Here is a 53,795-nt window from a genome sequence, read left to right on the forward strand (position 1 = left end):
ATATATAGATAATTAGTCAAAACGAAAACAGGTTTGGAAGCTTTTACAAGAATATGTCAAAATTTGGTCTGGTAACTATCCGTCAACCGGAGGAGAGAAACGGAGTAATGGTCAATTTCCATATCTTTGATAAGCTGCTCCGTTCTCGGCTCACGAATTCCCAGTAACAATGCGATATTCGGATTTAGAGGCAAGGTTTAATTCATTAATTTACATTAAGTTAATTTATGATAAAAATCTGAAGTTGCTGTCTAGAACGTACGCTTCTCACAAACGACAGTGAAAACATTTTAAATCGACGGAACGACCAGGATTCTTTTCGGGCCAAGTCTTTAATCAAATTATTGATAAATTGAAATTATTATCTTCGGTAAGAAATGTAAGATATCCCACCACTTTAATACCTACACATCTCTGATAATCGAACCAACCGTGCAAGCTTACGTTGATATTTCAATGTGTAGTCGCTAAATTTGCATTAAAAAGACATAAATTTTCTCCTAATCATTGAACTTTTTGTAAAGATCTCAATTACAAGGCATACGCATCGCTAATTTCAAAAATACTTGGTAATTGTGCAGTTTACTGTTATGCTAAATAAGAATATGTATAACTAAATGTAAATACTCACTCCTTTCGCATTGCCTTTACCTACCGTAAACGTAAGACCATAATCAATTAAACAAAAGCCTCAAATCAAGGTCACGTCAAGTAAAGGCAACACTAGCGAAGTGAGTATTTTCGTAGCCGTATTTATTTTTCTTGAAATTCGGTTAGGTTGGGTTTGATTTGAAGCCCCCAACATGGTCTTGTTGAGAATAGTGAACAGCACAACATTAAAAATGTCAACGAAATCGGAAGTGCGTATATTAATCGAGACTTTCACCGAACTTTTTTTGATTTTGACACTTATTTTTGAAAATGTTTGCGCCACCTAATAAAAATATTGATTAATATTAATGAAAAACTGTCCAACAGAAAATTATATCCAACTTATGTCGAATCATCAAATAAAAGAGTCCTAATCAAAAGAAGCTAGATAAACAATCTCCGAATAGATTCTAACCCAGAGTTCGTTAAATGGTAAATTATTTTTTATTAAGAACGTTTAGTTAGGCAAGAATAATAACTATTATTATTATATTACAAAAATATGGCCAGTAGTTCCTCCTGATAAACATCAACATTGTTATTCAACTAAGAAAAAAAAAGACAGCATACACAAAAACCATTTCCAGCATATTAAGAAATCCATTATTGTTTGACGACCACCTTTTTGGCTGTTGCGGAGACGTAGATGGATAAAAAAAAAAACGAGCCGACTTTTTCAGCTTTCCATCCAGAATTCTCATTAATAATAATCTCCATAAACATACACAAGTCCTTCATTACGTATGTATTTTGAACACATTCGACTCAATTTAGACTCCGATTCGTTTTAAGAAAACGCCGAATCACGCCGTTTAATATTAAACAGATTAACTAAATGGACTTAAAGGGAGAAAGAAGCGAGAGGGGGTGGCAGCGGGGCGCTCTTCTTCGGGAAACATTTTCAAAGATACATCGTCGTTCCAGTAGATCTTTTAAAGAACGAAATGTATCCGAGCTTTGGTACAGTATGAAACAAAATTAAAGATACTACTAGCACATAAACCTAACGAAACTATTTCTCTCTAATAAAATAAAAAAACTGCATACTCATAACCTTTTTATATGCCTAAATAAGTTATTTCGTTGTTTTTTTTTTTGACACTATACTATACGTAATGTTTTTCTTTTGGTTTTCAGGTAAAATCCTAGAAAATTTGACGCTGAATCCGCCGCGCAAACTAAACCAAAGTCCGCCTTCGCAGCCGCCGACTCCGCCCAGTACGCCACTGTCACCGAAGGCTCATGATGTCCTAAACACCAAGTATACCTCATCGTCCGTACCTTTTCTACCTAACCTAACGATAACTCAAACGTCTAGTCCTAGTATACCTCACAACTCTAACCAGAGCTGTCAGAGAGGTCCGCTGGACCTCGATACGAAAAAACGCAAGATCTCATCCCACTACACGAACGGCACTGCGCTCAATTTTTCGCACATAGACGTCGAAAGTATGCGGATCAAGGGCGGCTCGGAAAGCAATTCGGGTGACCCAAAATTGATTGGACATTCCAGCCAACACAGTCCTGGGGTATGTTTAAAAACTGCTTCTCATTAAAATTAAGTTGATACTAATGAGGTATGTCAACCACTTAGATAACATAACAACACACAGACCTTACTGTTAGTTATTATTTTAGAAACCTTTAGGGTTCACATAAAAAGCTCTGGTTTGCTGTTTTCTTTAGCTTGATTTTAAAACGTGCGGCATGTCACTTACTAAAAGAAAGATTGATTTCAACAACATACATATCGGTGTCAGTTTTTCAACATAATTTTTACGAACCTAAAAGCCATTTAGCACACATCTAAAGCTCTCTAGTCCAAGTTATCGTGCCGCATTTTGAAAACATGCTGCCTGTTAATTAGTAAAGGAACAGCTAATTCCAATGTCTTACCGATATCTTTTCTGTACAAACCTAAAAGGCCTTTAGCTCTCACGTAGAATTTTCTAGATTACGGAATGTTATAAAAAACGAACAGCCTGTCAATTGCTAAACTAAATGCCATTTAGCATATACGTAAAGCTCTCTAAACAGAAACATTTCGAAAGCATGCTGCCTGTTAATTAGTAAAGGAACAACTGATTTCAATACCTTATCGATATATCAACAAATCTTATGACTTAGCACTCGGTGTACCTCTCCTTGCGATGTTATTTTACGAACTAAGTGTCGTTTAGCACACATCTAGAACTGCCTAGTTAACAACTACTTTGACATGATTTAACAGTAATCTGCCTGTCAATTAGTAAAAGATGAATTGATTTCAGTAAGTTATTGGTATTCTTTCGATAGCAAAATAGCGTTTAGCACTCATATAGAACTATCTAGTTTGCAATTTTCTTGGAATCCTTTGAAAACGGGCTATCTGTCAATTAGTAATAGCTTAATAGAATAATATTTAAAAAGTTTTTATGTAACTTATTGTCAAATCTTCTCATAGTCGCATAGTTAAGATTTTAGCAAGTACATAAGTAATTGTTGATTCCTCTGTAATTAACAGGGTCTATAATTTCTGGCGGTAAAAATAATAAACCTCGACGTTCCTGTAATCGAATAAATTAAAACGCCTCTGACACACATTCGACTTATTTTGCATTTAAATTGAAAATTAAAGATATATTTCGTCGACCATTGTTTTTGCCCGTTTTGTTGAAACTCCTTCGCCTTAATAAGTTCGGAGAGGTGTTGTGGGAAATACCGCGTAACATTATTTGCACATTTTTTTTTTCACTTGTTGATACGACTATTATTATCATTAAACCGTTCTAACAAAGTAATTACAATCACTACCCATATAATATTGTAATAACTTGCATTAATTTGAAAAGAAGGCGTAGGTTAATTCATTCGTAAGCACTTTTCCGTTAAAAAACTAATTATAATCGAATAAAAGAAAACTGAATAATCGACCATTCTAGGCAAAAGAGTAATTATTGTTTTAAAGTTCCGACGACGCGATGCAAGGAGTGCTGTGGAAGGAAACAAAAGTGTGGGAAAATTAAAACGTTCTACACAAACCGGAGTCCAATTATTATGTGTACTTATTAAGTATTATATTTGTTTCACACAAAAACGAATTTCAACTGGAAAATCCATTGTTCAAATCTTCCTACGGCATTTGGGTCGAATTCTACGTTAAGACTTAAAAAAATTACCTTACAAGGCAGCCACTAAGATTGACAGTTAATTAAAAACCACTTTTGGAGCCATGGTCCGCATGAAAAATGTAACTAATTTGCATGTAAGTAGGTATGTATCAGCCTCATACGTACATGCATGTACACGTTCATCTAAAAACGTGTCTCAGACAGAGGTAGTAGACGAACACTACCAGTGTGTATAATGGATAGAAAATTGACGCACCTAACGACATAGAAATGGTCCTAAATTGGGAAAAATCGTTTTAGTGTTGTCATTTAACTTCACCATATCAATTTTATTTAGTAATTAAATCAAAACTACACTCTTTGTTTCAAAACAAAACGACAATTATAATAATATAAAAGATAAATTAAATCCCTAGTGTTTTGTTTTTATCAGATTTACAGTTGGCAATACAGCATTACAGCACTAGCAGCTGTCAAATGTTGCACATAACCTATCACCCAACCACAATTAACAAACGTCAAATGAACTTAACCTAAAAATTAATGACAGATGTCAATCAATTGACTATAATTTTCGTCATGTGACAGAATAAGTTATTTGTTTACAATAATAACGGAGTCTGCCCTGTATTCTGCAAGATATATTCACTATTACTTATGTACAAATTTGTTATTTAAAAAAGCTTGATAACCAAATCGGCTCTTTCTCGTTAAAATTATATTGCAAACGTTTGTTTTTGATAACGTGACCTCAAATCAAAGCAATCGTTAAATAAACATACCTACCAACCGAATAAAGTTTGAATACCAATTACCAACCAACCGTTACTAACTTCAGACCAATTAAACGGCGATAGAGAGAAATAACAATAGAAATGTTCGTTTACGCCTGTGACGCGTATCATGTCCGACAACAAAACTTTCAAATTATTAATACGTTAACAAATATTCTGCAAATAGTGGATTGGTTCATAATAATAATAAATAAACATTGACAAAAAGCATGGCGTTTTCCTACAAATGTTGCCAGTGTGTAAAAATTGAAATCAATTAAGTTGGTTCATTTTCACAAGATGAATTGCAACATCGGGGTCGCCTGTTTCACATACGATACATGCCCGATTATTTATAAAATGAATAATCACATTTAAATTAGAATGAGATTGAAATGGCTGCGCCTTCAACAGGTAGTAAACTAGGTACAAAGTTTTTGTGCCGCGAAAAAACTCATTAACAACAGGGAAAAACGATATGTGCAGGTTGCAGATATGTAATTAAAATTATTTTCTCGAAAACAGAATGCTTTTACTTATTACTGCAAGAAATTGAATTGTTTCTAATACGATTTCTGGTAAAAATCACAAGTTCCTATGCATGTTAAGTAGTTACTTTAAAAGAAATGACGGAAAAATTGAAAACTTCTATTTCCCAATAACCAGATGGCAAAAACTGTTCAGAATTCAATATGAAATTAAAGCGCTTATTGTTACTTCAAGGTAAATAGTATTTGTAAGTTAATTCAACAATTGCTTTATATTTGATTTATTTCTTTATTGTAAGGTTTTAGACCCAAAGATATCTTGAGTTAATATGTCTTAACTACCCTAGATATATCATATCAAACAATCTCGCCTATTTCTTATTGATTTCCACAGAAGTCTCTTTAACCATCGTTAAAAGTATTAAACCGTATCAAAATAAGTAATAAACTAGTATAAATAATGCGACAATAGTACAAATAATAGTGGAGTCCTGCCCTGTCTCTCATCAAATTCTATATAATATTTACTGAATAACTGATACATATGTAAGAAGTTCGATAAACAAATTGACTTTTTCTCATAAAAATCGAGCAGACCAGAATCTCGTTACAAATTTTTCTTTTGGGAAACGTGATCTCAAAAAAATCTCCATTCACATTACCGTGACGGCACGGCCTACGGCCATGGTAACATAATTAAGCATCGACGTTTCGAGAGGCACTAACAAGCGCCCGGCGCAGTTTAAATTAAATTATTATTTTGCCATTACATTACACAAATATAGTGAAAGATTAAACCTACATAAGAGGCCACGGATGGTACCGTTGTCTCTCGAAATGAGAAAAACAGAAAAAAATGAACCAGCGGAAGAGACGGAGATACGTAAAAAGTTTACCAGTTTTAGAACTTTTTTGCGTTAACGCGTATTTTAAAATTTACCTTTTCTCCTGTAATTACCGCTGTCTTTAACACGCGAAATGCACATTAAGAACAAATGCGAAACAGGAGCCCAAACGCGACTGAGATCCAAAAATAGTTTCAACGCATTTAACCATTTCGCTGTTATTGTCGTAGTTGGCTAGGGAGCACCACTGCTAATTATTTTTTATTAGAGGGACATAATTATCGTATGATGTTTGTTGCTCTTTGGAAATATTGGTATGAAAGAGTGATGAAAGAAAAAGATTAGAGATAATATTAAAACTGGAAAGTCTAGAAAAATGCAAAAGCAAAGCTAGATGAGGTTATTGCTCGCAAATTGATGGATATGGATATATCCCAATGTGGGATCCGTCAAATGGGCATACACCATCTGGTGGCAAAATTTATAACTCGAATGAGGGAAAAATTTACATAGAAACTGTGCACGCAAATTGTAAAATTGTTTGTTAAAATAGTAAAATACGTTAAAACAGAACAAACAGAATAGCTCAAAACCCCAACGCCAAAACACGACACTGTAGTTGTCCGAAGCACTTTTCGGTAACAAAGTTACCTTCTACTAGTTTAGTTTACTTCAGTCCCTGAAGAAGGTAACTTTGTTACCGAAAAGTGCACTACAGTGTCGTGTTTTGGCGTTGGGGTTTTGAGCTATTCTGTTTGTTCTACAACAACCGCCAAAGTTTTTCCAATCTTCATATTACGTTAAAACAGTAAAAAAACTTTTTGATGATGGAGTCGACGAAGTTTTCTTCTAAAGTATAAAAAGTTAATATGTTCAGTGAAAAGCTGCAATAGCACTTCAGACATAAATCTTCACTCTTCACCTACATTAACTACTTTCCAATAAAAACTAACCATTTTATATATGTAAAAAATATATTCGAAAAATTAGAGAAAAAAGTAAACTAATAGAAGCTTGGATGAAAGCAGTAGGTATCAAAGAAGTGAATTCCGGAATAAAAATTTGTTCACGTCATTTTAATGCACATGATTATATTTCAGCAAGTATTTACCATCAGCCATAACCTTAATATTTAAAATTAGAATCATACAAAAGTTATAAAGTGAGAAATTATTTATTCCTGTGTAATTGATTCAACACAATTCTAATGATACGATATAAGTATTTTGAGGTTAAGAACATACCTGCTGCAATACAACAAAGTTGCAATAATGCGTTTGCAGCGTTCTCTTAAATCGGCTTTGCACGTGCAAGTCATTGATATGATATTGCTTAAATCACCCAGAATCACCTCACCAATTATATAACGTGAATCACTTTTTAAATCCGAAGTTTGTAAAAAGTAGGCAGTAAACTTGACGGAATTTGAAGGCTAGATTCCGGATTTGTTATTTCCGAATTTTATAATGTGATTGGCATTAAAAACACGCTCACCATCAACGAAATGTCCTTTCCGAGGCTTTGTGTCAGCCCAATCACATATTGTGTCAATACTTATCATTATTTTATCGTAATTTAAAAACTTGGAAATTGCACGGTACACTATAGGAACTACGATAAATTTTCGCTAATCGGCGCCATGTTTTTAGACTTCTCCCATTTGACGGATCCGAATGTTTTAGGGAAATACGAAGATTGGTTATGTTCTTCGGATTGATGACTCAATCAATCAATTTTTTGAATGTTGCAACTAATGGAAGAAGCAATCGTGGCATTCAAACCTCGGCTCAAAGGTCAAACCTAAACTCTTATCATGTCCTGCTTTGATTTTCAAAAGACGATGTAAATTTTATCCTGATTGTAACTGTATTCGTCAAAAAGCTTGAAGGACTTCACAAAAAAAAGAGAAATTCGAATGAGATGGGCCTACTTAAACTATTCATTGAATTGCTAAATTGATGATGGCAATTTTTTAACTTTTTGTCTCTCGGACAGAGGTTCTTAATTTCTTCACAAACAAAAGCCTGCGTGAAAAACACTTAAAATTTTTATTAGACAGTTCATTAATTTAAGTTGACCATTTAAGGAAACGCGCAGTTTCTCAGATTATAAATATACAATACACCTCGGAGCACCAAACGGCAATTTCCTAACGCAGAAACCACAACTTTTCGATGTAAACGCGGTTAGTAAATAGCACTTAAGATAAGAATTACATAAAACAATAACAACACAATTATTATAATAAAATATGCACCTAAAGGCGAGTTTGACCCATTTTATTATTATATTTTTACTCAACATCAGCATAAATTTCAAATTATAGTAACGTCGGACAAACACAAAGCATACTAAATGACAGAGTCTCTGAACGCTCCTGCGAAATACATATTTATCCTTTTAGGCTGATTACTACATACATTAGCAACCCTCGCACAAAGTTTGTCATATTTCATCTCACCCCCCTTGAAATTTTCATTTTTACTTTCCTAATTAACAATATTCATTTTACAGGCCATGTTTTCTCCAAGCTTAATGCAATTTCCTGTGTCGAAATCGGAAGATGGCAGTCCGCCCCCAATGGAAAACAACCCTATAAGTGGTAAGTCATTTTGTTTTCTTACTCCGTAGATTCCTTATCTACAGTTGTATGTTTATTACTTACTGAAAAACACGAAGTTCTCAATCGAATAAATAGCAAAAATGTTTCCTTTGCATCTATCTTTACCTATAAAAATGAGGTAATGAGTATTTTTGAGTATGTGTGCAACTCTTCGTGAGAACTACATGTCATTTTATTGATGTGACATTTGAATTGATGGAATAAAGTTCATGGTCTCTTATTAATAAGATTAAACATTTTTACCAGTATTATTATTACAACAATCCGTGTAGTTACTATTTAAAATAACCTTTTCACAAATTCGCCAAACCAAGAAGAGAACCTCTCATCTGTTCTTCTACATTTTTTTTTAAACAAAAGATGACCTTTTACGCAACGAATTCTCGCTTCGCGATCGACAATATTTGTAACGTTGTACTACATTCCCCTAATAACTAACAACAAACAAATGCATCTTTCTTTTGCGGCCGTTGCCAAGCTCGAATTCATCATCAGCGCTGGATCGGTCATTAAAATAATTAAGAGCTTCAATTATTCATAAGTTCCGAAGCGAACACAATCAGTTATTAAGTTTTTTGACAGACTGCGATTACTCAAATTCAAAATATCATTACTTCGCGTAAGCGTTTGAACCGTTTTTTTTTTTTTATTTACTGAGAACGGAAAAAGATGTGACAGAGCCGGACTCAAAAATTGTTGGAGGACAATTACACTTCTTAATTTTTTATCCATTAGTAGTTAGTGCATGTGAATTATAGTGATTCAAAAATGTTACATGGAGTTGTAGAATGAAAACAGTTTTTGTAAATGGAAAGTCGCTAGAGAAATCAAGAAAATTTTTCTTCTTGAACAAGATTTTAATAAAATAATTCCAAAGTGACAGAACACACAGATCAACTTTTACCTGCTGTCTTAACAGCGCGTTTTAGAAAACACCACAAATGTCGCGGTAAACGCCATCTGTAGTACGATGCTACATTTTAGGATTACGTATGCTCCAACAAGATTTTAATGGTGAAAGGACCAGAGATCAGTTTGGTTTGAGTTGTTATGCAAATATGCAGATAAAAAACATCTTTATCTACTAATAAACTGAGCAATTTTCGCATTCGATTGATTTTATTTATTGACCATTTGCAACAAAATTATTCTGAGCCGGTCCTGTCCACTGTCCATTCTAAAACGCTGTGTCTTTGAGATGTAAACTACCGTCACAGCAAGACTTGGAGAATCAGTACGAACTCCTGGTTAATAGAACTACACACATTTAACAATATATAAATTGCCTTAAATTAGAAGAGACAGATTTAATAAACTCAAAGTGGAAAAATATTTAGTAATTTAAGATTCGTGTTTGTTTTCCGCTTCTACACGTGGTCTAGTCGCATCTCTGTCTCACAATCTATCTCTCTCTCTTAACGACGGGGACATAATACTGGCATGTATACCTACATATAATGTACATACATATGTATATGAATGTACGTACATACGCGACCGCGACCAACGTTTATTGGAATTTATGGGATCGCCTTTCGCTAATTCAATTTGTTATTAATTCATTCCGATTTTTTTTTTGTGGCCCGGCGTGTTCCGGAGATCGAGCAACGTCTATAATTACAATAAAAATCATATTATGATGATGTTCTACCTCGGATTTGTCCGTGTGTCTGTCCATCACTCATTTTAAGTTATGATCCATGGAAAAAAGATCGAAAATTGCACTTTTCTGTAAAAAATTGTAGAAATGTCATCGATTTAAATTTGAAAGGACTAAAAAAAAATTGACTATTAAAACGTTTAAGAAATGAATGATAGAAAGATAGCTATACCTATTTTTCGTAGTCTTGATGTCATCCTTAAATCTTTAATTAAAAATCATCCGTTTTGATGTATTTGAGTTGGTAATAAACAATTGGAAAAAAGTAGTCGGGTCTAAATGTTACGTCCGAATGTTTGAATGACATAATAACCATTACATTTTTGTTTGACGTGTATAGTACGTTGTAAATACATACGCGAACTGGTGTAATTTCCATAAATTGTATTATTTTTAACTTAATTGTTTCGCACACCCTAGGACTTCATCAGAATTCTACACAAAACTTAGCACTGTGTTTCTTAACAGTAAAATTAATTCTAGTTACACGAATTTGTAAGCAATTACTTATCTGTAGTCACAATTTGAAATATCTGTTGCTTTTTGACATTCTCCTCAGTCTTTAGTCATAAAAAGCTCGTTTAACTCAAAATTAACATTCCTTTCAGCCTAATTTATAACGTCTCATTTATTATTCGAATAAGGAAAATCATAAAGTATCAGTCAGTCAGTCATCTGCTTCGTCAGCATTATTAAAAACCTAAAAATCCGTATAAATAGAATTCGAAGCTTTGACGCGTTTACAAATCGTTTAATCGTTCGCTATAGCAATTACGTGTTAGGCATAAAGTTTACGACGAAACCGTAATTTAATAAATAACTTAATTACCTGTTAACGTCTTTCGTCCGGGGCCACACTATGGGCAACAGTTATTAGTTTAACATCAGTATTTCTAGTAGGTACGTACCTGTCCAGATCTAGATCTCTTAAAACCGTTATTACCGTATTGTTACCTAACTTTAAACTTTCTTTAGTCAGTAGCTTCTTGAAAGCTTAATCAACTATAATAATATCTACACGAAAACGTGAACATTAATTAACGGAATTCGAAATTTTAATTAACTCTATAAAAAATATTGAATTATTTCGTTTAGATTATCATCTTCATTTTATTAACAATTTCCTAGTGATTTCTTATTCCAACAGTCTTTTAGTTCTTCCAATAAGTTTTAGATAAGGTTTTATAGGATCAACTTTTAATAAGGTTAATAAATAAACATTTTCCTGCATAGTGCTGTCAATTATATGTAGTTATCGGCAACAGAAATAACAACCAAATTTATTTTTACAATAAAAAATGCGAAACACCTTGTTGAATGCGTTATATTTGAAAAAATTGCTATTAGTATATTAACTAGTAAACAAATTCTAGTACAAAACGTTTTTACTTCATTCAATTTTAGCCTAGCACAAGTCAATTCAATTTCCCATTAAACTATTTAATTAAATGCTAAAGAGTATGATTAGTTTTTTTTTTGTTGTATTAGATACGGCAACATTCTCAAAGAATAATTTTTTGCTTCTTGTCAAATAAATATTATACACAAACAGACGGTATCCGTTTCCTAAACCTACTTCAACACTATTAACGAAACTGATTCCCTTTTATTATTACTTTTTTTACAGCAATTCGTATAGATATTAATAGCAACTAAATCAGACATAACAATTTCTGTTCAAATCCAGTATGACGTGTGAATTGTTATCTCTACGATGACTTGGGTACGATACAGTTGTCTAAACGGAAAAATGTCTTTTTTTTTATAGTTGTCTAGCAAAATGTGACGGATTATCTCTACTAATGACGCCATTTTTGAAAAAGCATATTGCCAGAAAATAAACAGCAGAAGCAGAAGCAGAATATCCCGATTTTCTGTTTCTCGGTAAAACATAACTGACAGGTTTGTTTTAATTTCATTGACTTTTACTGTCTGTTTGTTTTTCGTTGTGTGTCGACAAACATTCAATGAAATTGCATAGTGAATTACGCACGAGAACTAATAAATACCAAAATGCCAAACAAAAATAGACGTAGGCGTTTTTTCTTAAATGAACCGCCGTACTACCTACATTCGTACCATAAAATAGCTTGTTAATCTAAATTTTTAAAAAATCAGGCACAATTCCTTGAGGTTTCTCAAGTTTGCGACATCTTGTAACAATATTACGTTGCATTAACACTGGAACAGATAAAGTTAGGTTATGTTTACATTAATTTGATTTAGTTAGGTTATGTCAAGGACTGCAAGCAATATGGCGTGAGCGTAAGGGCGTCACAAAGTTCGAAGATCCACTGCGCTTTAGACAAATGCGCATCCGATTTATACGTAGTCAAGGAGATTTTGTTTATTTGTTTACTTTTGCCTAGTGATACTACCGAAATTAATGCGCAGTCGTTCGTCGCGCAGTGGACTATTACGTTTTCTATCCTTTATTAGTGATTATGCTTTTTAGTCACATTCGTTTTAGATTAAGTTAATGCTCCTATAACAGAAAGGAGATGAATAACCTTTTTTCGGAATATAAAAGAATAATACACGTATGAAAAGAACAAATAATCATTTGATGTAAATCGCGTCTGCATTTTAACGATACCATCTTGCTGAAAACAGTACAATAACAACAAGAAAGAGGCGTACTGTAAATTATTATAATTTAATTGTAGGTTAACAAGGCGAATGTGTAGGAGCAAAATTGCGATTGAGAATGTTATTTGTAAGTATTATTCCTTGTTCAGCACTGAACCGTGTAGGTACATTGTATCTAACCTACTCATTCCGTTTAAACACAGGTATTGAAAGAAAAAAGAAGACGAAGCCCATTGTATATGGAAATTTTGAAAGGTAGGTATATTTTATGCCAGTAAAGCCCACTCAAAATTTTGTATTTTTTTTATAAGTTTTATTCATTAGTTGATAAGATTTTTGATGGTAATGTTGGGCATTATTACGTAACACCAAATAGCCTCTTTTGTGCCTTTATTGATAATCCTTAACAAGGTCCTTTTTTATTTAAGGATATCGACTTATGTCTATTAGTGTTCAGAGCGTGAAGCGAAAGTTCTCGGGTTCGATTCCCGGCGAGGGTCTGACAACAGCAACAAATTTTTTCCTCGTTACCTAAGGTAGTTTATAGCGGGTAAAAAATTGAAAATAAATTTTCACATTAATAAGAAATGTTCTGTTATTATAGTCCATAATTAACAGAAAAAAGAGAGGTCAGTGATACCAGCCTACTTACTGACGCAGATTACAAAAGTAAAATGAAACTTGTGAAAACACTAATAGCTTTCCTCTGATTTTTATTAGGTATATGTAATAAGTAGACACAAGTTTCATGTCAGAATGATGGATTACTATCTAATAGCAGTCAGTATCTAGCGATCTTTCAGCAAAATATCCACGAACTAATACTTGATACACTGCTGCCAATGCACATTTCTTTTTTACCCACACACACACACACACATTCAGAGGCACTTGGTGACCTTTCCGATTATGTATTAAGTGGAAGAAGAGAAAAAAATGATGTTAAAATTCATTCCCTCCTCTAGCCTCCCCGTCCCTCGTCTCCTGCCTACTCTACATTCCCAAGGCGTTCGTGACGGCTCGAAAAATCCATGTACCAATTATGAAGAAGATTTCAGAAGCAATCTCCGTCGTGTCTATTTATATTCATTCTAATCGATAAAAGTGCTAAATCATAAATGTCAAGCATAATATAATATATTGTTTTATTCAGTGATTACGGTGACGGCAAAAATGACGCGAAAAAAATGAAAAGAAATCGAAGGCTTCTTCTTATTCGTTTATTTTACTGCATTAATTCACTGGCGACTCATGGTATATTACGCGATTAGGAAGAAGCTTATTATCTCCTTGAGAAATTAAGAAAGTTTGCCCTTTCAAATCAATTAGGATCTGAGAAAATTATGTTTTATTACCAAAGAATACCCCTTTAAATATTAATTTTAACATAAAACTGCAAATATTAAAAAAATGCACGTTTATTTGGCTCAAAACGGAAAGAACTGGGGATGCCTGTCAGCCGTCAGTCTTAGTAGGGTTGAAGACCTTAGGATAATGGAAAAATTAATAATCACCTCAACCTCTCCAAAGATGTATTAACGAGAAAATTGATTTTCAATATTCCACCCACTACAATATTTTTGTTGCTGTTGTCACCAAAGAGGGTTTCTGTTTGTAAAAGTTTAACTTTCTATTCCAAGACATCGCGTAAGGATTCGTCAGGTTCCTGAAAAGATTTAGAAGCGTTCGAACTGTGGTGTTACCGACGAATGATGAGGATACCGTGGATAGAGAAGGTTAGAAATGAGGAGGTGTTAGAAAGAATAGGAGAACAGAGGACTATGGAAATCAATAAGAAATAGTCGAGATAGGTTGGTAGGACACCTTCTCAAACATGAAGGTCTAGTCAAAGACATATTAGAAGCAGAAACGGGAGTTAGGAGGGGTAGAGGTAGACCTAGATTACTGTTCGCAAATAGTTAAGGATGTGGTATGTTTTAGTTTTAAGGAAATGCGAAAATTGACTCAGGATAGGAAAAAGTGGAGGTGCGTATCCAACCAGTCTTAGGACTAGGGTTGCCACCCGTACTTTATTATAAAGTATTGTACTCTATTTCGACTGTGCGTACGTTATAATTTACAAGACACATGAAGTACGCAAAAACACTTTCTTTAAGGCCTTAAGTAAACATTGTAATTTTGTAAGCGATTATTCGAAATTCAGAGTACTTTTACATCAATAGTATTGCACAGAAAAATGGCCACGCATATTTACGGAACAACCTGATTTCCCAAATCTGTTCAAGGTGGTGCTACTTTTGCTGTTCGCTCCGGCCACTTCAGCATTTACAGAAAGAGTATTCTCTGTTATGAACGCAAAGTGGCGGGACGACAGGAATAAACTTCATTAAAACTAATTAAAAATGGACTTTTAGTTTACTTAAATCTTGGTTTGCTACGTTTAGAGGCTATTAATATATTTAAGAGCGACAGAAATTTGTTACTGGCTGCTAGGTGTAACAAAAAATATGTTTTTAAAAACAAAGAATAAAATACTTTATTTTTATCCTGAGTACTTTTTTTTTTGAACCATTTAGTCGAGAAATACTTTATGTAAAGCCTGAAAAGGACTGACGACCTTATGATTACTTTTGGTTCGTAATCCACAAATAAATTCGGAAACCATTAATTTGGAAAGATGGCAGCGCATGCTACCGGCGCTGTTCTTGCTGCAGCCGCAAAATAATAGATTTCGAACAGGAGGCGTTTAAATCACTCATGGCGACAACGACGGCAAAAAGGCACCTTACAATAACGCGCGTAGGTACCTATCATACAAACACACACAGGTGTGCAAATACATGTGTTTTACAAGTCGCGTTCGACCAACACAATCATAAATAACTTGGCGTTGCATCACGGGCTGTACGCGCTGCCCAAACGTACGCATCATGCGTGCATTGTTTTCGCGAAACAACAAACGAAGTACGTACAACCGGGAACACAAGTTCTAATATTCGGTCCCGACAATCTGCCGTTAGAGCCATCTATAGTTTTTTTTTAAAGAGAACGTGCAGCGAAGAGGCTTTACTAAAAATAAGCCTGCTAATACGGCCAGAGGGGTTGTATAAATAGTCGTAGTTATGTTTTAGGGACAAAGTAATTGTACTTTACTCGACTAATACAATCTCTCGGTAAATTGACCGCACATACGGTCTATTTTAAACTAAAATTGTGCTTAAAATTTTTGGTCAACCGGAATTTCGAGGTAGGGTTCGCGCCAAAAATTTGGCATTTGAAATTTAAAAAGATGCAGCCACAAATAAAGCTCTCTAATTAGATTTAAACAGCGAGTCCAGACGGTGGCAAACGTGGCACCGTCATCATCATCAAAATCGTCATTATCGCCCGCTTCTCGGAGCTGTTAGTCTGTAAGAACGAACTACACTCCAAAAGACAGACCGCTTATCGATATATCTGTAGTTAAGCGCCATAGCCTAAAGGACCGCTACATTGTTTATTTTTATTTATTGTAACTCTCTTATTTATTTAAAAAATTAACGAGTTATATTTTATATCTTTGTGGTTTTGTACCTACTTCAAGTAAAATTAAATATAATCAAACCTATTATTTAGATTAAGAAATCGATGTTAAAAGTTTTTCTTTTTAGTGTACTCTTATACACGATGATCCTGTAAGGAAATCGAACCGGTTTTTTAATAATGCTAGTAATTAAATCAGTCGATAATTAATTTAAATTAAATGTAAACGCTATTGATTATGTAAACTAAATTTGATCCAAGGCCAAAATTTAGTACAGTTGAAATATTGCACATACTTAAAACAGAATTAAATATCTAACCTGTAAACTTACAAGTTGTTGAAGTGCCTCATGGTTCGAACCAATAAGACAGTCAATAAATACAACTGTGACTTACCTGCAAAAAAAAGAAAACGAATTAGTTGATGAATAAAATTATATTCCTGAAAATATATAATAAAGAAGAACCAAAATATACATTTAGTTATAAAAATAGATTTTAAATAGTCCCGACACCTCCACCATTTTTTTCTACAGAGCAATAACATGTAAAAATCACCTGTTGTTATAAAAAATAACTGTAATTTAAATTTTAGTACAATAATAATCAATTTTAACGTAAAAATCGATACGTTCGATTAAAACTTCATCAAAAAAATCGAAATATCAGCACAATATACGTACGATTACATTCGAGACGTTCAATCAGAAGTTCGTAAAAAAGATCGAAGTATCGACTTAATGTATGCATGGTTACATTTTTAATGTTATCATTAATTGCTAACAAAAATACGAAAGTACATTATAACAAATGCGTAATGAGAAATTTGTAAAAGCTTTAATTCAGTCAGAAAAGCACTAGTACAGAAAGAGAAGTTCAGAAAAACTAGAAAAACGTAACTCCAAAAAATCTACTTGCCTTTTAAACCCAAAAACAAAATAAAACTGACGATATATATATATATAACGAAATGCAGAATCTGTTAAGGGATGAGTACCTATTATACTAAAATATGTAGTAGGGAAACGGGCGAAACCTTTACTGAAAGAATTCATAATCATGAAAAAGAACTTTCAAATAGGAAAAATCAGTCTACAAGACTTATTTTGCTATCAACCATATAAGACGTAGTTGATTATAAATTTTGGCATATTTCTCTCCAAGTTCGCCCTTACAAATAGGTAGGTACACAAGGGGAGTACGCACAATACAAAATATTGTGGTATCTCTCGAAGTGCAATTCCGTACTCCGTCATTTTACATTGGAGCATACACAAATGTCACGCATTATTTAATTCTGTAATCAGTTTTGCCCGCCCCTTGCCCATCGTTTCGTCCGTCCTCCGCGAGCTTCACCGAAAACGGAATTAATAAGCCTCCTGCCTGCCGTCCTCGCTGCTGCACAAGTACCTACTACTATACATTATCTATCCTACCGCGTATGGACGACAAGCAGATGGCAATTTTACTTTCTGCGATCCAGATTAATTCTATACTACAATACACTTAAAAATTTATTCAATGGTGTTACAGTCGAATAATGAGAATACCGCGTTTGGAAAAAATTATAAATGAGGAGGTAATAGAGATAGGTTGATAGAACACCTTCTCAGGCATCAGGAATTAATTAAGAAGAGTAGGGATGGACCTAGATTAGATTAATGTTCAGAAATATTGTTAAGGATGCTGTACGTTGTGGTTTTATAAACCGAGCGGTATGTCCTAGAGGTTTAGACCATTGCTTAGCACTCGAGAGGACACCAGTTCGATTCCAGGTCCATCTGCCTTGGTCCAAGTTTTTCTGTGGTTTCCTTGGACCACTCAGAATAGGAAGGAGTAAACGTATGTGTAGAACCAATCATAGAACTGACGACTTTATGATGTCGATGATGATAAATTTCTTCAATTTTCATAAAGATCGTCACTCCTAAGACTAATTGAACACCTACCTCCAATTTTTACTCTCCTGAACTTATATTCACATTTTCCTTAAATCTAGAACATCCTATATCCTTAGTAAGATGTGAACAGTAATCCAATCATGTTACTTTGTGACCTTAAAAAGGAAGAATTGCATAGATATGAGAAGGATTACTGAAGATTTATAACGTTCCTATATGATAAAAGATATCAAAGTAGCGATTATTTTATCAAAATTGATACAGTGAAAAACTTGTTGATTCGCATTTTCCCTTTTATTTATAGACTGTGGGTACCAATTTATGTCTCGCAGGATATATACATACGTATGTCTATCAATTATTCGTAAATACAATCATTTATTTGTGTATGCGTTGAGAGAGCAAGGATGGAGGAGCAGTCGGACGGACAGACACAGAATGGAGAGAAAGAGAACAAAAAAGGGGGAGTAAATCGGAGAGGCAGAGAGAGACCGACGAGCCGACAACACAAGAAATAAAATTTTATGAATAATAAAAAGATTTAAATTGGTTAAATTGAAGAGCAATTGCCGTGAGACTAATGTTGGAGATTTCATTGCTTCAATTGACGTAATTTACATGTAGAATGGGACAGAAATACTGCAGGACTTTACTCTTTATTTAGTATTTCCTTTTTCAGATAAGAGCTACTCGTCTGATATATGTACTGCTGGTTTCTGTACATACTTATATACGTGTATGCATGTGTAATTTTATCTATATATATATGTGTGTGTGTGTGTGTGTGTGTGTGTAGAGTGTATGCAAATATACACATGTGTGTGCTAACACAGTCCGCGTATTTTAAGTATCTATTATACGATCGACTCGACAATTCAACAACTGCAACTTGGCACACTATTACGTTACAATTTGCGAATGCGAGCTCGTGTAATTTTTATCTATTCTAAAGGATGAAGTTTTTTCGTTGAATTAAACACGTCAATCAGAAAATCATAATGACGAACAAAGCCAGAATCTATAATAGAACTCAAGCCGCAAGATCTTTCAATTTGGGCTTCGATATTCTGATCCTGTTATTGGTCTTTTTTCAACTTTTAACTTTAAACTTAGTAGTCGTCAATAGAAAGAGTATTTAGACACCCATCTTCACTTCTTACTATGTTGAGGTAATAATTATCCACTTTAGGGCAATTCTGGGATAAATTCAAATTCACTTTCTATGTGAGCTCGATCAATAGGAAACCCAATACATACCAATGAGCCATCGAATCTTCGCCCATCTAAAATTACTTATGGTATTTTACTCCAATTTCAGAGTGTTATCTACTTTAGGACAATTCCGAGGTAAATTCAAATTCACCTTCGAATAATTCAATCGTTACCATACCCAATACATAACGATGGGCATCGATTGATCCCATATCGAACTTTTGCACAAATTACAATTATTGCTAATGACCTGTTACTACCATTTCTACATATCTTCTACTTTAGAGCAGTTCTGGGGCTACATTCAAATTTTCGTTTGAAGCCCCTCTTCTAAATACAGACTGGTTCTTATGAATTTTTTTCCATTAAAAAAATATTCCAAAATTAGCATTTAATAGTATTAGCATCTAGCAAGGATCTATCTAGAGATAGCTTTAAATAAAATGGAAGCGGCATTGACAAAACAGTATTGTACGAAAATAAATAAAAGAAAAACAAAAATTCTGGTATTCAAGATGGAAGAAAAAGTAGGGAAAGAGCTAATATAACCAAAGGAGACGAAAAATTAAAAGAATTGACTAATTTTCGGTATAGTAGGGATATAAAGCAGAGGCTAGCGCAGGGTCGAGTCGCCTTCAACAAAAAGAAGTCACTTCTATGCTCGCGATCGATTAATTTAGAAATTCGAAAAAGATTGTTAAAGGTGTATGTTTGGAGCGCGGCGTTGTACGNCGCCTTCAATAAAAAGAAGTTACTTCTATGCTAGCGAGCGATTAATTTATAAATTAGAAGAAGATTATTAAAGGTGTATGTTTGGAGCGCGGCGCTGTACGGGTGCGAAACATGGACGGTGGACGCTGCAGAAAAGAAAAGGTTAGAAGCATTCGAAATGTGGTGTTACCGGCGAATAATGAGGATATCGTGGATAGAGAACCAGTCTTAGAACTGACGACCTTATGATGATGATGATGAATCTAAATCCTAACAGAGGTGTTTATTTTGCCTTTGAGTGATTATCAGTAAAAACTTCATCATTTTATGATTCTAAAATTTGGATCTGATGAATAGGGGGAATGGTATTCTAGGGTAGTGTTTCAGTGGGATATTTTCTATTCGAGGGCAATTTTTTTTTACAAAGGGACATCAAAGTCTACAAATATTTTGTCTAATTCTTGACCGAAACATGGACGGAGGGCGCTGCGGAAAAGAAAAGGTTAGAAGAGCGTTCGAAATGTGGTGTTACCGGCGAATGATGAGGATAGCGTGGATAGGGAAGGTTAAAAATGAAGAGATATTAGAAATAATAGGAAAACAGAGGACTTATGTAAATCAATAAGAAATAGGCGAGATAGGTTAGTAGGAGACCTTCTCAGGCATGCAGGTTTAATCAGAAACATATTAGAGGCAGATACGGGAGTTAGGAGGAGTAGAGGTAGGCCTAGATTACATTACTGTTCGAAAATAGTTAAGGACACAAACTTGTTCTAGTTTTACGGAAATGCGAAGATTAGCTCAGGATATAGGAAGGAGTAGAGGTACGTGTCCAACAAATCCTAGTACTGACGACATTATGATGATGACGCTGGTATTCATAAATATTGAAAACACATTAAAATTATATCGAATCCTCGCCAGATTTGGAATATAATCGACTACAAATGGCTATAGAGAATTCGATATGCAAAACAGTTTTTCTGCACAATGACGACAACAACGAGAAGCACGAGAGCAGAAAATAAATGAAATAATGTCGAGTGCGTATAAAGTATAAAATAACTCATTTCCCGTGATTGTAATTTACGGCCGAGTTCTGCAGTAAATAAACACAACAAATATGCAATAAAGGTTAATTTCCTATACAAATACAAAGTAGGTATACTCGCGTACACATATATATATATATACTGTAGATTCGCATGTGTGTGTGAATGCGTGATCCATACATAATGATAATTTTATAGCACAGAATAATGTCCTTTAGAGAGAAAACGGGCATCTTTTACGTTGACGTAAAACATTTTTGTCCGGGGACAACCGGCGGTACCGGGGACGGTTTTATAGTTTAGTTGCGAAAAAGTCTTGTTATATGTGCTTTCTGTGAAATCGTTCGCGACCAGTCTCGAGAAATAATAGACCGGCTGCAGATTTATTTAGCTTCAATTTATGATCCCCTTAACTTCTCTTGTAACAATTCCTCCATCCCTCCCGCCATTCCCGTCAAACTTTCGAAAAAAAAAAAAGTCCCACGTACATTATTATCTTTATGTCGCATCGCCATCGATACTACTATGCGACAACAACAATAATAAAACTAGCACTTGAAATGATCGTTTGTTTGTTTGTTTTTGTTACCCGTAAATACGTATGTATATGTGAAACCTAATACGAACGATTCGCTACTTTCCGTTCCGCCTAGGCGGTTTTACATGCAGTGCCATTTTCAGAATTACCCTTTATAGAATCTGCATGAACTTCACAATGTAAGTTTGTCGTAGGAAACTTCTGATGAAGTCGAAAACTATGCCAAACAAATCTACATAGATATATAGACCTAGCGCGACGAAATTGTATTTCTTATTTCGGAAATGTACTAAAATTTGTCGCTAACTGTTCGCTTTTTGTAGTCAAATCCAAAAATTTGTCGCCACTTTCTGACAAACATATCTCTTGCTAACTTGCTGATGCTGAAATATCGTAGAAAAATATCTACTGTAGGAGCCAAAATCTATCGCTAATTTGTCACTAAGTGATGGTTCTTTTACCCATTTTGCTGCTAGTGCAGTCTCGACCTAATCAGCGAAAAACGATTGAAGAGTCATTCTAGCTGACAATACACAGCATACAGAAAAATTGTAGAAAAGTACCTACTATAAGGGCCAAAATCTATCGCTAATTTGTCACTGAAGGATGGTACTTTTACCCATTTTGTCGCTAGTCTACTTTCGAGCTAATCAACGAAAAACGATTGGAGAATCTTTCTTGCTAACACTACATATGGCATAGAGAAATATCGTAGAAAAATGCCTACTATAAGAGACAAAATCTATCGCTAATTTGTCACTGAAAGATAGTACTTTTACCCATTTTGTCGCTAGTCTACTTTCGAGTTAATCAACGAAAAACGATTGGAGAATCTTTCTTGCTAACACTACATATGGCATAGAGAAATATCGTAGAAAAATACCTACTGTAAGAGACAAAATCTATCGCTAATTTGTCACTGAAAGGTAGTACTTATACCTATTTTGTCGCGAGTCCAGGCGCGAGCTAACCGACAAGAAAGCTGTTCCTGCTGGCGCTGCACATTGCGCAAATATAAATGTCATAAAAAGATACGATAGGGATCATATTTTGTTGCTAATTTGTCACTGGAAGATGGTGGCATTACACATAGAAAATCATATTATCATTTTCATATAAATTGTCAACAATCAAACTCTTCTATCTCCTGGTCTAATAAACAAAACTTAAAAATTCCGTAACAGGAAAATTATGACCCTTACAGTATTTTCTTAAGCCAGTCATATTTCGAGATATGTATAGTATCGTTAGCTATCAAGCCAGCGCTCGTCGTCTGTTTGTCAGTAATCGACTGAAGCGACAAATTTTTAAGTTTGACACAACTCTGCTTTTGATTCAAAGACTAATCACCAGAAAAAGGCTGTATTGTGTACAACCAGACGTCGCATTACAAAGCACTACTCTGCGTCTTGTCTTGAATATTTATAAATAAGCGTAACCTTTAACAGAAAATCCTTCCAATTCTGGTGAACTATTTTCGCGTCCACGTCCCCGCGTAAGTTCTCGCGCAATAATAGCCCTGCCCGTAGTAACAAACACGAAAAAGAGTTGACCCAAATACCAAATCGCGGGACGACAAAGACAAAGGGCTGTCGTCATTTTGCCAAAATAACAAACGCGCATTCTGATCGTCCACATTATTTGATGACGATCGACGAACAGAAACGTCCAAAAATATGTCGAATCACAGCCGCCGTCGATTGATTGGGCAACCGCACACGGTCCCATTGTTGTACAAATTGTCGAAATTGGCAGCATACCGTGCCGAAAACTGCGCCCAATCGGCTCTTTTCCTACGATAATGTAACGCCGCCTTCGCATTGTTGGCAGGCGATTTTCTATTAGATCAATGACGATAAATGCCCAACAATTGGCTTACTTATCGAAAACAAAAACGTACAGTCTATATACTTACGTGCATGCATACACGACATGTGTATGTGCCTAATACATTTGCAATACATACGGTGTACATAGTTAGATTAATTAAAAATTTTATAGTAGCCAATGACGACCCAATTCCCACGAATGGGGAAAACGCGTGTGGGTTTGTCGTTGTTATTATATCTTTATGTATCGTCTTTTTCTCTATAGTTTATCTGTCTACCTATTTATCGGCTTATTGAGCCAATTTATCATAAAGGCAGGGCCCGCCATTTATTTCAATTGTATTATAAAAAGGTATTTGTATATATGTGTACATATAACCACAGTTTCAACTTTGTCACCACTAGTTGTCTCTCGAATAGCGTTTTCATTAACACAAATTAACAAAAATATGTATAAAGTATCATCTAGTAGTCAAATGCTTTAACTATTATCCCTAAAATAGAGCTATGTCCGTTGAATATCATACCGCACATACGTAAATAGAATTTATGAGTAATCTGCCTCCAACTTAATTTACTTCTTTTTTCCACCCCTACCTTTCAGTCCCGATCGTTTTTCTATAACATTTTCGGATCGCTGGCTAAGTAACTGCTATTTTTTCTTAATAGAGTAGCATATAGGTACATATGTATCATCATCATAACGTCGTCAGTCCTAAGACTGGTTGGACACGCAACTCCACTCCTTCCTATCCTGAGCTAATCATCGTATTTTCCTAAAACTAGAACGTCCCACGTCCTTAATTATTTGCGAATAGTAATCTAATCTACCTCTACTCCTTTTAACTCCTGTTTCTGCCTCTAATATGTCTCTGACTAGACCTTCATGCCTGAAAAGGTGTCTTACCAACCTATCTCCCTATTTCTCCTCTGTTCTCTTACTCATTCTAATATCTCTTCATTTCTAACTCTCTCTATCCATAGTCTCCTCATCATTCGCCTGTAACAACACATTTCAAACACTTCTAACATATTTTTTTCCGCCGCGCCCTTTGTCCATGTTCCGCACCCCTTCAGCGCCGCGCTCCAAACATACACCTTTAACAATCATTTTCCAATTTCTAAAATAACTGTTCACTAGCACAGAAGTGACTTCTATTTATTAAAGACAAAACAAATTGATCTTCCCCTAATAGTTCGTCCGCCCTTTTTTCCATCCTCCTCTGTACAATTCTAGTTATCATTTCTAGTCAGTTATTTTTGACGCATAAGTTAAGCTAATGTATGGTTACGTTCCGTTTATAATCCTCTGGGGCTTTCCTAGTCTCCTAAATGTGACTAACTAGCTTAAACATACGATTTCTGATGTCTTGTCCTACATGTTTTAGAGTTTCCCCTGTATCCCATCTACATCGAACTCTTCTCTCATTATGGGATGACCTAGCTCATCTATTTCTACACTATCTTCCTTCTCTAATATATCTCCTAACTCATCACCTGCGTATGAGTTCTCTAAATATTCTTTCCGCCTATTTGCCTTTTCCTCATTTTCTGTCAAAATAACCCCTGTCTCGTTTCTTATATTCTTATTACTCTACCCTAAAATCCACTGTTCTTTAGCTGCTCCTAATTATTTCCCACACTATAGCCTTATATCTTTTTTGCCCTTCTTTTTCTATTTCTTCTATTAATCCTACAAGCTCGTTTGTTATCCAGGGTTTCCTACTTTAATTTTCTTTAAAACCCAGTATATCTGTAGCTGCTGACTTTAGGCACGTTTTAATGCACTTCCATTCTGTCTCTATGTCCCTCTCATTCGTTTCTCCCGCCGCCGCATAAGTATATATAATGAATTAAATATTACTGCTTTTTTATTTCACGAAATTTGTTTTTAATGAGCAATAAACAACTGTTATATTTAACGAAAGTATCGAAGGTGTCTACGAATGGTTTCTATTGGATTTTGTTACCTAATTTAGGCGACGAGTATTGATATAAATGGTCGTTCCTTGACGAGTGATTATTTATGGCATTAGAAAACATTAAACTAGAGGCATACTTGCACTTCGAAGAACAATTAAAGGCTCGCGAATAAGGAATTAATAGGTCCCACTGCTATTGTCAAGGACCGGTGATTTATAGATAATATCGTCGGGCAAGAGGTCGGGCGAGCTTCGCTAAACGTGATTTGAAATTTAATAATAAATAAATTTTGCACGTATTAGTTTCCATTGTGTTAGCTTCTATTTTTATTATGCGTATATTTGTTTAATAATAGTAATACAATACAAAAACCGCACCAGTTTTAAGAATTTTAATACCTAATGGAAAATGTGTCACCTAGAAATTTACATTTTGGTAAAATCATCTCTCCTAATGATTCTAATAATAAAAAAACGATCAAATGTTGCTGAGAAGTCGTTTAGTATCATTTGAAATACTGAAATTCTATTGCAGTTCTACACGAACACTAATCCAAATTGTTATTAATCATGAAAATACCACAAATGGCATGGTGAACACCATCTGTAGTACGATGCTACATTTTAGGATTACGTATGCTCCAACAAGGTCCATTTAAATATATGGATATCTACTTGCTGAAACGAATCCCGGCGTAGCTAACCTCAACGTGATAGGCAAGTTACCATAATCAAATAAAATAATTCCAAGTGGTCTGTATTCTGTCGAAACTGACAGACGCGAATCGCGATTTCGATCTTTTTGGATCTCATCAGCGCGTTGTCGAATTATTTTATTCAATTATGGTAACGTGCCTATCACGTTGAGGTTAGCTACACCGGGATTCGTTTTAGCAAGTAGATATCCATATATTTAAATGGACCTTGTTGGAGCATACGTAATCCTAAAATGTAGCATCGTACTACAGATGGCGTTCACCACGCCATTTGTGGTATTTTCTAAAACGCGCTGTTAAGACAGCAGGTAAAGGTTGGTCTGTGTTCTGTCGGAGCTGCATGCGACGCGCTGATGAGATCCAAAAAGATCGTCCGGCAGTTTCGACAGAATACAGACCACTTCGAATTATTTTATTTGTTATTAATTATGTATATAAATAGGAAAATTTAATATACTATTGATATAAGAACGAAAGCAACTTCAGATTAATTCCTAATCTACTCAGCGTTCTATCTTTGTAGATCAGTAATCTGTTTGTTACTTTCAGCTATTACAAGTTGAAACTGCCATTATCCTTAACGTTAATAAAAGTCGTAATTCGAAAATCGATAAATCGGACGAAACTGAAATATAATTGTCCCCGTAGGACGCGATATAATGGAAATTTTTTGAAATAAAGCTGTTACGTAGTAACCATTCGTAAAATACGCCACCCGTCAAAATTTTCCTTTTGAACCCCCGCTTCTCTTCGTTATTTCGTAAAAAATTCCTTTCACTAAACTAATTTTTGGGACATAGGACAATAAAAAAAATCCAATTAATGAATAATTATGTAGTATTGGTACACAATTACTGTATTATTCTTTTCAGTAATAATTCTAGGTTGATTACTATTTTTTAAGTACTTTTTCAAATGACTGTACCCACCATTGCCTACTTGATACTTATTGTTGATTTCAATATACTTATTGCCAATAAATATGAATCATAGTAATTTTAACTCAGCACCTTTACTTAAATGGCTTCTCGCGTGCATAAAAAGAGCAACTAATCGCAAGTAGGTGTTTTTAATTATCTAGTGTAATTAACAAAATATCGTGGAATACAATTTTAATAAAAACCCACCTATTTACGAAGTCTGTAATCCAGAGACGTAGCTACGGTAGAGCCCGGATTGGCCAAGGCGCGTGCATTGAAACTTTTAACCTACGCTGAATATTAATCCGATATACCATAAGCCTCAAACATTCAACTTCACATAACTCATTTCTAAAGTACATTACAATTTGTGGCTAATTTATTATTAACGATGGTACTTTAATCCATATTGTCGCTAGTTCAACTTCGCGCTGATCAGCGAAAAAACTTTGGAGAACCGTCAAGCTGACACTATAAATAGCATATCCCGAAATAAAATTGTCGAAGAAAAATACTGTAAGAACCATAATTTGTCGCTGAATGATGGTACTTTAATCCATTTTGTCGCTAGTTCAACTTCGAGCTGAACAGCGAAAAAACATTAGAAGACCGTCAAGCTGACACTACACATAGCATATCCCGACATAGAAATGTCAAAGAAAAATACTGTAAGGGCCATAATTTGTCGCTGAATTATGATACTTTAATCCATTTTGTCGCTTGTTGTTTAATCCATTTTGTCGCTAGTTCAACTTCGAGTTGATTAGCAGAAAAGCATTGGTGAACCGTTAAGCTAGCACTGTACATAGCATATCCCGAAATAGAATTGTCGAAGAAAAATAATGTAAGAACCATAATTTGTCGCTAAATGATGGTACTGTAATCCATTTTGTCGCTAGTTCAACTTTGAGCTGCTCAGCGAAAAAACATTGGAGAACCGTCAAGGAGGGCACTACACATATCGTATCCCGAAATAGAAATGTCAAAGGAACCATAATTTGTCGCTGAATGATGGTACTTTAATCCATTTTATCGCTTCTTGTTTAATCCATTTTGTCGCTAGTTCAACTTTGAGCTGCTCAGCGAAAAAACATTGGAGAACCGTCAAGGAGGGCACTACACATATCGTATCCCGAAATAGAAATGTCAAAGGAACCATAATTTGTCGCTGAATGATGGTACTTTAATCCATTTTATCGCTTCTTGTTTAATCCATTTTGTCGCTAGTTCAACTTCGAGCTGATTAACGGAAATGTATTGGTGAACCGTCGAGCTGGCACATCCCGAAATAAAAATGTCGAAGAAAAATACTGTAAGGGCCATAATTTGTCGCTGAATTATGGTACTTTAATCCATTTTGTTGCTAGTTCATCTTCGAACTGAACAGCGAAAAAACATTAGAAGACCGTCAAGCTGACACTACACATAGCATATCCCGACATAGAAATGTCAAAGAAAAATACTGTAGGGACCATAATTTGTCGCTAATTTGTCATTATTTTTCTACGATATAGTTCCCAGCTAGCTAGTATTTCGTCATATTTTCCAGTAATCGGTTGCAACGACAAGACTTGGTAATAAATTAGGTACAATTATAATACAGTAAATTGGATCGCTTTTGACCATTTCTTGGGCCACACTGTATAAGTACAGACAAATATGTATATAAATTAAAGCTACCAAAAAGGACGAATTGAACCATAACACGGTCCGTTTTTCTCAAATCCAATTTCGTATCGAGTTTAGCTTCGGGCTTGTCGAGAATAATTTCGCCATATTGTTAATCACGTTGCCTTCTTCATTTTATAAACTTCTCCAAAACATGAACACAACTCGCCGAATGCTTTTTTTAATCCCACGAGAATATAATAAACTGCTCGATTCGGCCGAAACCCACTAGCCATCTAAATAATTCGATGCACCATCTTAAAGAGCGCCCGCACCAACAAACACTTACGATAAAATAAATATTAATACCTATTTTATTAATCCGTTATTATTTTTATGGATTATTCGAACAATAACAATCTAGACCTCAACTAAAAACAATCTTATAATTATTTTAAAACTCTGCGGCCTTTTTTGGGTTCATCAATAACTTTACGTCACACTTTGGTATTTCTAGCTGGCATTAATGTTGTTAAAAATAAAAAATAGTTATTTTGTTCTATCAAAATATGTTTATTATAGTCACAATTCTACCTTAGGATTATTTTTTTCTGTTATTCCATATTAAAGAAAAAAAAAATAGCAATTATCTTCAGTTTTCTGTTTTATGTGTGCCGCTTGCATGTAAGGCTGCATCGGACGTTTAAAAATGTGCAACCATAACTCATAAGTTTTGTATTATTTATTCCCGATTGAAATTTAAGACTGCGCGGGTCGCGTTAGGACCTTCCGCCGGCCCTCTATCCGAACGCGAATGGACCAAAGTTACCGGCCCGAGACCGGCACCAAATTGGCGGATATATTATTTCAAAGTTTTTATTGACTCTCTCTCTCATTGTCGGCCCCGGTACATTAAAAATTGTTGCTTCGAATTTTTATTAGTCTCCGGGCTAAATGGATTTTCGAATGCGAAACGATCTGAAAACTCCTCGTCAATAACACAGTTATATATTTTATGCATACACTACTGTCAAAATGTTACAGAACATTCGTTTTTTTTTTTAAAAACAAGTACAAACACAATTATCAACTGTTAATTACAATTCAAAGGCCAAAACCACCTGTAATACTTTTATAATAAATAGTATCTTAAAAAAAAATGTTGGTTTGCTGAGGATAATTTTTGAAACTGTAGTAATTCCATTTTGACGACTGCTTTTCGATGCCTCTTATTACGCTATGACATACAGGGACAAAACAGCGACAAAGAATATAAAAAGTCAACAAAAACCCAAAGCACAAGGAGAATTATTTTGATACACAGATGAAACTAGAAAGAAAATGCTTATCTGCTCTTCATAAAACACGAGAAGCAAATTTCACTTAATTGGGATCCACTGTGACAGAACTGGTTTTGATTTTCGCCTAACATTAGTAGGCGTTTGCATGGACAAAATTATATTAAATTTATTTGGATGCTTCGAAACTTTTCGACTGCATTGTACGTCATGTTGCACCTGCTCGTACAATCTAAAATTTACCCACGGGCGTCTTAAGGTTCGCGCACACGTATCAGAATCGGACGGACGGTACGAAACAAACGCATCTTCGGATTCCGTATTAAATCTACTCGCGGAATATAACTTACCAGTAGTGTCAAATATTAGTTCGATAGGAGACAGAATTTATTACAGGTTTTAGATAAAGAACACTATTACAATTAACGAAAAGGCATCGGCACGGTCGGCAGTGGTAGCAGTCCCGGCAAATATTTCAGAAGCCGCTAGTGTCATCAATTTGCCAAGCTCGTTTTGTTGGCGCATTACTATAGATATGTATAGATAGCGTACAATGGCGTTGTACTGGTGCGAAACATGGACGGTGGGTGCAGCGGAAAAGAAAAGGTTAGAAGCGTACCAAATACCGTATATAGAGAAGGTTAGAAATGAAGAGGTATTAGAATAGGAGAACAGAGGACTTTATGGAAGTCAATAAGAAATAAGCGAGATAGGTTAGTAGGACACCTTCTCAGGCATGAAGGTCTAGTCAGAAGCACGGGTTACTAGGAGTACAGGTAGACCTATTTTTGATTACTGTTCGCAAATAGGATGTAGCATATTATTGTAGTTTTAGGAAAATACGAAGATTAACTCAGGATAGGACGGAGTGAAGGTGCGTGTCCAACCAGTCTAAAGACTGACGACCTTATGATGATGATGAGTGTCGTTCTCACAAATGTGCATTGGAATGAATGCCCATATTTTATATGTATAATTCCGTTCCGTGCCGTTTTTACGATTCCGATACGTGTGCACGAGCCTTTACTTTCCGTCGTCGTCGTGTCCGCGTCAAAAATGAAAAAGAAATCTAAAATAAATTCGGATGTTACTTTCAAACGAAATTTTCTATATGATGAATTTGAAACGTTTCAGTTTATTTTCCAGGTTTACGATGTCGTAAAGATGAAATATGCGTGCCGTGGGTTTTATTGCGGCCATAACAGTGGCCCCGAGCACTTATCTTCTGTTTTACATTATTAGTTTACATACAGTAACATAGGTACGAACACACTCTCTCTACTCTATCTATACTTATCTACAGTTATTCGCGAATAAAACGAGCTTGGCAAATTGTTATTGTCGCATACTTATCTAATTTTCGGGACATCATAATATTACTGTTGAATGCCACTACAGCAGCAGAAATAGCGAACTTCCTTAGCAGTATGAAGGTAACGGATTACGCCACCGATCAAACGATACCAAATGTGTAATATTCACTTGAACCCGTTCAAATGGGGGCTATTGTTTGTACATAGCAATCTTTCCCACCGCGACCTAACCTCTGCTGAGTGCATAGCACCTAACTCTTAATACGTAGCACTTATACTTCATGGTAGCACTTGGCTTTCGGTGCATTGACACTCCCGTCGGGGTAGCAAATCAACCTCTTGTGCATGACATCTCAAAAATTCCACTCAAGACAACCGTTCCCAACATAACCGAACCTTTGGCATAACACTTATGCTTCGTGGTAGCACTTGGCTTTTGGTGCATGACGCTTAACCCTTAGGGCGTAGCAGTTAACTGTTTAAAAGCATGGCACCATTCAGGATCTTTCTCAACGTAACCGAATCCTTGGTGCGTAGCACTTATGCTTCGTGGTAGCACTTGGCTTTTGGTGCATGGCACTTAACCCTTAGGGCGTAGCAGTTAACTGTTTAAAAGCATGGCACCATTCAGGATCTTTCTCAACGTAACCGAATCCTAGGTGCATAGCACTTATGCTTCGTGGTAGCACTTGGCTTTTGGTGCATGGCACTTAACCCTTAGAGCGTAGCAGTTAACTGTTTAAGCATGGCACCATTCAGGATCTTTCTCAACGAAACCGAATCCTAGGTGCATAGCACTTATGTATGTTTCGTGGTAACTCTTTCCTTGTAGCTTAGCAGATTAAGTGTTGGAACATGACACCTCAAAAATTTCATTTAGGACAATCTTTCCCAACGTCCAAGCATTTATGATCCGTAGAAGCACTCGGCTTCTGGTGCGTGGCACTCAATCCTTTGGGGCGTAGTCGATCAACTCTTGGTATGGCACCTCAAAAATACCGTTCAAGACCTTTCCCAACGTAACCGAACCTTTGGCTTAGCATTAATGCATCGCGGAAGCACTCGGCTTTTATTGCATGACACTTAACCCTTGGGACGTAGCAGTTTAACCCTTAAAGCATAGCAACTCAAAATTCCATTAAAGACAACCCTTCCTAACGTAACCGAACCTCTAGTTGGCGCATAGCACTTAGCCATTGGTGCATAGCACTTAACTTTTCAATGCAAACACTCAGCCCTTTTTACACAACACTTTCAATCAGGGCAACATTTGAAATCATAACCCAAATACACTTAGCCCTCGGTATGTAACATTTAACTCATACTGCGTATCCCTTAAACTTTCTGTATAGATTTCAATCATAAGGGCTTTCACCACGTAAACGACGCCCCTGCTAGATAATGAAGCAATTCTTACTATTGGTGAATATAGACCCAGAAACTACTCACCGTAACTGCCCCTCTGTTTTTTACAATAATATAACTAATATTTAATTCATACTTCAGCTTATCACACAATGGTGGATTTGAGCTATATTTACTTGATCTTTATCAATTTCTTAATACGTTACAGTCGCCTAGATGGACTATTAGCCTGTTATTACAGGAAACATTACTTGTCTCATTAACCCCTTGCTATTTCTCATAAATGCCATTTATAACTTTCGCTGCTGGCCCCTCTAAATTCCATCAGGGGCTTCCCATATTTGATGTGAACAAAAGTAAAACATCTAATTCGTTGGTGCCGTTGTAAGATCAGCTAACCGATTTCGTGTTTTTGCTTGGACCTGCTGAGGACTCTTTAATTTTACATTAGGTTTTCTATAGGTAGATGACGTTAAAAGTTGAACATGTAAATTCGAATTCGTGCACTCACCAAGTGAAAAGCAACAAATATTGGTTTATGCATATCGTGTGTCAACACAAACAGTCCGGTTTAGGATGTCACTGTTTTACACTATTTCTCTATACACTTAAATCTTACATATGAATACGAACATGCAGATAAATATAAACATAGTGATTTTGTGTTATGTACCTACTCTAAGGCAAGCGAGCAAGTAAGGCAGCAGCTTCCTAACAAAATAATAGCCATGTCGGTAAATATAATTTCTGGATTTGAAATTGAAATAATAAAAAACTTAAAAACACTTGTACAAACAAAGCCGTTTTTGAGACGACAGCAGCAGTCACAACTACACACAACGGCATAAGTATTAACTCCGCTATTCGAATAGGTTTCATTTAGGACCATTTTCGTAACGACGACGGCGACGACACCGGAGGCTCATTGTAATTTTGACCCTTTCAGAAAACATCTGGACTCTCGTGTTATTTTTTAAGTACTCCCGTCTATTACGTCAGAGCCTCTAGTGGGGCCTTAATGCGTTCATTTAAATTAGATCGATGTCGATGTTTCAAATCGAGCACTAAAACGATATAAAATTATGTGTAGTACTTTATTCAAAAGCTTTCGTTCTTTTGATTTCACCGGGAATTGCCAACCTATAGATCACAAAAAAATAATTGCAGTTAGGAATATTTTTGTTACTAATTTTTGACATTTGGCGTCCATGTGACAGTTTCGTAAGGTTAAGTTTTTAACATCTGATCGTAACCTAACCTTAATAGGTACCTAAACATCAAAAAAGTAACCTACATGTAAATATAAAGTAAAATATAATGAGATTACCGCAATAATGTATCAATTGTATGGATTTTTGTCTTGTATAAATGACAACACTAAATAACTAGTCTAACTAGGTTAGGTTTTACTATAACATAACCTAATCTTACCGAAAAATAGACGACAATTGTAAACAATAGTCCTTAAACAACAAAAAACAAAACAAAACAGAATCAAAGCGTAGCTTTTGAAAAAAATATCTCATTTTTTCAAATGTATCTACTCAACGCATCTTTTTGTAGATGTATTTTCTTTTTAATCTAGCAAATAAAAAATACATTTAAGAATTCCTGTTGTGGTGATGTGGGTACAAAATTTGGGCGTTTAAACATGTTACGTTATTACATAACTTAAGTTACGCCATCACATCATATTGTGAATGTAATAATAAGTTGTACACGATTTTATACAGTATGCTGAAGATAATTCGTTCTGTTTTGAATCTTATAGTTTTTCGGTTGTAATTTATCCATCGAAATCGTCACGATGAAACCCAGCAGTAATAAATTATAATTAAAATGTAATCATTACCGACACTTTTATGCGAGAACTTCAACCGAAGTAATAAATATGTATAAAGGCTTAATTTTGCTCTGAATTGAGTGAAAAAAATCAAGGGCATCCAGAAATTTACATTTCAATGGAAACAAAAATACATGCACACCGTGCCATAAAATTTCACAAGAATTGTAAATGCCGAATTAATAACAAAATTAGCTCTTAGCATGTTCATAAAACGAGCTTTCGTGGAAAATGTCTTAAAAGCTGACAGCAATGCTAAAAAATTTTTAAACCACTATATTTTGGTAGTCTGATTATTTATAGATTATTTATCGTCATCATGAGGTCGTCAGTACAAAGCCTGGTTGGACACGCACCTCTACTTTTTCATATCCTGAGCTAATCTTCACATTTCCCTAAAGGTAGAACATCCCACACCCTCAATTATTTCTGAACAATAATCTAATCTAGATTTTCCTCTACTCTTGCTGTTTCTTCTTGTAACATGCCTGAGACGGTGTCCTACCAACCTATTCCGCCTATTTCTTATTGACTTCCATAGAGTATCTTCTCCTATTCTTTCTAATATCTCTTCATTTCTAACCTTCTCTATCCATGGTATCCTCATCATCATTTTATTTAAAGCTATCTCTAACTCCTCCTTGCTAGATACTAATACTGTTATATCATCTGGAAATCTGAGCATACTAATCTTTTGCCCCTGTATATCTATCCCTACAGTTGTACTATCTTTAATGATGTTGATCGCGTCTTCGATGTATAGATTACAAAGTAGCGGTGACAGTGTACATCCCCGTCTGACTTCCATTCTAATATTTACTTCTCTACGTTGCAACCCCACCTATATAACTGCCTGCTACTCTTTATAGAAACTAAGTATCACTCTTCTATCTTTGTAACTCATCCCTACATTTTTAAGTATATTTAACATCTTGTCCCATTTAACATTGTCAAAAGCTTTTTCTAAATCTACAAATCCTATGTACGCGCTCTTTCTTTTTTCTATCAATTTCTCTACTGTTACCCGTAAAGCTAGAACGGTCCCTCGCGTTCCTCTGTTTCTTCTAAACCAAAATTTATTCTTCCCCCAATAGTTCTTCCGCCCTTTTTTCCATCCATCTCTGTACAATTCTAGTTAAGCTTATTGACGCATGTTAAGTTAATTAATGTTGAGCTAATTGTTCTAAATGTCTCGCACCTATCCGCGCCTCGCCTTTTAGATTCCGTTTATAGTAGTCCGGGACTTTGTTTTATTATTACAAATAAATGCAGGCCATACCAGTATAATGTACATGTACCAGAATAGTACAAGAACAAGACAAGATTAGAATTTTCGTTATATTGTCGATGCCGCGGCCCTAATACTGCAATAAATCAGCATAGCATGCGTTCGCGTCGTGGTCAGTTCCATGGGACGTGTTGGACATTACTTACTTATACCTATTAACGTTTCTCTTATTATTATTTTTTTCTTCTTACCGTGAATTGGTTCATTAAGGTTAGTGCGCTTGCGATTTTAACCGTCTTTAATGGTCTCGCGGGGCTTTTATTTCATTTTCAAGAAAAACACTTCGGTATACCTCCGCGCGTCAGCGGCATACACGTACGTTCGTCCACCGGCTTGTCATAAAATATTGTAAAATATGCCGGGACCCGTACGTCGAACAATAATTTTGGTTATTGTGGTAAATGCCGAAACGGCACGTATATACTTGCGTGTGCACCGTACCTCCAGACGACTTATTGAGAAAAGTCGTTTCAGGGTCTTCGTTCTCTTTTTTCTTTTCCTGTTTTTTTTTTTTTTTCATTTCGAAAGTTATTTTACTTTTGACTTCCACGGGAAATTAAATTCGCAGACTGATGTGCTATTGTTGCCGCTTTTGAAAACCCTTCGTCCATTCCATTCCAAGCGGACGTAGGAGATAAATTTCATTTGTTTAGCAGTCGGTAAAATTAACAAACCTTGTCCTTCGAATTTCTTCAATCGAGGCGTATTACTGTCGGTCGAGTAAATGACAATTAATTAAATATCAACATCATTAACCAATTGGAAGGCGCTATACGTTTACTGCTAGTTGAATTAAGCTCAGCGCTACTTCGTCGATTCGTAAGTGGCATCAAAAGGAAGGTGTTAGGTACTCTTATTGGTTGATTTGTCAAAGAAAAATCACTTAAATCTAAAAGTTTCTAAATTTTTATTTTCTAATTTCTTGCCCACGAGAACAGTCCATCAAAAAGAATATATCATACGCCAAAGGATTTAAAATGAAAACACATTAGAATACGTGTAGGAACGAAGGGCATTATAGAAAAAAAGAGATGGAAAGTGATAGATCATCTTGTAAAATACAAAGGGTCAGTAATTTGTCTCTATTAGAAGTAGAAACAAGAATAAATAGAAAAAAATTAATTAGTCAAAAGTACCTGCACATTTACCAAAAAACTGCAAAGAGAAATTTTCTTGGAATTCTGCAAGTAATCTAACTCTTGTTTGGAACACCACCCATGTGTCTTAGACATAGTATTGCCCTTTTACCCCTAAAATTTGTACTCATAAACAAATAGATACCTACATCAGATTTTTTCAGTAGTATAATAATTTCCGAAAAGTCTGATGAGTGCTCTCTTAGGAATGGTAGAAAATAACGGATTATATGCAAATTCTTAATTTTCTCATTTCGCAAACATAAAATAAAGCTTGTAAAAAGGAGGTAGTAAACTTGCCGGAATTTGAAGGCTAGCTTCCGGATTTGTTATTTCCGAATTTTATAATGTGATTGGCATTAAAAACACGCTCACCTCCAACGAAATTTCCTTTCCGAGGATTTGTGTCAGCCCAATCACATACTGTGTCAATACTTATCATTTTATCGTAATTTAAAAACTTGGAAATTGCACGGTACACTATAGGAACTACGTTAAATTTTCCCTGATCGGCGCCATGTTTCTAGGCTCCTCCCATTTGACGGATCCCAACTGACGCATGTCAAGTTTAAAGTTAAGCTAATTGTTCTAAATGTCTCGCACCTATCCGCGCCTCTCCTTTTATAGTCCTCCGGGACTTTGTTTTATTATTACAAATAAATGCAGACCATACTCATAAGTAAATAGATACCGACATCAATTTTTTTCAGTAGTATAATCATTTCCGAAAAGTCTGATGAGTGCTCTCTTAGAAATGGTAGAAAATAACGGATTATATGCAAATTCTTAATTTTCTCGTTTCGCAAACATAAAATAAAGCTTGTGGGAAAGAAGTGCCGCAAATAATAAGAGAACAAAAACAGTTTCAGTCAGTTGTGTACAGCTGCATGAAACGGCGTGCAATCGCGAGAAGTCCATAGCGATCTTTTGTGCGAACAAGAAGACATCATCAGCACACACACACACACACGCACACATTGCATTGGCAATGGCACGAAAAATTTGCACGTGTTATTCTTTGATATATATGTATGTATGTACACGTAAGTTGCTTGCCTTACAGAATCAAAATAAAAGGGTATAGAATTTCAGAATTCCATAAAGAAGGGATGTTTTATACACATATATGTATATAAAAAAACTAGTCTTATTTATCTTTTAACCCTTTTATGTCCCGAATATAAAAGACTCCGACGTATTTCGGATTTATTGGATCGGCCAGACGAATTCTCGCCGCTGTTACTAAAAACGGGGGTCCAATTTCGAGCTGGGCGAACGCAGTTGAAAAACCTACTTTAAACTAGTATTTATATTAAAGCATAAGGGCTATTTTAAATAAACGCGTAATCTGTGCAACGCAAGCATACACGATAGATGGATGGGGGCACCCTTATATTTATTTCAAGGGTAGCGGGACATGAAAGGGTTCGAACAACCGAATTTTTTAATAATGTAAAATTTCCGGGGGCGCAGCCACCTCGTTCGCCCGTTCGCTGTATGCACTTCAACAGTTGCCACGCACTTTTATTCCAAATCAGCAATTTATTCTTCGTAATCTTCATCAGCAAGCTGGAGGTGGATTAAAAAAAAAATTATATCGCAGGGGGTAGATACGACCGTGCATAAAAAAAGAGGGAGTAGAATCTTGAACACAATACTTTTTATCCCGGAGATTTAGATCACGCAGGTGTGTGTAGTGCGCCTAGCTACATTTCAAAATATTTGTTTCGGCTTTTAGATTTAAACTACCCCTACCTAAAATATGAATATGTTTCAGTCAAAAACTGACGTCGTTAGAAATAAAAAATTTTAGAGATAATATGACAAAGCAGAATGACAAAATACCGCTGGCAGAGAATGGTTAAAACAGAGGGCAGTAAGGAAAATAAGAGGGCTTATAAATAATTAAAAACAGTTGCAGAAACAGGAGTAAAGAGAGGTAGAGAAAGATCTGCAAATACTTAGGGATCTGTGATGTTCTCGTTTTCTTGCAATGTTAAAATAGCATCCCAATAACAAGGGCTGTAACTCGAAAATCATTACCACAACCTCGCGGTTTCGCATAAAAGTTTATCATCAAAGTTTAATTGAGTACTAAAAAAATATAAGGAATCCCAAATCCTTTTACGAAAGGATCATTAAGGAGCAAGTCAGTTACGTCTACATGTTTACTTCAGCACCAAAAGCATTCTGCAAAGGCACTTGCATATTTGTCAATCGTCGACTTGCAATTAATATTTTATCTCGATTAACAACCGAGTAGATCAATAATTAATTTTGCATTAGACTTTTTTTACCATACTCTTCTTATAGGTACTATACAACACTCTTCAACTGTTTATGTCGGTAATCCTAAAATAATTATCATTTTTTACATTACCATTAAAGTGTCAATCTGGCTAACGTGAAACAATAGTTCATTATTTTGAAGAGCACTTTATAATACGACAAATTGAAGCTTTGAAGTACCGACTTATCAGTAATTCTATTTGATCTCTTTCTTTATCATGGAAAAAATTCTTGTCTTATCATTTTTTTTATTATTTCGGAAGTCTAAAATAAAAAATCGTAATTTCTTATTTAGAACTTTAATATTAAATATTAATGTGAAAATTCATCTTTAATTTTTATTCACTATAAATTGCCATATTAAGATTAACCAGTCTTAGGACTGACGACCTCATGGTGATGAAATTACGTCATGTTAGTGAGAAAAAATTATTGCTGTTGCTACATCCTCGTCGGGAATCGCACCCGAGACCTTCGACTTTACGCACCAATACGTTGAATCCAAAGGTCCCGGGTTCAATTCCCGGCGAGGGAGTGACAACAGTAACAATTTTTTTTCATTAACTTGAGGTAATTTATAGTGGATTTTCACATCAATATTTAATATTAATCTCTATTGAATTTCAAAGTGTTTCTTTAAGATTGTACTAGTTCTTTTTTCATAGTTTCAAATCAATATATATATGTATCTCGCTTTGATAGGTACGTAAGAAATTTATGATTTACACAATAACTTTTCTATTCGATTGTTTTAATCATACTATTGAATAGTCACTGTTTCTGTAATTAATTACCAAGTAAACCGTCAAATGCATTAGTACGCCACAAGTTAATATTATTACGTAATGTACGGCAGCTTTTCAGACCCGTGTTAACACACCTAACCTATTATGAATTATGTTCTGTCTCAAAGAAATAGTGTGAAAGACAGGTCGGTGAAGGAAGGAGCTGAAATAAATCTTTCCATGTGCCAGACTGTCGCTGTAAGGAGACAGCTCGCCGTACTGTCTTCATCTGCTTTGACGACGATGATGGTGCATTCATAAAAAGCCATAATATTATACGTATGTATAAAGAAAATCCGAATATGAAAAGAATAAACTGTTTTTACATTTACATGCTCGGTATTTATTCAATGACGACAGGATGTTACAAATCTATTACTTCCCGGAAAGTAGCATTAAAATGATTCTTGCTTGTGTTTTCACAGGTTTTTGTTGTTGAAATTGTCCGGGGTTCCTTATAAGGAAGTGTCGGATTCTAATAAAGCACTGTATGATTTCTTACACCTTTTGAATTGTAATTTTACTAAATCAAAATCCATATGGGTGCTATAAAAATAGAAAATCGCTTTGGGGTTCCACTGTCACTATAAATTTCGGGAATGTATACATCACTTTTAAAGCAGTTCTCTCAAATAACAGAATTATGCTGACCATTGGCAATAGTTGAAATCGTTAATTTTTTGGTTCTAAAATCTGCGACTGGTATTTATTGAAATAGCATAAAGTTAAAAGCTAAAACACAACATCAAACAAACGTTAAATGGAAATCGTAGCGGGATATCGGCAACTTTTCAGTTTTGTTCGTAAAGTTGCCAACAAATTAGTATGAAATGTAACTTTTAAAAAGTTCCATTTTCAATACTGATAATCATTTGACAGAATCACTCCAACAGTAGCATTATATTTGACGGTTTCTTCCCATTTTGTATTGATTGTTAAACGTGTAGGTTAGAAGCGTTCATAATGTAGTGTTTTACAGGCCAATGATTACGATACCGCGGATAGAAAAGGTTAGAAATGAAGAGGTGTTAGAAAGAGTAGGAGAACGGAAGGCGCTATGAGAACCTTACGATGATAATGATGATATGTATACTTCAACTTTATCATCACTAAGAATGATGGAATACATACCCAGCTTCTGCCCTAGGGGGGGGGGGCAAGTCAGATTTTTTTAGATCAGATCGTCCGCGGCTGTTTTGTCATACACACTACGCAAAGGCACCTATGTATATGAAAAATTATGTATGTAAAGGGCAAACAATCGCAAATGATCCTGCTTTATAGGTGGTATGTCAAAATGCTACGAAACAAATAAAAATTTGGAAAAACGTTCCTCATTCAATTCTAAAACTCCTGTAAAAATTACAAATCGATTCACTAAACCGTTAAAAAGTTATTGAAATTTTAAAAAATTGTAATTTTACACGTCATTTTATGGAGATTCGTTAACCGAACAGATTAAATTTATTTTTATTAACAGAAAAAAAGCTACCAGAAATTTCAAACTTTTATAATAAGTAACTTGAACTCTGGAGAATCACTTTAGCGTAAGGTTATTCAAATTCACTAAATGGTTATCGAGGAAAAAATGAAAAATTAGCTGAAAATCTCGTTTTTACTTGATAATATAATGATAATATTTATAATTGTCTGAAATAAATGCAATTTTAAAGTTTTAATTATTATTTAAACATATTAAAAAGTTTTACGCTCATTATTAATAAAGATTGAAACTAAATATTTTTTTGTTTCGAAGTTGAAATCAAGGCATATTCACTGCCAAAAATCAGTTAAAAATTTTCCATATTATTCATTATTTCTTATTTTATTCAATGTTTTTGGTCAAATTCCAAATTTTCTCTCAAACCGTATACTTTTCTTTTTAGTATAGATAGTATTTATTTACCTCATGATATGCTGCATAACCTAATTAATCACGAATTTCTAATTTTATGTAATCTTGTCTCCGATTGTACCTCCCAAACATCCTTAAATAAATAAAAGTAATTTTGACTATGCATTTTTATTTTATTTTAATTGTTTAATTCGACTTCTACTATTTTATTCAAAAGTGAGCATATAAAGCCCCGTTTATATATTGATTAGTGATTAGGTGAGTTCATACATTTTCTGCGAGATTTCCGAGGGGGGCAGCTGCCCTCCTCTGCCCCCCTGGGTACGCCCATGATGGAATATAATGACTTTTGTAAAGTAACTGTTGTCTATATTCCAAGAATTATTTAGAACAATGTTCTAATTTCTAACTTCTCGAAAGGACAATTGTTTGAAAGAGATTTAGGACCAAAAGCAGGACTCAGAATTCATCTCAAAACAAGATTTAGTCTTAAAACAAGGCAACTGTCTATACTATGAAGCGACCATTTTTAATTGTTACGTACTTATTAATTGCACTGCGATGAAGATTTTGAAAAGAAAAAAATCCGTGTAATTTTGCAAAGAACCTTGCTGTGCAAACAGTATCTATTTCGATGTTTCAAAACCGCTCAAACACGGAAATTTACAATCTCATTTCTAACTTTTTAGCGCATTTGCAATTAAATTATGTTTTTTTTTTCAATTCCGTTGAGTTATGTAAACGACTGTTTCCGGTTGTTCTGACAAGTAAAAGTCGCAAGCAAAAGAAAAGGAAAATAGCAGTAGACGTCGCAAACATCACCGCTCAAAGTGGTCTTGGCCTGTTTGTTTTCGCGGACGTGAAAACCATGATTGATTCTATTTTTTGAAAACCTAAAAATATTTCCTGGGAACCACATAAAGCGTACAAATGTAGGAGAAGAAGAAGACGTGTAAATGTGAAGGCACAGCACGTGCGTGTTGTTGCGTCTTTTTAAAAAAAACAACACACTAATACAACTCGCAGAAATTCTCGGTACGATTCTCTTTGAACTTTATATAAGCCTTTTTATTCTTTATTTACTTCCATTTTGTTACAAGTCTTTGTAAATATTCGAGCGAGGCATATGGTCGCGTTCTTAATTAACTTGGGCGAGCAATTTATTTGAAATTCCCGCACATTTCCGACGAATTTTTAACCGTGGAACGTCACATAAATCGGAAAAGTCATTTTCACGTTTCTGGAAATTTAATTTCCTTTTTAATCAACCCTTATCTTCTGAAAATGAAATTGATAAATATTTCGAAGAGGGTGAATCATTTTGCGTATGAATTTACCAGTTCAAATATATCAAAATAGTAAACAACAGCTGAATCTGAATTTTATTAGGCCTTTAAGTTGTTAGTTCATTTGCATCGTGGCAAGGGGTGGGTGGTGATTGGGTTGATAAATATGAGAGACAGACGAAATAAATGCGAAAGAAAGTGTAAAATTATCTGGAATATTACTGCCCCAGCAGTTGTCTAATTGTAAGTGATCCAAGGAACCACAGAAAAACTTAGACCAGTAATCGAACCAATTTCCTTCCAACTGCTAGGAAAAGCCTTTAGGTCGCGCCGCTTAGCGATAGATTACTAACCAAACCGTAAAAGCTTCTGAAAACAGAGTTTATGTAATATCCACAAAGAGGCAGTGTATCGCCATCTACTGGACATTTCCGTATAACTCGTCGTCAACAGGTTAAAATACCTTGGCAAGGCCTTGTATAACTCCAAAAATACTTCAGTCGCACCAAATATTCACCAAATGTTGCTTCACTGCCTCTATTTGCATAATACCAAAAGGTTTTGATGTTTTAAAGGAAGCAGCCCTTCAGTTAGCATTGTGACGATACATTAACTGGTTTATTCTGACACAATTGATAATTCAAAAAACTGTCATATATGTCTCTTCTTCATCAACAGTTCCTTATTTGTATCTAAAGACTTGACTTATTTGAAGTTTTTTCATTTATCTACTACTTACTACACTGGATTCCTTCGTTTACAGAAATCTCCTTTTTCATTTCATTTCAATCAAACGTCATGAATCAATGCGGGTTTTTTATCGTTTTGTTTTTAGTTTTCATTTATTTTTTTTTTTTTTTTGTTGATGTTGCCACAATCCACTAAGTTACAGGCGATTCCGACGTTTTTAAATAGCTTCAGCCGATGCGAAGTACATTTCATGAATGAGCATTTCTGAAATAAACAGAAATGGATACGGCCGTAATGGTTTTGCTTTTTACGGCTTTTATTACACATAAAAACTGAAAACGGATGTCTGGAGCTGAATCCATCTTTTTATTTCAATATGTTTCTGGAATCAGGCGAGATTCTTAAGTTTTTTGATCGTAAAAACGACCGCGGATGCGGTAATATTTTTATTTTTGTTGCGCTTCTTTTCCGGAGGACGAACTTGTTTGTGTACATTAAAACCGAAATTCGAAATGTATCACACTTTTATCGCGTGTCTCATCAAATGGGCACATTTTAATTCAAACCATTAAAACTACCGAAAAGAAATAATAATAATAACGCTATAAAAACATAAAACAACTACGGGGGGTCTTCCACAAATTGCACAAATAATGAACGCAGAGAGAATTCTTCCCACCCTAATGAACTCAAAACTTCGAATATTTTTTCCATGTTTCTCTGGCATCTTCATAAAACTGAATCTATCCAAAATTCACCTTGTTGCAGCTATGTTGGCCCAAACGATGGCTTCGTCGCATTCGAGAGATTCCAGCCAATCGCACCTCATGATGAACAAGACTCAGAGCCAAGTAGACTACTCGAAGTATGTAAGAAAATTCTCGTCGTCGTTAGAATGCGGGAGCACCTACTGCAAAGATCTAAACTACAGGCAAGCTTTACAGTAAACGCAGAAAAAAAAAGAACCCCACGCGATCTTTGTTGTTTTCTTTTTTATTTCCAGAGAGCATTTCCACTGTTTAGACTGCAACTCGCGCGTCTTCATCAAGAAAGAAGAGATGATCCGACACTTCAAGTGGCACAAGAAACGCGACGAGTCGTTGCAGCACGGCTTCATGAGGTACAGTCCGCTGGACGACTGCAGCGATCGCTACGCGAATTGTTCCCACAACAAAAAACAAACCCACTACCACTGTATAAAAGAAGGCTGTGATAAAGTGTACATATCGACATCTGATGTCCAAATGCACGCAAACTACCACCGGAAAGATTCCGCCATCATCCAAGAGGGCTTCCAAAGGTACAGGGCCACCGAAGAATGCGGTGCTTCGTATTGTTCATTTTTCGGACAAAGAACAACTCACTTCCATTGCAGACGGTCCGGTTGTAGATTCACGTTCAAAAACAAATCGGACATGGAAAAACACAAGACTTACCACATCAAAGACGAGCAACTGAGCAGGGACGGCTTCAAGAAATTCATGAAGAACGAAGTGTGTCCGTACGAGAACTGTCGCTTCTCGAAAGTCTGCAACCACATCCACTGCATCCGGCCCCAGTGCAACTACGTCCTGCACAGTTCCGGCCAGTTGTTCTCCCACAAACGGAAACACGAGCGCAAAGATTCGGAACTGGCCTACCGGAAGTACAAACTCGCGCAGAGCATGATGAAAACGTTACAAGACGGTAACTTAGGTTTGGGAACGCTTCCACGGGAATACGATCAGCAACTCGAAGGACTCAATCTCAGCATGTTCCATCAAGGATCCATGTCCACATACTCGAACCTTTCCAATTCCGAAAGCATGAGCGAAAGGAATTCTCCTGTTAGTTACGAAGAAGGCGAATCTTCGTCGGCCATAGATCTCAGTGGAAACGATTTTAATACGATGCCCCAAGAGGAGGCACCCAGTTGGAACGGCGAAGATTTCTGGCGGAAATACTGCCAATACTTCGGCTCACAGGAGAGTTGTGTTGAAAAATGCGAATATTCCTACAGCGAACATTTTCACTGCGTTTTGGAACATTGCGAAATGGTATTTAAGTAAGTGTTGAACCACCAGCATCGAGTCAATCAATCCGCTGGCCGAATCATTTAACATGTTTCTGTTTCTAGTTCCAAAGACGCTGTTCGTGAACATGCCAGAAACCACGAGCAACAAGAACAAGTAACAGAAACGTTCTTTGTTGCGGTTCCTCAACACGGTGGCACTTGCGAAGAGTCCTGTTTATATCAGGATAAGGAGAAGCATTATCACTGCAATATTGTAAGTCGTATTGTATGTCATATGCAAATTTAGTTAAAGACAGTTAAAATGTTTTAGGAAAATTGTCGGGAAGTGATACTGGCAACGGACAAGCCGTTCAAGAGGCTAGAGCATTATAAAATGCATGAGTATTCCCGAAAACTCAGTTTAACTAAAGATCCACTCACAATGACCTACTTGGCAACATCAATTGACGGCATGTTTTGCAGGAAACGTGGAAGACCTCCCAAAAATCGAGTCATAGAAGTTTGGAACGACTATGTAAGAAAAAGCAAACAGTTTTTCGTACCTTTACGTATTTTATGCTAGAGATAATGTATTTTTAGGCACCTATGGGCAGCCAGAGTTTAATGGACTCGCCTCAAGCCATTTTTACAAGCTTTAAACTTCCCAAGCCTTCGGCAACAGTTCCATCCAATACCAAAGAAAATGATCAGCACGATTCCAACGACGAAAGATCGAACAGTCCAACCAACAATGTAAGTCGAAATCTTACTTTTAGCCGTCAGGCTTTCCATTAACTTTTATTCTCTTTCTTCCAGCAAACTCACGATTGCTCCCTTCAGGGATTCGATCTGTACAACGAAAACACAAAATGCCCCGATTCCTTATGTCCTTATTTGGGCAACGTTCACTACCATTGCAATCAGAACCGGTGCTTGTATGTAACAGAAAAGGAAGACTTGCTAATAATGCACAGCAAGGATTTTCACGACAACATAGAAATTTTGGACGGCTTCGAGTTTTACGACAGAAACGTGGACTGTCGTTTGCCCAATTGTCCGAGCAACAAGACCAATAGACATTTTCATTGTACGAGACCAAACTGTAACTATTCCTTCGTCCAATATTCTTCAATGGCTATACACAACCAAAAGCATATCGACGAATCTGAACATCAAAAGTTATACGGTAGTTTGAATCAGATTAGGGTGAAGAGTGAACCTGGTGCTGAAGAGAAACCTTGCGACAACATACCGGAGAGCCAACAACAATTTCGGGCAATCAATTTGAGTCAAAGTACGACGACTACAGACAACAAAGTGTCGGGTAAGTGAAGTCGTGAAGCTTGGATTTTGTGGTAGAATTTAGACTGTAGTTTGAATGAATCGTTTAAAAGGTATATGAGATCCAAAATTATAGGTATCAAAGTCAAAATTTAGTTTCTTTTAGTATTTTCGAAAAATCATTTTTAAAACCACGAAAATAACACAAGGGTTAATTACTGTAAATGTTTATTAGTAAGTAATCCACAACAGGGTGACATCTTCAAGTGGAAAGATGATTCAATTTTAGTTATTATTTCATCTGAAGAAGCCACTGTATGAATATTTGTAACAAGACTTTGTGTATGTTTTCTTGGTTGTTAAAAACTATTGGTAAAGTTTTTGCTTGAGATCGTTAGTAATTGATGAAATGTAGATAAATATCGAAACGTTTTGTACATTCGAACAAAAGCACGTATCATAATAGTATCTTGTCAGCACTGTATATATAGAACACCCAGTTTATCTCTCTTTCTAGTGGTAAAGGCTTCAGGGACTTTTTATCCTCTTTCAACAATTCCAACTGCTGAGGGCCAAAAATCCCCTGAATTAAATAAATTCGTACCAGCAGGTATGTGACCTTTTCCTGTGCCTTTTCGATTCGTTCGTTGCATGATTTTTACTTACTCATTTCTTTTTCTGCTTCGTTTGATTTCTGTTTCAAAGTTGGTAAAAAACATGGTGTCGGAGTTTCGTTAAAAGAAAAAAATTACCATTAGTACAAACTGTAGCTTATTCTATTTCGATCATAACTTCAACATCTGTAAATCTTGATCTTAACGTCTAATATTCCCCTGGATTGCAGAAAATTCAACACTCGATTCACCTTCATCCAATATGGGAAGTCAAACATTGTACGGGCCAGAACTGAGTTGTAGTCGACCATTTTGTAAACTCAAAAGGAAGTTCCATTACCATTGTAACGCCTGCAATCAGGTTTGTTTTAAAATTCCTTTGTCTGACTCTTTCTCATTTATTTACTTCTTCTCTAGGCTTTCTCTGAGGTGGACAAATTAGTCACTCACGTGGCGAAACACAGCACTGGTGCCTTAAGTGGTCAAATGCAGGAAGAAGTTCAGCAACATCAACAACCCAACCCCCTAACGATCCCCACCACATCCTCATCAACTCCCACGCCTCCCACGTCAAAACCTGAACCCAAAATTAACGTCGCTCCTTTGCATTCCCTCCAAAACCCACCAATACCAAAATCCGAACCTGAAACGACAGCATCTTATCTCACCACGCCCACATTTGATGCATACAGTCACTTCACCAATTTCAACACCAACCTCGCAACCCAATTTGCCCTAATGTCCCAACAGCAAGGAATCCAATCGGCTTTTCTACCCCAAAGCTTGTACCAAAACGCTGGAATCCCCGCACAGCTCATGTTTCAACATGGATCTTTGATGCAGAGTCCCCTGCTTCCTCCTCAGAACCCCTTCGGAAGCGAAAGCATGACCTCGCCCTTGGCCGCGATGGCAGCCAACTTGAACAAAAGAACAATGAGCCCCCACGAACTGTCGCCAGAGCAAAAGAAAGCGAGGCTGCAATCTTCAATGAGAATCTTGAAAGACGAACCGGTACCTGAAGGATATCTTAGGTTTAAGTATGTACTTTTTGGTATATTCCTAATGTCTAATCCCGACTGACGGATGTTGTCTTCTTCTTTCAGATTCAATGAAGACTGTCAATATCCGCACTGCGGATACAGGGAACACCAAACGCACTTCCATTGTCAAAGGCAAGACTGCGGTTATAGTTTTTGTGACAAGACCAGGTTCGTCCAGCACACTGCCCGCCACGAACGGTTGGACACCCTGATGGGCGGTGACTTTCAACAGTACAGGGCCAACGTGGCCTGCGGTAGACCCGAATGCGCCTACACCACCAACCTTGGTAAGTACTTCTAATTCTATTCAAGCCAAAACGTGACGACACTCCACTCTCCAATGGAGAGACGACCCAAAGAAGAGGGGACGACCAAAATAGGTTTATCTTGTTTTTACTTTACGATCACTTCTTTCTTCCAGGATCAACGCAAAATAAGGCGTCCCACTTCCACTGTTTAAAATGCGATTTTGTGTGCACGGACACTAACAAGGTGGTCGCCCATAGGCGCCAACACCAAAAACTCGACTCGATCCAGGCGGCTGGGTTCGAAAAATTCACTCCCAGCCAGCAATGTAAAATAATCAATTGCCAACATAGCGGCAAACAAACGCACTATCACTGTCTGTCGTGTCAGTACGCGGTCCTTGGCTTAGCCCAAATGTCCGCACACAAATATAGACATTTAGAAGGCTAATTAAAAATCGCAACGGCCGTTTTTAACGTTGGAAATCTTTATGGGGGAACCCTAAATAAATAGAATTTATTCTTATTGAGAGTACAACTTATATTTATTTAAGTATTTAAGTTCGATACTACTTAAAAATATTTCACTCATTATTTATGAACTTTATCAAGATAATTTGTTAAATCGTTGATAATATAACATCCTTATAATATCCACAAACATTTCCAACGCTAAATTTTCCTTTTTTTTCCGGTGAAAAAAAACCAACTTAATAACTCGCGATTTATCTAATAAGTACACATAGAACTTAAGAAACAATTTCCCAGTTATTTCGTTAGTTTTACTGGCCCCTCTGTACATAGATGTGTAAAATAATAATATTATTATTATTAATTAATTACTTCAAATTAGTTTCGTAGAAATAACGAGTTCTCTGAGGCTTAGGTTGACATTAAATGTGGCTCCCCGAAAAGCCATTAGTCTTTTGTTTTTTCTTTTCTTTTTTTGTTTTGAATAAAGCTTTATTTTTGGTTTTTCACCGTACGAAAAACAAATGAACTGTATATAGGTATATACATGCATGTAAAAGGCAGCTTATATAGCAGCAAAATGACATAAATATTTTGCATGTTGTCGAACGACTTTATCAAAGTCGAAAAAGTGGCTGGATAAATAAAAATAGCAAATTATCTAAAGAAAAAAACACTCCCGCATACTAAGTGTCGTACTATTTTTATACATACTAGAAAGGCTAACGGCCAGTGGGTACAACGACGACGACGGTCTTTTATTAATGTTAAGCACGAAATCATTTTTTCGTCGTAACGATTTCAAGAAACTCACTAAAAGATCTAGATACACCCCGCTGTTGGCTGGCCTGCCTGCTTGAACTTGTCGCCGTTGTGCATTACGCAGACATGAAAACCAATTTCTCTTTTTCCACTTTTGTCGTGCATTGCATGTAACCTCTGGACCAACGCAAACTGAAGGCATTTGATCTCAATGCAGAACAGAACACCTGTGTGTCTATTTCTTGTTACCATATATTTCAAAAATACGTGAAAACAATCTCAATTTGTTTGCTAAATTTAATAGAAATATATTAGTCCAAATTATCAATAGAATGTTGCATTACTAGAGGAATTGAATGATTTTTTCCATTCAAACGTGAACCAATAATAGCAAGTGTGATGCTCATTTATCTTATGAAGATTGGAAAAACTTTGGCGATTGTTGTAGAACAAACAAAATATCTCAAACCCCAATGCCATAACACACGACACTTCAGTTGTCCGAAGCACTTTTCGGTAAGAAGGTTATCTTCTTCAGGGACTGAAGTGGACAACTAAAGTGTCGTGTTTTGGCGTTGGGGTTTGAGCTATTTGTTTGTTCTACTCATTTATCTTATATTTCACAAAATTATTGCCAAAGTTTAATACATTTTCATATCTCTGATTTATTTTTGTTTGGCAAACTTGGTCTTTTTCATTCCAATAGAGTTGGGAGAATCTATATATTTCTACAACAAATTAGTTATAATTGGGTGACAATGGTGTGATCGTACACCTTCTCAAACATGTTGATATAACTAATTGGCTCATAAAGTGCTTCTTCTCAAAGAGTTTGGTTAGTACCATTATGAAATTTCCATAGGCAGCCAATAGAAAACTTAAACTTATTGTCTAATGATACTGATACCAATTAGGTATATCGTAATTATTATTATAAACCACAGCACATAATTTAGTTTCTTTGTTTTCGAAATGTCTTGGGTCGTAATAAAACAAATAAGCCAGAATTTCGTAAATGGTATTAACCATGCAATCATTCTTATTAGAGGTTCGTGTAAAAAACGTATGCGTTTGTGTATTTTATTATATTGGGCTGGTATGCAACTGTTTTATACAGTTGTTGTGCAATATCCTGTAATATCAATGTAAGAAAAGGAAGCTACGCTGCCTTTTATTTTAAGACTTCGCTAATTAACTTTCTAATTAAGATATTTTATTTCTTACCTAAGCACCAGTCCGTTACCATTTGAAAGTGGTGCAAAACCTAAAACTATAAAAACTAGGTATTAGTAATTAAATTACCAAAGCCAAAAATGTTTAGATGCAGCAAATTAAATTAGTTGGGCTATACTGGAAGCACTTATGTAGTAGGTACCTTAAAAAACATTCGTCAATTCGTTAAGGATATTGCCTTGTGTGCACCTATTGGAATATCGAATATATTATTTCAGAAGTTTACGTCAGGAGAAGCTGTAGCTTGTTAGTTATTAAAGGAAAATGACTATCATTTTGTTTAGAGGCCTTCAATTATTTTTAGTTGCGAAAGCTTCGTTCTAGCCCTCGAGTTATGCATGCATGTCCTAGATCTGAGGTGTTTGTTTTCCGACAGAAAGGCTGGTTTTGTTTGCATATACCTATCGCACAGATTATAATCAGTTTTGTTATTTCATTATTTTGTATAGGCACGTAATAGATATATATATTGTAACATAGAGCGTAACTATTTATTAGACAGTAGTACAAATTCAAAGGGTACAATTTTACTACCTAAATACTTATTAAGGATTATTATTGTAAGTAGTCGAATGCATGCTGTGTATTATATCTGCTACTTTATGTGTAGGACAAACCGCACGCTCAGTGAAAGAAAGTCTAGTTGAACATTTGTCAGAAATAATCATTTTATATAATTATTGGTCTTGTAAAAAGTTCAATCTCAGGACTCTCAATATGGGGCCACATCAGTCGGCCTAAATACGGACCTTATATGTGTGAACGACGTCCGCTCTGTACTAATGATGTCATCGATCCTTTTTGCAGGATTTCGATCTTATAATGGCGTTCCTAATACGCAGATAATGTTCGAAGCAATTTTCGGCGTAGAAAAAGTAAAAATGCAAAAAGTCAGGGTGACACACGACTACCGGTGTTTATGTTAATACATGTCCGAAGATAATGATTCAAATTTTCGTTTCAAGCCCACTCGGTAAGGTCGTCCGCAATGGACGTGTGGATGGTATAGTACGAAACCAGAAAATAATACATTACGTACATAGATAAAGTATATGCGGCGATTATTTCGTGTTCAAGGACGCTATCGCACACATACCTGCCAACAATACATGCGGAATACATTTGTTTGCGTTAACATACATGAGGCAGTTTCAATTTTTACTAATACGATAAAATTGTTCTTTGTACGACATTTCCGGTCGGCGATGGCAGCAATGACCTTTTAATGAGACTTTAACAACACGTTCACAGAATTGAACCTAATCTATCAACCCAACTTTTATAGGTNAAATTATAATTATGTTTACATACAACGTGCGACATCTTTCAGCAAACGCTGTAACTTGTAGCTAGTTAAACGCAAGGTCGTTTTAAGAACCTGCAACTTCTGCTACTTAATCCGAGAGGGCGCCGTCAACTGTATGATACGGGGTGCAATCAAAATAAATTAAAACAAACTACAGGATGCATTCAAAAAATTCTTAAAATTATTTCAATTTTTGTTAATATCACATATTTGTGGTTTCCCTACAAATAAAACCGTGTTCGCATTACAACAGTTTAAAAATTGACAAAAACAACAGTTATTCCGAAAACGAATGCAATACTTTTCCAGGACTAATATTGTTACTAAACTTTAAAGTGTTTCAGATATTTTACGTAACTTTTCAAGTATGTAATCCTAACTGAAAAATAGCAATTCTAAGCTTATCAAAGAAGCTAAATTTCCAAGGAGTCGACCTTTGCTAAATGAACAACAGTTGTGTGAGCCAAACAATAAAAAGAAGAAATACTGATTAACACACATACTCGTTGAGGTTACGTAAACGTCAGATACAACATACAACATTAATTTATGTAAACAAAGGCGAAATTACGTTTACAGTTGCATATAAATTGTTTATCTAAAATGTGGGCATCATTATTGAACATTGTTTCATTGTGAAAACTAGCAAAATTGTCATTGTCTACAGCATGACTGAAACGATTTTTCCACTTGGTGGTTACATTTTGTTGAACAATAATTTAAGGTAAAATGCAATATTTCATCGAACTTTCTTTAAATTTAGTAATTATTTTAATAGGAGACATTAAATGTGGCTCCCCGAAAAGCCATTAGTCTTTTGTTTTTTCTTTTCTTTTTTTGTTTTGAATAAAGCTTTATTTTTGGTTTTTCACCGTACGAAAAACAAATGAACTGTATATAGGTATATACATGCATGTAAAAGGCAGCTTATATAGCAGCAAAATGACATAAATATTTTGCATGTTGTCGAACGACTTTATCAAAGTCGAAAAAGTGGCTGGATAAATAAAAATAGCAAATTATCTAAAAAAAAAAAAAACTCCCGCATACTAAGTGTCGTGGCTATACACA

At 35.5% G+C, this 53,795-nt stretch overlaps 1 protein-coding gene across 2 annotated transcripts; it reads left to right on the forward strand.

The window, feature by feature from the left end:
- Nucleotides 1–1,793: 1,793 nt before the first annotated feature.
- LOC108745055 (zinc finger protein castor homolog 1-like) lies at nucleotides 1,794–50,089 on the forward strand. Of its 2 annotated transcripts, XM_025978487.1 has the most exons (13): nucleotides 1,794–2,180; nucleotides 8,382–8,469; nucleotides 44,548–44,722; nucleotides 44,783–45,823; nucleotides 45,896–46,046; nucleotides 46,104–46,307; nucleotides 46,373–46,525; nucleotides 46,589–47,096; nucleotides 47,571–47,663; nucleotides 47,898–48,028; nucleotides 48,085–48,704; nucleotides 48,771–48,994; nucleotides 49,129–50,089. In XM_025978487.1, exons 1-13 carry the CDS (start codon nucleotides 2,103–2,105, stop codon nucleotides 49,401–49,403), a joined length of 3,741 nt encoding a protein of 1,246 aa, XP_025834272.1. In that variant the 5' UTR covers nucleotides 1,794–2,102; the 3' UTR covers nucleotides 49,404–50,089. The 2 variants fall into 2 exon arrangements, with proteins under 2 accessions (XP_025834272.1, XP_025834273.1); XM_025978488.1 differs by lacking the exon at nucleotides 47,571–47,663.
- Nucleotides 50,090–53,795: the final 3,706 nt, after the last annotated feature.

The sequence above is a fragment of the Agrilus planipennis genome, unplaced genomic scaffold (assembly GCF_000699045.2).
Source record: "Agrilus planipennis isolate EAB-ADULT unplaced genomic scaffold, Apla_2.0 scaffold6, whole genome shotgun sequence".
Lineage (NCBI taxonomy): Eukaryota > Metazoa > Arthropoda > Insecta > Coleoptera > Buprestidae > Agrilus > Agrilus planipennis.

Bases quoted from the DNA above. Each gene is read 5' to 3' on its own strand.
- LOC108745055 (XM_025978487.1), top strand. From the start codon at position 2,103: ATGCGGATCAAGGGCGGCTCGGAAAGCAATTCGGGTGACCCAAAATTG. The intron at 48,029-48,084 runs GTTTGTTTTAAA...CTTCTTCTCTAG, and splicing joins ATTGTAACGCCTGCAATCAG to GCTTTCTCTGAGGTGGACAA. The intron at 48,705-48,770 runs GTATGTACTTTT...TTCTTCTTTCAG, and splicing joins GAAGGATATCTTAGGTTTAA to ATTCAATGAAGACTGTCAAT.